The 72,089-nt window shown below is 37.5% G+C and overlaps 3 protein-coding genes across 5 annotated transcripts; 2 read left to right on the top strand and 1 right to left on the bottom strand.

Moving 5' to 3' along the window:
* Positions 1-17,989: 17,989 nt before the first annotated feature.
* On the top strand, positions 17,990-21,596 carry LOC109236357 (60S ribosomal protein L5). Of its 2 annotated transcripts, XM_019402530.1 has the most exons (9): positions 17,990-18,095; positions 18,857-18,926; positions 19,010-19,101; positions 19,322-19,448; positions 19,540-19,619; positions 19,712-19,828; positions 20,156-20,290; positions 20,457-20,626; positions 21,248-21,596. In XM_019402530.1, the coding sequence occupies exons 1-9, from the start codon at positions 18,093-18,095 to the stop codon at positions 21,357-21,359; spliced, it is 906 nt and encodes a 301-aa protein (XP_019258075.1). In that variant the 5' UTR covers positions 17,990-18,092; the 3' UTR covers positions 21,360-21,596. The 2 variants fall into 2 exon arrangements, with proteins under 2 accessions (XP_019258075.1, XP_019258074.1); XM_019402529.1 differs by lacking the exon at positions 17,990-18,095 and having other exon boundaries at positions 18,856-18,926; positions 19,010-19,448.
* A 1,283-nt stretch (positions 21,597-22,879) lies between these two features.
* Positions 22,880-27,540, bottom strand: LOC109236356 (GPN-loop GTPase 3). The gene is made up of 10 exons (XM_019402528.1): positions 27,444-27,540; positions 26,654-26,798; positions 26,404-26,512; positions 26,237-26,318; positions 26,039-26,124; positions 24,799-24,902; positions 24,580-24,710; positions 24,376-24,469; positions 24,037-24,092; positions 22,880-23,536 (listed from the first exon to the last, which is right to left on the bottom strand). The coding sequence occupies exons 2-10, from the start codon at positions 26,696-26,698 to the stop codon at positions 23,440-23,442; spliced, it is 804 nt and encodes a 267-aa protein (XP_019258073.1). The 5' UTR covers positions 26,699-26,798; positions 27,444-27,540; the 3' UTR covers positions 22,880-23,439.
* A 9,799-nt stretch (positions 27,541-37,339) lies between these two features.
* On the top strand, positions 37,340-42,036 carry LOC109236355. Of its 2 annotated transcripts, XM_019402526.1 has the most exons (6): positions 37,340-37,452; positions 38,538-38,885; positions 39,684-39,912; positions 40,003-40,807; positions 41,200-41,371; positions 41,489-42,016. In XM_019402526.1, exons 2-5 carry the CDS (start codon positions 38,543-38,545, stop codon positions 41,275-41,277), a joined length of 1,455 nt encoding a protein of 484 aa, XP_019258071.1. In that variant the 5' UTR covers positions 37,340-37,452; positions 38,538-38,542; the 3' UTR covers positions 41,278-41,371; positions 41,489-42,016. The 2 variants fall into 2 exon arrangements, with proteins under 2 accessions (XP_019258071.1, XP_019258072.1); XM_019402527.1 differs by having other exon boundaries at positions 37,397-37,452; positions 39,684-40,807; positions 41,489-42,036.
* The last annotated feature ends 30,053 nt before the right edge of the window (positions 42,037-72,089 follow it).

Raw genomic sequence — 72,089 nt, 5'->3', positions numbered from 1 at the left:
ATTTAAATTTCGATGGTTTTATTAGCTCCGTTGGGTGATTTTGGACTTAGGAGCGCGTCCAGATTGTGTTTTGGATGTTCATAGTAGAATTAGGCTTGAAATGCCAAAAGTTGAAATTTTGGAAAGTTTGATCGGGAGTGGACTTTTTGATATCGGGGTTGGATTAGATTTTCGGAAATAGGCTTGATCGGATTGGAAAGTTGGAATTGTGTATTATGACTTGCGTGCATGGTCGATTTCAATTTTCGAGTTATTCGGGATTTGATTTGGAAGAATGATTCTCATTTTAGAAGCTTTTAAGTTGGAAGAGTTGACCAAGTTTGAGTTTTGCATATTTATCTTGGATCAGAGTTTTGATGGTTCCTTTAGGTTCGGATGGTGATTTTGGACTTGGGTGTATGCTCAGAATTAAATTCAGAGGTTTCTAGGTTGATTTGGTGTAATGACCCGACCGGTCGTTTCATGAGTTACCGCTTCGTTTTTCCCACTTCTGCTTCTTATTGCCTTGTTCAGTTGTATTATGTGTTATCGGGTTGGTTGGATCGGGTTCGAAGAGGTTTTGGTAAGGTTCGAGACACTTAGTCTCTTTTGAGTAAGCTTAAGTTAGAAAAGTCAACTGGATGTTGACTTATGTGAAATAGGACTCGGATATGATTTTCGATGGTTCAAATAGCTTCGGGAGGTGATTTGGGACTTAGGAGCGTGATCAGAATGTGTTTTGGAGGTCCGGAGTAGATTTAGGCTTGAATTGGCGAAATTGGAAATTTGGTATTTTCCGGTTGATAGATGAGATTTTGATATAGGGGTCAGAATGGAACTCCGGAAGTTGGAGTAGGTCCATTGTGTCATTTGTGACGTGTGTGCAAAATTTCAGGTCATTCAGACGAGGTTTGATAGACTTTTTGATCGAAAGCGGAATTTGGAAGTTTTTGGAATTCTTAGGCTTGAATCCGATGCAAATTTGATGTTTTGATGTTGTTTTGAGCATTCCGAAGGTTGGAACAAGTTTGAATGATGTTATGGGATATGTTGGCATATTTGGTCGAGGTCCCGAGGACATCAGGTGAGTTTCAGGTGGTTAAACGGATCATTTCAAGTTGAAAAGATTGCAGAAAAATCTACTGTTAGTGTTGCAGACAATTGGCCTTCGCGTTCGCGATGAAGGTCCCGCGTTCGCGAAGGGCTGGGTCTGTGTTCAACGCGTTCGCGATGGTGATGTCGCGTTCGCGAAGGTTTGAGTTGCTGAGGCATCGCGCTCGCGTAAGAGGATTTTTGGTCAACGGTATTTTTGTGCTTCGCGAACGTGAGGCTTTGACCGTGTTCGCGAAGAAGGATTTCAAATCGCTGGGCAGAATGTTTAGAAGGCCATTTTCGCAATTTTTGGCCTAAGTTCACCATTTTTGACTCGGTTTTGGAGCTTTTTGAGGAGGATTGAATAGGGAATCAAGGGGAAATACTTTTGAGGTAAGATTTATGGACTTAATACTCAATCCTAATGTTATTTCTACCTAATTAATCATGAAATTTGTGGAAATTTAAGCTTAAAAATTGGAGGTTAGGGCTTGAAAATTGGAGACCTAAATCTAGGGATTTGAGGGGTCATTTGTGGTCGGATTTTGATGTATTTAATATGCATGAACTCGTGAGAGTATAAGGATTCTAGTTTTGTGATTTTTGTGATTTTGTTGTAATTTGATTACTTTCGAGTGGGCTTTGTTCCCTTAGCATATTTCGATGGTTATGTACTGATTTTGGTTAGATTTGGAGCATCCGGAGGCCGATTCGAGATGCAAAGGCATCGCGGGCTAGAGTTTGGACCGGATAGAGGTAAGTAATGATTGTAAATGCTGAGGGTATGAAACCCCGGATTTCACATTGTTGTGATATTATGAGGTGACGTACACGCTAGATGACGAGCGTGGGGTCGTGCACCGTAGGGGATTGTGACTTAGTCCGTCCCGTATGACTATTAAACTGCATATTTGACTGAAAAACTGTTTGCTATCATCATGTTTTGGGTTGAATGCCATATTAGGGCCTCGTGCCAACTGTTTTGGACCCTTAGGGGATTTTTACTACTATTCCTCACTGTTTTGACTTCATGTTTGTACTCAGTCGTGCTGTATTCTACTGTTTTCATAATTCAGCCATATTTACTCTATTTTGACATCTTAAATGATATTTTGGGTTGGGGATCATTTTTACACTATGCCCGAGTGACTTTGAGAGATTTCTGACTGAGTAAGGCCGAGGGCCTGTATTGTGAGGTGATTATGGGATCGGGCTGCGCGCCGTAGCGGTATTGTACTGATTCATGATTATGAGGCCGATGGCCTGAGTTGTTATGCCACAAGGTGACTTGATACGAGGCCAAGAGCCTGTTTGATTATGCCACGAGATGGCTTGTTATTGCGCTTGGGCCATAAGGGGCCCCCTCCCGGAGTCTGTACACCCCTAGTGAGCGCAGATACCCTGTGTGATATGTGATATAGCCCGAGGGGCTGATATTGTTCCATGTTATTGCCCGAGGGGCTGATACGAGTGATTGTGAGATAGCCGGGGGGGGCTGATTCTGTTGATATTTTGCCCGTGAGGTTGTTTTATGTATCTATCTTTTTCCTGTTTTCATTCACTCGTTTGAACTATTAAAAGATGTTTTAAAGAGGTTTTCACTGAACTAAGGTGTTTTTTATGAGTTTTCACTGTTTTATTGCATTGTATTGGTTTTATACTGCCTCGTTGTAGCATTTTGCTGTGTTTTACGTGTTTTCTTATCGCTCAGCTGCCTTTACTTTTATTACTGAGTTGGCGTACTCACATTACTCACTGCACCATGTGTGCAGATTCAGGAGCCTCGGGTCACGCTAGCGAGGGCTGATTGCTTCCAGCAGGCTGTTCGGAGTTCACTAGGTAGCTGCTCGGCGTTCGCAGCCCAGTGCTTCTCCTTCCTATCTTTATTTTGCTTGTACTAGCCTTGTACTAGACTGTGTAGACTTTTCATACTCTTAGGCGAATGTCTTAGATGCTCATGACTGGTGACACCCCGATGTCGGGTTGTGTTTATTTCCGCATTTGTTCTATTTTACTTTATTTGGGAATTATCATAATGACTTAAATTGAATTATTATAAATGTTTAAATGGATTGGGAGTTTGTGTCGGCTGGTCTTTTTTCACGATAGGCGCTATCACGACCGGGTCTGGATTTAGGGTCGTGGCATTTGGCTTGTTGTCGAAAGTTGGCAATTTGAAGATTTAGAATTTTCTTAAGTTTGACCATGGATTGACTTTATGAATATCGGGTTTGGATTTCAGTTTCGGGACTTTGAATAGGTCCCTTTGTTATTTGGAACTTTTATGCTAAGTTTGGCGTCATTTCGAGTTGATTTGATAGGAATAGGATGTGTGGTTATATTTTTAGAAGTTCGTGAGTTTCATTGTAATTTTCATGTGTTTTGGTGTTTGGTTCGTGATTTCCGGATATTACCTTGATGTTTTGATCGCATGAGCGAGTTCGTATCATGTTTATATACTTGTGTGGATATTTGGTGTGGAGCCTTGGGGGCTCGGGTGAGTTTTGGACGCGTTTCAGAGTGTTTGAGTGAGTTTATATTTTGTTGGTTTTTCGACTGATGCTTCAGGTCTCGCAAATGTGAGATCTTGTCTGCATTTATGAACCTTGCATTTGCAAGGTAGGATCGCATTTGTGAGGTGGTCTGGGGAATGCATGTCCGCTTTTGCGAACTTTGGATCACCTTTGCAATTGGGCTCCTGGGCAGGGATAGCCGCATTTGTGATCTTTGATCGCTTTTGCAGAAAGGGAGGACTTCGCAAATGCGAAGTCTAATTGGCATTTGCGACATTCCCTGTGTTCAGCAGACATCACTTTTGCGATGCATTCTTCGTATTGCGGGGTCTGCAACTGAACATAAGGCTGGAAACGGGACTTAACTTCATTTTATCATATTTTAGAACCTAGACTCGGTAGAAGGCTATTTTGAGGAGAGATTTTAATGACCCGATCGGTCGTTTTGAGTTCTAATGCGTGGTTCGAAGGTTTGAGGCCTTGAACACTTCACTTCATGTATCACGACTTGCACGTGTGGTTGGTTTCGATTTCGTGAAGTTCGGAGTTGATTTAGAAGAATAATTATAAATTAGGAAACTTTAAGTTGAAAGAGTTGACCAAGGCTTGACCATTGGGTAAACGACCTCGGAATCGAGATTTAAAGGTTCCAATATGTTTGTACGATGATTCTGGACTTGTGCATATGTTCGAATCGAGTTTCGGGTGGACCTGGAGCGTTTTAGCGCTTATTGTGGGAAGTTGGCATTTTGAAGGTGTTAGAATTTCCTAAGTTTGATTTGAATTGGACTTTGGTGTTATCGATGTCCGTTTGGGATTCTGAGCCTTGGAATGGATTCGTATTGTGATTTATGACTTGTACGTAAAATTTGGTGTTGTTCCAGAATGTCTAAGTGTGATTCGGACAAGTTCGACAAAGTTTGAATGTTTGAAAGTTAAAACAAGGTTTAATCGTCGATTCTTTGTTTTGAAGTTATTCGTATCATTTTGTGCCTTTGGATAAGTAAGTATTAGGACATGCTGGTGTGATTGGGTGTGAGCTAGGGCCATTTCGCCATATTTGGACAATTGTTTCTCATGCTTCATTCTTCGCGATCGCGACTAGAGGGTCATGTCTAGTCGCGATCGCTGAGGTCTGTAGGGTGTCAGGCAGTTTGTACTTCGCACTCGCGAAAAGGTGTCGAGTTCGCAAAGCTTTGGGCGGCACAACATCGCGATCGCGAGATGGGTTCCGTGATCGCTTAGAAGGATAGGTAGGAAGGGGCACCAGGTACAATATCCTACGCGTTCACGAGTGATGGGTCGCGTTCCCGTATGGAATGTTGAGTTGACCACTGCGTTCGCGATTGATGTGTCGCGTTCACGAAGAACGAATAGACAACTGGTTGAGTTTGGTCTTCGCAATCACGAAGAGTTTTCCACGACCGCGAAGAAGGAATCATTGGTGCACACATCATTTTATTTCGGGTTTTGGCTCATTTCTTCCACTTCTCACTTGGATTGGATGATTTTTGGAGCTCTTTGAGTCTTTGAGGGAGGATTTTCATCATCTATGGCAAGGTAAGTAATTCCCACATACTCTGAGTTAAATACGTGAATTATATATGGAGTTTAACATGGAAATTGGTAGAAATTGTGGGATTTTTTAAGACAACCTAGAATTTGTATTTTTGGACTTTGACCATGAAATTGGATATGGAATTTAAAATAAATTACATATTTGAGTTCGTGATGTTGTGGGTAATATTTATCTTCAAATATTTTCGTAATCTAGGCACGTCAGCCCGGGGATTGACTTTGTCGACTTTTTAAGTAGAGTTGGAAATTGTTATAAATTGTTAAATTATGAGTATTGGGGCATATTTTGATTGATTTTCACATTGTTTGATTAGTTTCGGATCGTTTGGCATTGGTTTGAGGTGTTAGAGAGGTGTTGGAGCCGGTTATCGGACTTCAGAGCGAGGTAAGTCTTCTGTCTAACCTTGTGAGGAAAAATGTACCCCGTAGGTATACTTGCTATGTGCTACTTGATGTGGGAGCTACACACGTATGAGGTGCCAAGTATCTGTGCGTATGCTATAATTCCTGATTAGGCCCAGGTAGATTTGGACTCACGCCATACTTTAATTGTATAATTTGAGTTATCACTGCTTATTTACATGCCTTAATTATCATATTTAGCCTGAGACCAGACTTGCATAAAGTATCGGGGTTCTATTTTTTATATTTGGCGAGCTACTTGATTAGCAATAGAGATTGCACTTTCTTTTTACGGATTTCTCTTGTGTTGCACGTACTTGTCTGGAAAGTTTATAGAATTTCACAACTCACATGTATATTCGTGAGTGGGACTAGTGACCCCTCAAGTCTTCACTATTCCTATAGGATCGGGCTGAATGCCTCAATAGTATCATTATGGGATCGGGTCATTCGCCTCGACAGTATAATTGAGATTCATCCATGGATCGGGTCGTACGACCTCGGCAGTGTATGTACACGACTATTATAGGATCGGATCATATGCCCCAGCAGGAATTTGTGCCTTTACTCTTATGGGATCGGGTTGCTCGTCGCGGCAGAATCATGCAAAATAGTTTATAAAGGGACAACATACTTATGAGTTTTGCCCTAATTTGATATGTGACCGTTGATTTGGTGTTGACCATTACGTATTCCATTTGAGGAAGTATCAGTATTTAAGGACTTTGTTTTTACTGTTCAATTGGCGATCGTATTATGTACATATATCTGTTCTTGTTGTTTACATACTATGTTTCATATCTTTCTACCTTATTATATTTGATTTATTGGACAACTACTAAGTGTCAATGTCGGCCCTTCGTCACTACTTCTTCAGGGTTAGTCTAGATACTTACTGGGTATGTGTTGATTTACGTACTCATGCTACACTTCTGCACTGATTGTGCTTGTATTGAGACATGTACATTTGATGGTCATCTTGGCGCATAGGCGTTGCTACTGAGGGGACTTTATGGTGAGCTGCACTCCATGTTACGATCCGCAATACATGAAGTCTCCATCATATTCATTTATTTTATCTTGTCTATTTTATATCCCAAACAGACATTGTAGTAGTGTTGTATTGTTCTAGTGGTGCTCATGAACTTGTGACACCGGGCTTTGGGGATTTATAGGAGATGTTCATAGTTGTATTTCACATTATTATCATCACTTCATTTTATGATTTATTCGTACTCAGAAATTTGGTAAAGAAAAGCAAATGTTCTTATGAGCATTAGGTTTTTATTCTATTTATTTATTGAAATTCCTAATTTTTAAGAATTAAAATGGATAACTAAGTGGGGGTTCGCGCGTTGTCTTGCCTAGGAGCATTGTTGGGCGCCATCACAACCTATTAGGGGGATTGAGTCGTGATAATTTAGTATCAGAGCCCTAGGTCCACTAAGGTCTCATGAGTTATGAGTTAGTCTCATAGAGTCTTGCGGATCGGTATACATACGTCTGTACTTATCTTCGAATGGCTACAGGATTGTTAGGAGAACTTCTCTTTCTTCCTTGCAATTTGATTTCGGTAAAGTTTATGTCTTCAGTTCCTTCCTACTCATTCGAATGCGATGTTGAACGCTTGTTATCGATTGGGCATTGACGAGTTATGAAGATGCTACGGATGTGGTGTAGAATGTTTTTCCCTGCGTATGCGGACGGACTTTTATCATCGCCTTGTGGAAGAGTGTTCAACCTAGTGTTAGTGTTGCCTACGGCTTCGAGGCTATGCATAGTGTATCGTAATGTTCATGTGTTGTTATCGCACAGTGCTGATGTAAATGGTAAGGTGCTTATTTATGTGTCGTGGCAGTGAACTACTCTTGAGGAGGATTATTCGGATCATGGTTTAGAGATTCCGGAGTGGGAGTGTATCATTTGGTTTTTGTGGTAGGATAGCAACATGCTTTGAGAAAGCTTAGAGCAATTTGGGTCATGGTGGACAAATGACTAAGTCTGTGTATTCTATTTGGGACAGTGGTTTTTGTACTTAGGAAGTTTGAATGTGACGGGAAGAGCTTGCTTGGAATGTAGAGGGATGTGAAAGCTTGAGTATCGTTTTGGGATGCAACATGATTTTGAGTTTTAGAACGCATTGTTGGATCTTCAGTTGGTGTTAATGGAAATGAACAGACTCTTACAAATGGTGGGCAAATGTGGGCTCAGGAGGATTACATGATTTCATGGTGGTTGTAACCATTTCAATCGTTGGAAGGTGTCGATATGGAATTACACAGGTATGCTATCTCATGTGAGCAGGTTAGCGGTTGCGTGATTTCTGGTGAAGTTCCTATGAAGATTTCTACTTTCTATCCAGCGAGAGGCATGTACTATGTGGGCTTGGATTGCGCAAAGAAGATATTGCGACTCCTAGGAGGTTGAGTGTGGGCTTGGGGCTGGTAATTCGGGGTGTGTCACGATTAGTGCAACAAGAGCTTGTGAGAATTTAGCTGAGTAACAGTTTGAGATCATGGTAACTAAGAAAGAGGAGTCATTGTAGGTTCTGGATTATGTGATTGTGGCTCAAAGTTAAGTGGGGGAGCCTACCGTCTATGATTGGGTCACGTGGTTATGTGCCTTGCAATTTTTGGTTATCGGTACATTGGTGGATTAGTTATGACTAAGGGAAGAAAACATCAGGGGTAACTAGAGTAAGGGATTTGATGGATGTGTGCTGCGTGTAACCTTATTGATATGTGAAGGCGGTGGAATGACTCATATTTTATGCTTCTAGTTGATGTGACGTACAAGGGAAACAATTCATGTGGTTGCTTCTTTGGAGTATCCTGCACTAACGGAGCACTAGTTGTTGGTTGTATAATCGCGACTAGATTTTAGTGGGTGACTTGGAGTATTTCTATGTTATTATCGGGTCTGTGGTGCAGTGTTAGAGAAATGGGAGATATAACTTCGGATTCGCAAAAGGTCTAATTAGAACGGGTGTGTCACACCTCCTTTTTCACTACACCCCTGGAAGAGGGTATAATAAAGGGAGTTTTTTCCAACTTAAAGTGACAATCGAAACGGAATTTATTTTATTTATTTTTTCAGAGTCGCCACTTGGGATATTTAGGGTGTCACAAGTCACCGGTTCAAATCCCGAATCGAGGAAAAGATTGACTCTGTATTACAGTCCGCGAACCAGAAATTCGGGTAAGGAATTCTGTTAACCCGGGAGAAGGTGTTAGGCATTCCCGAGTTCCGTGTTTCTAGCACGGTCCTTAACTATTATTATTGGCCTATTAAACACTTTTAAACCTATGTGCATTTTTACTTTTAACCGCTTTTATTAATTTTAAAAGAAGATTTAACGTTGTCTAAAATATATCTTTGGATCACGTCACATGAAATGTACCCGTAATCCGAAACACATTTTATTCAACGTTATAAGGATTGGATTTGGGTCACATGAAATTCACACCCGAGTTTAGGAAGGTAATATTATTGAAGTGCGCGCCTAAAGCAACTACGCGTTTTAGCTTTGTGAGGTCCATGGAATTTTGCTAAATGGCACGCCTCGAATTCTAAGGTTGAGTTAAAAATTACTTAAAACGAGGGCCACACAATTGTCATTTTCGTTCGGCATGGCGCACCTCAAATTACTCTACTTAAAAGGTCTCCAAACTAATTAAAATTTCTCTAAATGGCTTACAAGAGAATGTTAATTATTTAAAGCAAATGGGTTTAGTCCAGCCCCAAATAAGCTGATGGTTTAATGTGCAAAAGGCTGCTCAGTTTGGGCCCAAACGTGATCCCAACAACATCATATGGCCGCCCCAGCTAATAATTCTTAAAGCTAATCGCACTAGCCTAACTACTGAGGCCAACAATTTCAACTCAAGTGGACTCATGGTCCATAACCCACAGAGCGGCCCAAATCATACGCTCAGGTGTCCATATGCACTCAAAGAGGACAATGGGCTCACTAGAAGCCCAAATGAACAAATGCCACAATACAACACTGCACCTTTAGAACTATTGGGCCACACGCTACAGCCCAATTTATGAATCAACACACATAAACAATTACAACTACAATGCTTTAAAATATTCCTGAAAATTAAAACTAAAATTAATTATCCTTAAGCATGATCAAAGTGTATTCTAATGTCAAACCATGTTTATAGTGGAGATATAATCCTATAATAATTCATTCACTATCACCTTGTTACTCGAAATTCAATATTATTCCCAACCTTTAAACAAAACAGCATGCATGATTTCAGTAATAGCCGGAACACCCACTAACATAGATTCCAATTGAAAATTTAACACTCTAACCTATACTTGCTATTTCAGTAAGCATAAATCAGCAACAAATACCAAAGCACATACTAACTTCAAATTTGACTGAAACAAATATAAGCGTGCATGAATTAATTAAACCCTTTAACACCACAGTTCCAAAGATCCATGTTCAGAACATGCTACACCAAGTATCAGTACTTAAACCATAAACAAAATGAGAAGTGAAAATACAGGACTTAAACCATACAATGAGCAGTGAGATCTAAGTAATGCTTCAATACAGTCTCTTGTTACTTAAACCATACAATGAGAAATAAGATCTAAGTAATGACACATTTTATCACAGGATTTAGCAAGCTCAAAATCATTTTAACTTGACATAATCAATCTAACTCTTAACTAAGCACATGTCATTTAGAAGAGCAAATTACAGGAAGGTAAAATGAAAGTAACTATAAGCTAATGGTCCAACATCCAAACATTTAGAACTCCAGCTTTCATTTCTCAATCTCCAATCAAGTATCACATTATGTGAGTTTCAAGAATGTGTACCTGGATACAGCCAAAATAATTACAGAAACTCAGCAATGGAAGGGTAGGTTCAATAGTAATTAGCCAGCAAAAACAACCAGTAAGATCAGCTTCAAACAGGCAAAGATGTGCAGCGATCAAGTTCAATTAGCCCAGCAGACTTTAAGATGATTTTGCAAACCAACTTCAAACCATTTTTATGTTCAGATGTGACAAAGTTATTTCGGGAATTTGAAAATAATTCAGAATCACTGAGGATCTAATGAAATAAGATATGTATTTCTGTATATGAATTAGAGTGTTAATGGCCGCCTAGAATGAAGGGTAAGGGATCTTTATATAGGCATACCTAATGCAGCCTTGACCTGACTAACCAATTCCCTTTTTACCCCCTTATTTTCGATTGTTTTACCCTTTTTAACCCTCTAAAATATCTGAAAACCCCTGCTCTTTAACAAACTAGTGCTCATCTTATCCTCTAGAGCCTTCCTCCTAACAGAAATGATTCCCTCACAACCTGAAATCCCTAAATTAACCTTTGCCAAACCAGTTATTACGACCCCTGCCCTCTCCTTTGAGACCCCTTTAAGTTTCTAAACTTACAATTGACCCCTCTATAAATTTATGAAGCGTGACAAACAGGACTACTCAAATGCAAAAGCTTCAATTAGATCAAAAGGTAAAATTCTTAAAAAGAAATTCAGAACATTTTGATAATTGAAAACAAACTGAGCATGAATCAAACACAACAAGCCTTCACAGGATTACCAAGCCAATATATAAACAGAAACACAATCCACAGAACTTATCGCAATTAAACTAAATAAACTTAAACAAATTTAGACCAATAATTCAATCATGAACTTAACAAAGAAGCAAAAAAAAAAAGGAACAAAGCACAAAGGTACATGAGAACAGAATCCAGGGTGAACCTCAAAGGATAGAAACCAAATGCTAAAATCATCTCGAGATAAACGGAACTTGAGGATAATCAGTTGTTCCTTGATAAGAACAACCAATTAGCCTCTAATTCCGGCTAAATCGGAGTTTGGTCATGAAATCGACATGAGCAAAGGCTATAGATACAGGGATTTGGGTTCCAAATGTTTTGGGGAAGGTTAGGTTTAGGTCTGATTTTTTGATTCAAGATTCGAGTCGACCTAGGGGGATTTGAAGGGCATGGGTTAGGGATTTGGGAAGAGGGAGTGATAAGGGTTCCAGGGTGTATTTTTGGGGCAGTTTGGTGGTGGCGCCGCCACCGGAGAAATTGTGGCGGCGCTAGGGTTCATGGCTTCGAATAAAAATTCGAGGAAACGGGGTGAAGATCTGAGATGAGGAGGAGACGGAGGAGTGGTGGTGTTATTTTCACGGCGATTGAACGCCGGCCGCCGCCGTAGGCGATTTCCGGCGGGCGGCGGGCGGTGGCTCAGGGCGGAGTGATGAGAGACGGTCATTGGAGGGGGGGGGGTTCTGAGATAGGGGGTAGGGGCGTTCGGACAGTAATATATCAAATGACCCCAGTTTAGAGCCGTTGGATTAGATTACCTCGACGGCTCGGATTGAATATTGACGGAACGGGGTCGTTTAGGAGGTGAATGGACCGGTATTTCGGGAATGGGTTTTGGGCCATTTGGGGCGCGTATTTTAGGTGGGTTTGGACGGGTTTCAGGGGAAGGGATGGTTTGGGCCTGGAAAAATAACCTGAAATGGCCCAAACAATTGATCTTTATTAATACAACCATTTTGCTTTTCATTTTCTTTTCATTTTCTTTTTTTTTTTTTCAGATTTTGTTAAATACAAAAATAAAAACCTGATTTAACTCTTAAAACAAAATTAATAATTAATTGCATTTTCCAAAATTAACTAAGTCCTAAATTAAAGAAAACTATAAAATTCGAAATTAAAAGGCCAAAAATGCAAAATAAACTATTTTTGTTATTTTCTCTCTTTGTAAAATAAATACTTACTAATTAATTCTCAAAAATGCAAAGTCAAACCCTAAATGCGAATGCAACATATTTTTTGTATTTTTCACCAATTAAAATGCACAGACAATATGCAAACAATCACAGAAAATGCCATAAAAATCCATAAAATTACTAACAAACAAAATATTATTTTGTTTTAAATTTATGGGAGTAATTCCTATAGGGCAAAAATCATGCGCTCACAGGGTGTATCAGTTAGAGGTACTATTGAGTGCATGAGGAGAGTATAAACTGGCTTATAGGTATTGAGGTGAGGCGATCTTGCGGTTTGGGGTCATTCGGGATGAGTGTCGAATGAGGTCCATTGTGTGTTGGTAAAGAGAGATATTGATTCTGAAAGGCAAGACAAGAAGAAATTGCAAGAAGTTGAGTCAGTTTGGTAGTGGTTTGGAGCGGCATGGTAAAGGAAATGATCGGTTCCCTTGAGTATGATAATGCTATACAAGTGTTTCATGGTTATACTTACGGGCTCGACAGCCTCTATAATTTGGTTGTTTGATGGGATTCGATTCTGATGATTTGGTTATGTGCAAAGGGATCCCGAATGGTTATGACGGGCTCGGCCACGACTTGAGTTTTTTGTCTTTTGTGGTTATGGGAAGTTGATTGCGTGTTACGATTATTTTTCTGAAATGAGTTAAGTGAAAGGTTTCTAGCAGATGAAGTGTTTATCCTATTGGTGGTTTAGGAGTTTTGATGAAGTTATTGTACTCTCGCGTAACAGCCTGATAGGTGTAATGCGCGGTATGGGATTGGAATCTGAGGATCAATGTTACGATCCAGTTTTAACAAGAATGTACGAGCTCGGAAGAGCGGGGGAGAAATTTCAGGTATCCAGAGTATGTTGGCGCTATTTTAGTATCGTCTGAGAAGGGTGTCTTGCGGAAGAGGTATTGTGTGTTGATTTGTGGATTCTTGTTTTGCATTATAGAAATAGTATAGTTAGTGGCAATGGATGTGCAGATTTTGCTACTTGGTGCAGAAGGTTTGGGAGTATCTCCCACGGGTGATCGTATAAGTATGGTGTGTCAGTTATTTAAAGGGAAGAGATTAGGACCAGGTATGGAGATTTTGGTCCTGTCACTGTTGGGAGAGTTTATGTCCGAGAGACGCTTTATTTCTTTGGTTGCGGACAATGAAAGTTTGTCCTTGATTTAACGGTTGATCGTATGTGACATGAATATGGTCAATGTGGATCTTTGGAAGGTTATTGACCCATTTTGGGATGATCAGAATCGACATGAGGTCCGTTAGTGGGCCTAATGTAAATGTATATCTTATAGCAGATCGGATATATGTATTCGGCATTACATTACTTATAAATGGGTCTTCGGGAGTGGTGGATGATATTCTTGCCTCCGTCTATTCCAGGTGCTACTTTTTATGCCATGTGGGTTTATGAGACGGCTTGATTATTCACGCGTGTGTTGTGATCATGTGTAGCTTGTGGTGTTATATGAGCGAGATGACTCTCGAAATGCAGGTCGTTTATTGCACCTTAGTTGTGCTTGGCAATTTGTAGCGCATGGGGCTATCTGTCTCCCAGGGTTGTGTTTATGCACCTGTCGTGCTTGTGGTCCATATATGGGCACTTAGTGGGTATGAGCATTTTGGATCGATGTGTATTTCCTTATTGATTGTTATATGTGGATCGGGTGGCACGTCTATGATGTTTGGATCGGGTTGCACACCGTAATGGTATCATGTGTGGATCGGGTTGCACACTACAACAGTGAGACGATGAGTATGGATCTTTATAATTAATTTATGTCTTTTGTGTCATCTCTAAGTTAAGTTCATAACATTTGTTTGGTTGTTTTATTCGTTACGGGGGCCAGATAGTCCTGGATTCGGGTTCATCTTTCTTATTTGTCATATTCGAGTTGTGGCTTGTTGGTGTATTGATGGCATCATATGAGATTTTAGACATTGTTTGAGGTGGCTTAGTGCCCGATCAGTTTTATACTAGGTGAAGCGAGGTTGTTGGACCTGAAATCAGCGCAATATAATGTTTATTAGAAGGAAAACACCACTAATAAGTTTAGAACGAGGCAATGGTTCTTGCCAAGCGGGGTGACTCCATGAGTTATTGTTTTGACAGGTGGATATGAGTTTCTACACATATCTTTAATCGATGCAGTATTACGAGGGTTGGAACGGGTCTAATATGTGTCATGAGGTATATTACGGGCATCCGATTCGTAAATTTGCAGCTATTGTAGTTGGAGGATGTTACTATGGCGAATGAATTATGTGGTGCTTTGCATGATTACAACGTGGGTGTATGATCATGTTTTGATACAACTTATTGAGATTGATACGATGTACGAACACTAGAATCGGAACTTGTAGAGAATTTCGGGTATTGGAATTTGGTTCTAAGGCTTGCGGGCTAAGATAGCAAGAAGGATCTTCAGTCTGGGTTGAGCTAATGTGCTCATATGGATAGTGGGCACGGGGTAGGTGCATGAGGTGTTAAGAAGTGATTTTGGGCAACTCTGGAACGGTTCTTGGCACGTTCGAGGACGAACATATGTTTAAGTGGGAGAGAATGTAATGACCCAATCTGTCGTTTTGAGTTCTAGCGCGTCGTTCGGCGGTTTGAGGCCTTGAGCAGCTTCACTTCATGTATCATGACTTGCATGTGTGGTTGGTTTCGATTTTCGAGAAGTTCGGAGATGATCTGGAGGAATAATTATAAATTCAGAATCTTTAAGTTGAAAGAGTTGATCAAGATTTGACCTTTGAGTAAACCACCTCGGAATCGGGATTTGAAGGTTCCAATAAGTTCGTATGATGATTTTGTACTTGGGCGTATGTTCGAATCGAGTTTCGGATGGACCGGGAGCGTTCCACTACTTATTATGGGAAGTTGGCATTTTGAAGGTCTTAGAATTTTCTAAGTTTGATTTGAAGTAGACTTTGGTGTTATCGATGTCCATTTGGGATTCCGAGCATTGGAATAGGTTTGTATTGTGATTTGTGACTTGTACGTAAAATTTGGTATTGTTCCGGGATGTCTAAATGTGATTCCGACTCGTTCGGCAAAGTTTGAATGTTTGAAAGTTAAAAGAAGGTTTGATCATCGATTCATGGTTTTGATGTTATTCGTGGCTTTTTGAGCCTTTAGATAAGTTTGGATAATGTATTGGGACTTGTTGGTGTGATTGGACGAGATCCTAGGGCCCTCGGGTGAGTTTCGGATGGGCTACGGGCCATTTCGCCATGTTTGGACTGCTATTTCTGGTATCTCGTGCTTCCTTCTTCGCGATCGCGACTAGCGGGTCGCGTTCACAGAAGTCTTTTGGGCGTTAGGCAGTTTATACTTCGTGTTCGTGAAGAAGGTGACGCATTCGCGAACCTTTGGGTGGCGGAGCATCGCGATCGCGAGATGGGTTCCGCGATCGCATAGAAGGATAGGCGGCAAGAGGCACTAGGTACTTTGTCCTACACTTTCGCGAGTGATGTGTCGCGTTCGCTAAGGATTGTTGAGTTGGTCACCGCATTCGCAACCAGTGTGTCACGTACACGAAGAACGACTGGGTAGCTGGTTGAGTTTGGTCCTCGCTTCCGCGACAGCGAAGAAGGGATCGTTGGGTTAGACTTCATCTTATTTCAGATTTTGGCTCATTTCTTCCACTTCTCACTTGGATTGGGCGATTTTTTAAGGTATTTGAGGGGATATTTTTATCATCTAAGGTAAGGTAAATAATTTTCACATATTGTGAGTTAAATATGTGAATTCTATATGGATTTTGACATGGAAATTGGTAGAAAAATGTGGAATTTTTGAAAAAAAAACTAGAATTTGTATTTTTAGACTTTGACCAAGAAATTGGACTAGGAGTGTGCATTCGATTTATCGATTCGATTTTGACCCTTATCGATAATTACTCATCGATTATCGATTTGTACATATGCTTATCGTTATTGTTTCAATAAGGTTTCGATTTTTTCGATTTCGATTTATTGATTTTTGGGGCTTATCGATTCGATTATCGATTACACCAATAAGAAAATTTGCGGGATTCCACGGAAAGTATATCGCTATAAACACGCATAACTAATATAGACGAAAAGAAGCTAAAATAAGACGAGCACCGTTTATAACATAAAAATTGCGTCAACAAGCACATGCAACGACACTAAAGTAAGGGATCGAATGTGTGCCACCAACACTCCAACGTAGAGGAAATAATAGGGTTAGGGCCTTTTTTTTTTAAAACTCAAATTAGAACCATAACATAATCAAGTCATAGTAGAGACTCAAAAACACTTGTTCTTAATTAAGACTAGGCAGTGAAAATGAAAATAGAGTACTGCATCAAAATTCCCATATGAAGATTCATTTCAATATAAATCGAATGATATCCCTCTAATCTCCCTTTCTCCTGAAAGAACATCCCTCGGTAAGTCTAACACGACCACCAGTAGGCTGGCACAAAACTGTCTGGCAGTTTTCGCAAACAACCACCGTATGAGAATGGCTGAACACAGTTGTTATGTTAAAGCAGCCTTGGCACTTAACATCCATGAAGAAAGAGTTAGGAGAATGAACAAGACGTTTGAGCTCATGCTTCCTCGTTTCAACATCTGCTGGCGGGTTCAACAAATCGTTGAAAGAACCATTTTCGCAAGATGAAATGAGAGTGAGGAGAGGCTGTGAGTTGCGCCACAAGCAGCGAAGATGGAGATGTGGTTAGAGACTTAGGGTAAAGGAAAGGGTATTATAGAACGAGGGTATATTTATCTTTTTAGCATATCTTATCGGTTTATCGATAAACCGATAACCGAAGAGGACAAAATCGAAATCGAAATCGATAACTCGATAAGGAAAATTTCGAAATCGAAATCGAAATCGATAAATCAATAAACCGATAACAAATAATCGATTCGATTTATCGATAAACCGATTCGAACGCACACCCCTAAATTGGACATGGAATTTGGCATAAATTATATATTTGAGTTCGTGGTACTATAAGTAATATTTATCTTCAAAAATGTTGGAATCTGGGCACGTGGGCCCGGGGGTTGACTTTGTTGACTTTTTGAGTAGAGTTGGGAATTGTTCTAAATTGTTAAATTACGGGTATTTGGGTATATTTTGATTCGTTTGATTAGTTTTGGATTGTTTGACATCTGTTCAAGGTGTTAGAGAGACGTTGGAGCCGGTTATCGGATTTCAAAGCGAGGTAAGTTTCCCATCTAACCTTGTGAGGTAGAAATTTACCATGTAGGTGCTATACTTGCTATGTGCTATTTGTTGTGGGAGATACGTATGAGGTAACGAATGTCCGGGGTGTATACTTGATTTTATTTCATGTTTCTCACTTAGATATCAATTCAAAATAATTAGCATTAATAAAATATAATGGCTGGCGCTGTGTTAGAAATGAAGGATTTTAATTGAAATGTAAGACAAGTTATTTTTGAAGCTAAATTTTAACGGAGCACATGAATACCTAATTGCAAATTTAGAACCAAATTGATACGGCGAGGACAAAGACAGAAAACCTCTCGGGTCTCTATTGGAAGGGTAATAGACTCAGGGGTAACAAAGTCAAATCGCCTCATTAGGATCGGGCTACTAGGGTTTTTGTTTAGGTATTTTAGCTTTGCCTCACATAACTATTTGTTCTCTTCACAAACAGCTTTTCCTCATTTCCCCACCCCCTTAACCCCCCGCCGCCGGAGGCTAATCCAGGAGGAACAATGGTAAGATTCACTGATTTTCTAGCTTGTTCGGATAATCATATGTAGCATTTCTTTATTTCCTCTTTCCTTTTCGTTGCTTTTGTTACATAGATTTGCTAAGAAAAATAGCTGAAATACTGCGTTACTATTGTCGTAAAATGGCTTAGGATTCTGGGTTGTGAAGTTTATAAAAATTAATAGCCATCTTCACTACTTGATGGTTTATGCGATGTTTACTGTTTATATCTAACTTACATGTTTATTAGTGCTTGTATGATAATTTTTTCCCGTGTTATGAGGAGCTTGAATCTTTGGTTCTGTTGTCAGTTCGTTTACACGTTATACACACACACACACGCTACATATATATGTATATATGTTTGTATGTGTGTAGATTGATCTCTGTGCATATGTTTATATGTGTATGCGTTTGTGTATATTATGTGTTTATCAGGAACTATTGGTCCTTATTGACATATAGTCAGTGCTGACACGCAGATGCTTTTCTTTTGCTTAATTAGTCTTGTTGAGAGCTTGTAATTGATGCACTAGTGTTAATATTAACTTAAAACACCAGTCTTTAAGGAGAAAGTATAATAATGTAGTTGGAAGAAGTTTTACTCTCTGCATTTAGATTGAAGTGCATTTCTAAAATTGAAGCTTTATTCTCTTGCTTAATTGCCCAACGGAGTTTGCTATGAATTTTTCTCAACTTATCTCTCTACTTCTGCTAATATAAGTATGCATACTTTCTTATTGATTCTTACCAAAATTATGTGCAGGCATTCATCAAAGTCCAGAAGACTAGGGCTTACTTTAAGCGTTTCCAGGTTAAATTCAAGAGAAGGAGAGGTACAATTTACTTTTATTCATCCTTTATTTTTTTCGATATCAAACCGTTTCCTCTGCAGCTCATAACTTTTGCTACTGTGCAGAGGGCAAGACTGACTACAGAGCAAGGAATCGCCTGATTAATCAGGACAAAAACAAGTACAACACTCCAAAATATCGTTTCGTTGTCCGATTTGTATCCTAAACATTTACTCTACCTTAGAAGCATCAACTTCTTGCTTTAGATGACTTCCTCTTGGGATTTGATTTATTTATTTTTGACAATATCTTCAATTCAAGATCAGGTTGCTATTACTGCTAGTTCTTTCCTGTTAATCTCTGATGCCGAATGGGTGAAGTTGCTAAAATTGGCATCAGCTGTTCTACGTTGCTTTATTTTCCTTAACGTCTTTCAGACTAACAGGGACATAATCGCCCAAATTGTGTCTGCTAGCATAGCTGGTGACATGATTCTTGCTTCTGCATATGCTCGTGAGCTGCCTAAGTATGGCCTCAAAGTTGGACTTACAAATTATGCTGCTGGTATTTTCATAACCTCTTCTTGTTGGGTCATGTCACCTGAAATTGTGTGTTTCTTCTCTGACTGGTGCTAATTCATTCAATGTTTAATTAGCTTACTGTACTGGACTTCTCTTGGCAAGACGAGTTCTCAAGAAACTCGAAATGGATGAGGAGTACCAAGGGAACCCTGAGGTAAGTGACAGCTGCTATATCAAGGATACATGTTATTTTGCTGTCTGTAGTTTCAGTATTTATTTTGTAATGGGTGTTATCAATCTTTACAGGCCAGTGGAGAGGATTACTCAGTTGAACCCGCTGAAAGCAGGAGGCCGTTCCGTGCTCTTTTGGATGTGGGCCTTATTAGAACTACTACTGGAAATCGTGTTTTTGGTGCTCTAAAGGTATAATGCTACTTTTGCTCTTCGTTCTATTTTACCCTGTTGTAGTCTAAATGGCATTGTAGTTGTGATTTGAAAAAAGTTTTTGATGAAACAGCCGCTTCCACTTGGCATAACCCCCAAAACTGCATTGCAACAATGGTTGCCAATGTCTGAGGAACTCGAAGACTTGTTTGTCTAATTTAATATTTCTGGTTTAGTTGGTCCTTTTGATGTGTCTGGCAGATGGTCCTTAAATATAAGTCTCTTTCTTCTTGTAGTAGGCCTCTCTCAGTAGGATTTATCCTGCAATATGACTGATCGCATTTACTATTCTTTGCTTCTGTCCAGGGTGCATTGGATGGCGGACTTGATATTCCTCATAGCGAAAAGAGGTTTGCTGGGTTCAGCAAGGACTCCAAGCAACTTGATGCTGATGTTCACCGCAAGTACATCTATGGTGGCCATGTTGCAACATATATGAAGGTGATGCAGAAAGAACTATATTTTAATTGTTATGTCGTTGTATCCGTTATAGAATCCATGGACAATGTTTGTGCTAAGTGGGTAATGAGGTGGTTCTTGTTTGATGGATCAGGCATCTTCCTATTGTCCATCTCTAAAATGCTGACGAACCTGTGTGTTTTTTCAGACTTTGACTGAAGATGAACCTGAGAAATATCAGTCTCACTTTAGTGAGTACATTAAGCAAGGTCTTGAGGCTGATGATCTCGAGGAGATGTACAAGAAGGTTCATGCTGCCATACGTGCTGATCCAAGCCCAAAGAAATCTGAGAAGCAGCCACCCAAGCAGCACAAGAGGTCTGGTTTTATTTTTAGTTTGTTTTAATCCCGTATGAGCCATTATGAGTTTGTGATTTCTATTAAAAAGTTTTAGTTGCACTTGCAAAAAATGTGTGGAGTGCAAACGTCACGGTGATTTAAAGTCCTCCAGCACATTGGTTTTATTTTCTGTGTGCATGGAGGCTCTGTACTTCCTGTTTATGTTATTCGAACATAGGTCTTCTTTGATTGTCTTCCGGTGGATCTAAATTCTGCAGTGTCATGCGTTGAAATATATATGGCATGTTTGCTGACCAGACCAATTAAAATGCCCTGTGATTGTATAAGTATGCCAAGTATATGGCATTAAATTGATGTAAAAGGGCAGCCCGGTGCACAAAGCATCCCGCGTCCACGCAGAGTCCGGGGAAGGGTCGCACCTCAAGCGGGTGTGATGTAGGCAGCCTACTATGACGCAAGCATCAATGGCTGAAGGTCACTCAAAGACAACTTGACCGTTGCTCCAAGGCTCCCCTTTTGACCAATTAGTTGATGTGATTATCAGTATTCCAAGTACATGGCATGTTTGCTGACCAGACCAATTAAAATGCTGTGATTATCCTTGCTCTAAATAATTTGTTCATTGGGCTTCTATTGCAGGTACAACCTGAAGAAGCTGACTTACGAGGAAAGGAAGGCCAAGTTGATTGAGAGACTGAATGCTTTGAATTCAGCTGCTGGAAACGACGATGACGAGGAAGATGATGATTGAGCGACACTAGAATTATGAGATTTTGTTGCTTATGGTTTTGTTATACTGTCTGTTCTTCCTAGATAGAAATCTCAGTTTTGCATGCTTTAGTAGAACGGTAATCTGTCTGTTTGACAATGTATGAGGTTAGATTTGACAAGTGCATGAATTCTGTTAAGTACTATTGAATAGCAATCAGTTGTTTTGGGACCTTGACCTCATGCTTTGGATCAATGCAATGGGATTTTTTTTGGATTATTTACGTGTCTTTGTGAAGCTTTTGGTTTCTTTATGATAAACGAATGAAGTGTTCATGAAGTGTGCGTCACTTATCTTGCAAAGTTAACCTTGTTAGTCATGGCTTTTAGCAATTGGTTTTTGGGCTCAATAAGTTGTTAGTCATGCCTACAATAATTTCCAGCTGTGGATTTGTGGCATCTCAGTTAATAATGCCTAATAAGTTGCTTAGGCATCTGGCCCTTTTCTGTTGTTGTTAGGTTCTCTTGTGATGATTGTCATTCATTTGCCTGCAATTGAAAGTTTATGCTTTCTTTGGGTGTCAATCTAATCTAATATTTATTCTCTTGTTTTGTTCATTAGAATTTGATTTGTTTAATCTCGTCATGTAGTATGTACTTGTAGTATGGCTGAGTTCGTTGGCTCTTCTACCAGTTGAATTAGATCCCTAATTGCTTGATGTCAATATAGTCTTGTATTGTTCCATCGTGTTGTCCCTAATTGCTTTTGGTGTTGAGAAAAGGAGAATTGTGGAGGGTGCGGTGGCTGGAATGGGTTGAATTAGTCAATGAAAATAGGTTGTGAGCAGGGCAAGCAGTCAGGAAGTTTAAAAACAAAAACAAAAGAGAAGTAAAACTTTTCCCAAAAGGGTTGTCTTACTTATAAGGAAATGGGTAAAGAGTTTGCTTGTTATGCATTTGATAATAAAGAGAATTCATGGAATAGTCTATTGCTTTTGCTTTCTTCAAGCATTTTACAATGCTGATCCGAATGGGAATGGCAAAGATAGATGGGCGACTGCTTGGTTCTAATTTTGGTGCATTAGAGAAATAGGCTCCTACTCCTATCCTCTACAACCAAAGAGCCACGTTGCACTGGATTCCTCTTTTGGACAACGATCTCTTATTCTTATTCGTTTTAATTTGATTGATTTTGAAATAGGCTCCTATTCGAATTCCTAATGATGTAAACGGAAAGTGAAAAACTTAGCAAGATTTGTATTGGGTGGAAACACAATTCTCTTGGAATATGAAATGTAACTAATTACTAAGTTTTTTTTTTTATTTTTTATTTCGAGAACCCACAAGTATGGAGCTGCCTGCTAGTCACGTCTCCCGATGTTAGCATAGAAATAAATTGAGCCAAGTCCTTAGACCTTAACCAGAAGGCCAGATTCCAACAAAGGTAAAGAGAGAAGATTACTTACATTCGCTTTAGAAGAAATTAATATTGCATAAATAGAGAAATGATTAAATTCGCAAACACTTATTCACCCTTTACCAAGGGAGCTGTACTTTCACTCATTAAGAAAAATGAAATATTACTAGACGAAAAATGACAATCTATGTTAAATCCTAGACCAACGTTTGGAACATACCAATGTTTGGAACGCGATGGTTCTAGCCTCATTTCCTGTTTACTCATCACTCTTTTTCTTATTTTCATAACTGTTGGATCTAAACAGAAATTCAAGGAGCTAAGAGCAAATAAACCCTATTACATTAGACTCCCTAGAAAGAAAAATAATCAGCACACTGATTCTACCACAAAAGAAATGGCAGAAGCATAATAGCTTCAACGTCAACCAAATTTTAAACAAAAAAGTAAAGAGGAATCTGAAATCTTCGCGAAAGCTCGCATAAAACGTCATATCCGGAAAGTCCACTGAGGTCCATTTCTAACATGCTTCGACATCGGCAGTGATTTTTACCTCAAATATCTTTCGGGGGATAATTACAACTTAATGAGAAGATGAGGCAATTTCAAGAGGTAAACCTCAAAAAGATTAAGTCCCGCAAAAAAGACACTTGTTGATTTGAGTAAGACCTTGCTCCTTTTAGAACGAGTCAAGAAGAATTAATTTTTAATCGTCCTCCTCAGGGTCGAAATCTTTAACCTTTACATCAGCATCCTCTCCATACTGAATGCAGTTGTCAATCTGAGATAAGATGTACTGTATGCTGCAAAACGGCAGAGAACATTGATCTTTGTCATTGAGGCTGAAACAATAATTTAATAGTAAGACTGAAAGCACAAAAGGTGCTCTTGTGTGGGTTACGCACACAACAAACACATACACAAGCACAGATAAACAAGCTACAATCCATCTGGTGGTTCAGACGTCTAATGTACTATCCCTTAGGTCAAAAGTTCTTAGTATAAGTTTACCAACCAAGCAATCTATAAGACATGGCTAAATATCTGGCAAACTAAAAAGCACAAATTATCACTGTCGTCATCATCACATTTTTATTTCAGATAAGTTACTATGAAAACCTGAAGTGTGAACAGGAAGCAGGGAGTGAAAACATGAGAAGCAGGTGCATATTGACGGAATTGAGACACTGAAAGATCATTGCATTATGTTTGCTATCAATAAATCAAGCTGATCAATTCAATCTCGAACAAACATTGCTTCCATAAAGATAATTTAAATTTACCACAAGGAAGAGTATGTTACCTGCTCACTTTTCTCAAGTCAAGAGGGAGAAAGCTCACCATGCTGTACTGGTCCACCTGTACACAAGAAAAATATCAGCCATTACAGATAACTTTCTTCTCATATCTTTGCATCCGAAAGTAAAGACTTAAAGTAGGGCAGAATCCGTGGCAGATAATTCATATCCTACAAGCCTGTACAATCTTGTATCTAACTTGGGAGAAAGAACAACCTCTTCAAGTAAAGTTGCCATTAGGTTCCAATGACAAACAGAATAATCGAAGAACACAAAACATATGTGATTGTCAATTCAATAACTAATACACAATTCTTGGAAACATCATAACTATCACAGCTTACCACTTCAATCAAAGATTTGTTAAGCTTCTGAAATTGTGGAGCCATTCGCTGATTCAACTCTGCTAGTAACAGCTGAGGCTCTGGATCCAAGTAACTAAAGGGAAAATAAATTTTAATACACTAAAATAACAAAGACAATTAGTGGGAGCATGTGTTGAAAGTGCCAAAGACATGAAACGAAGAGTTAGAGGTAGTAGGACTAACTTCTCAACATCCTTTTTGTTTGTCACAAGATCCATTTTTGAGAGAATGTTAACATGGGGTAGTTCAAGTTGAACCATAGCAGAGAGTGAAGACATGCAACCACTTATGAATTTGGTCACATCTGTGATAAACTGAGATACAAAAAGAACATAAACGCCATGGTTAATAGCAGGGGAAGGAAAAAGAGAAGAAGAAAATCAACTAGTAAAGATCACGCACCTGAGAATCAAGTAAATACACAACACAAACATTAAAATTTTTACGCTTTAGGTGTTCCACAAAGTTCTTCAGCACAGGAACATGTGAAAAAAGTTCAATCTGGCCTGTATAATGATGAAATGTTAGAGTACTCTATATGTGTGTGTGTGCGCGCGTGCATCTGGGAGTGCATGTGTGCATTTCTTTCTATAAATAAATAAAGATATTTGTTACGAGCTATGTTGCTCGGACTCTCCGAAAATGTTGCCGGGTGCGTGTTGGATCCTCCAAAAGTAGTGTATTTTTGGAGGATCCAACACGGGTGCGGCAACATTTTGGAGAGTCCGGCAACATAGGTTACGAGATAAGAATACAGATCAGTGTAGAAAGTTAGATTATGGGTAGTCATAATAGGAGACAGATGGCCGATCAACAACATAACAATGTAGAAATCATGTTAGGAAACTTAGAACAATTTTCCAAAGTTAAGGATAAGACGAGTGCAATGGACTAATGTGGAATTGCTGCATCATTTTTATCCTTCAATGACTTGAAGCAAGAAGAAGAAGGAACACCATATCTACAGCCTTAGGATGGAGAGATGGAGCCCAATGAGTGGAAAAGGAAGGAGTTCTTAGTTTGACGCGAGCCTTTAAGTAATGCATTTAGAAAAAAGAGAGGATGTTATGTTCTCATTCTGTATCTAAGACTGCTCCATCATTGTCCAACGGAGTAGAAGGGTCTTAATCACATAAGTTGCATCAAAGAGTAAATATATCTGAACATGCAATGTTCATTCTCTGAAAATGTACACAAGGTGGATGTCATGGACACAAATAATGACATCAATAATTAGTAACTGAAAATTAATTCAGATGTTTTGATACAAATGTTTCCAGTATAAGAATTAGACATGTATCTCAAAATTAATTCAGGTGACTTGATACAAATGTGTCCAGTAGAACAACATTCTGAAGTCATTTAACAAGAAAGAAACAGCTAGCCCTTGATTTCAATCCATGAACAATCTAAGCGGCAAGCGTCTGTAAAGACAATTCCAAGGAAAATCACAACTGATAGTCAAGCCCTCGGAGACTCTCCACCACCCATATGTCCCTATAGTATGTACTCACATGAAGTTATGTTGGCAGTATTCTAGGTTAATATCTTCGCCTGCTAACAAAACTCAGTAGTCTACAGCAGAGAATTAGTACTGCACTGCTAATATAAGAACAAATAGGAGAGGAAAATGTACAAGTACCTGGGCAGTCAAACACTAGGTAGTCATCATCCAAGTAGTTGTCCAATTCTTCTGTTAGCCACTCATCCAAATTTTCTTCAAGATGTCTGATATCACCATCAAGGGCTTACAATTTTGACAGGACAAAAACAGGATTTTAAAATTTTCATACAAAAGAAACAGAATTCTGAAAATGAAAAGCCTCTAAAGGAAGGATACTCCATGCAATACATAAGGCCACCATTTGGTCCGAGACCTAGTTCTTCCATAACATCATCTAGTGAGATGAGTTCTCTAATGTCTGTAACCAATATCATTAAGTTAATTTTAGAATTAAGACATATGAACAGAAAGCTAATTACTTAATATACTCCATCTCTTCTCACCCATAGCCACTGGATAGTCGAAGTTCTCGGCAGCAGGATCCAAGTTGACAATATGGATAGTGCGCCACGTGGTCTCACAATGTTGATGCAAACTAGAGCAGTAAGTGGACTGTAAAAGAAATATCAGTCTAGGTGAAACTAGCCATATCAAGGACATCTTTTTAGCAGGATTGGACATCCAAATATAAATCAAGGACAAATCCAATATAAAACATTATAGTAACATGAAGCAATATGATCCAGCTATCACCTTTCCCCTGCCTGCAGGGCCAATAACCAACTGTGCGTAGCCCATGATCACTGCCTTTTCTGTTCTTTTTACACGTTGCTCAAATCGAGAGGTCAACTGAGGATAGAGGTTCTGAGAAAATTGAAAATCTGAAAGAAGCCAAGAACTGCAACCAACATGTATGTTGCACACCACACACCAGCCGCAAACAACAAGCTCAATATATCAGCTTGGCCCATAAGCATTATCACGAGAAAAGAAACATCACAATATCACCTGAACTACCCATAAATAAAGCCAAAAAAAAAAATGATTGTTGAAAGCAGCCAAAAACAAAAAAATCCATGAAGTAGGCTCATAAAAGCCCCTACAAACGTAAAAATAGACAAAGTTATAATAAGCTAAAGCAACATCCTTATGATGGGAGTATCACGAATTATATCTTCAGATTTCTACTATATGCAACAACCATATCAACAAATAGAAGAACAGGCATTAGTCAACAGCACGACTCCAAACCCTCCCCCCTTTTCCCCACACCCACTCATCCCACCACCCAAAACGATGAAAAGGCAAAATAAAATTTGTTCCTTTGAATTGGAAAATAAAGAGTCTATGGTTCTTGTTTTTCAATTGTTATATAGTTTTTGTTTGAATATAACAGCAAAGAAAGGACGAAACTATTGTCGCCCACATATATTGCAACAACGTACGGAGTAAGTTTTTTACAACACAAAATAGTACTAACAGAGACAGAGAAGCATATATTATGGAAAAATGGAAAAGAAAAGCATAAAAGTCATGAACTTGCCCGAAGTTATAGATGGTTTCTCCTCCTATTTCTTCTCTCTTCCACCTAAAAGGTAGTAGCCTCTTTTCTTTACCTTTTCTCTTCCGCGTCAAAAAGCTGCCTATATATATATATGTAAATATTAGAGGTGCCAAAACAAGCCCAAAACCCCCAACCCGCCCAACTTTTACCGGGTTGGGCTCGTAAGATTTTGCTGATCCACTAATTTGGGCTGAACCTACCTATTTTAACCAATTAGGTGAACGGCTATGTGTATTAAATCTTCATAAAAGAATTCAACTGTAACCCGTGAAGTAGCCCAAACCTAAACCGTCTAACACTCCTGTGAACCCACTAAGGTGAAGAAGGTCCTCTCCAACTCCGGCAAATCTGCTTCTCCAAAGTTAGGTTTCCTATCTTGTTTTTTTCGTGTCTTTCTTTTCCCATAATATCCTTTTTATTAGCTCAAAGTAACAATATAAAACAAGAAGATAAGTAGAATAAGAGATAACTTTCTTATTTCATCATGTCTTCAAGTGTTCATCTCACATTTCATACCTCTATTTATAATATTACATATGAAGGTTACAAAATTATTGTCTTAAACATGACATTAACAATTGAGATCATGGGGAGAGGTTATGGAGGTGTGGGAGTTACAATCATAATAGTGATGAGTAGTGGGAGGTTATTTACATCATGGGTGAAAATAGTGGGAGTAGTGGACATCCATATTAACTATAGGTTTTACAACACTTTTATTGTTTTTACCTTTATTTCCCTTTTTTCTTTTAAATTTTATTATCAAACAGGTTGCTAAGTTTGTTTTTCTCTTTGCTTCTTTAATTTTAATAATATATGTATAGTTGCATTGTTTCTGTAAGATATACAATATATACATAATTGATTTTGTGCTTAATTTATGCTTCATTATTCATTTTGAAAATCACTTTAAAATTCCAAATTGCTATAAAAATAAATAAATATGTTACGTTTGTAACAAACCAAGAGTTATGTCTATTTTCTATTTATTTTATATAAAAAAGCCATAATGGTCGACCGAGGATAAAATTTATCTTTTCATATCAGACATAGTCCTTTTACTTTCTTCCCTTGATTTGCAGCCAAAAAACTTATAGAGCTCAGTCAACGCAGCAACCACGGCTTCCGTTTCTTGCGTTGCTCATCATTTAGGCATTTTGTACCTTCTTCAACTATAACAATCTTTATTTGTCTATTCACATTTCGACTCTGTTAGCTCTTTTTTTATCTTTCTCAATTATTTTCTTCGTAAATTTTCTTTCTTTCTATGAGCATGTGATTTTTGCCCTACGCATAAATTTACTCCTAAAAAATATATTCCAAATAGTCTTTTATTCATTTTGTAGAGTTTTAGGGATCTTGTTTATTTATTTGATTATGTTTTGTTGCATTTCTAGATTATTTGCATTAGTGCACTATTAGGAATATTTTAAACTCATAAAATCATCAAAAATATTTATATCTTTCCTTCATTGCATTTTATGATTTTAATTGCATTGTTAGCACTTAACTACATGTCAATTGCATTTTTAAAACACAAACAATCATAAAATATGTTTGCCACCATGCACTTTGCATTTTCAAACCTTATTAGTTGCATGATTAAATAATTTAATAAGTTTAATAGTTAAATATTAGATAACTAGGTAATTAGGCTATTGGTGCAAAAGAAGAATTTAATTAGATTTTAAATTAGAAGGCTAATGTTGAAAATTAAACAAGAAACGGATAAGGGGCCTCCTTTTCTTTGTTAAATTGGACATGATCATTCTGATGGCCCAAGTTTTGAAACCCAGCAACCATACCCGTCCAAATACCCGGTCCAGACCCTATGGTTTCAGAGACTCCAAAGCGGCGTAGTTCAAAACCAAAACTACATAGTTTCATCAATTTGACAATTTTAATAAAACAAAAATTCTAAAAAATACAATCTTTACATACCACCCCCAATCCCCTATTCTATCTCATCCCTCTAAGGCAGTCGGAAATCGCCTCCACCGCCAGTGGCAGATCCAGGATTTTAGGTTCGTGGGTGCTTAACAATTTTTGACGTAAAGCTACTATCAATCTCATCATATAAGTATGCAAGTATTTAACTACAATGGAAAAAATTTAATTAGAAAACTATGATATTAATATTATAGATGCCGTGAAGCTGTGATGGATAACACAATTAGTGAGAAAAAGATCAGTGAATTTTGCGGTCTGGAAGGATTCTTTGTTTTTCTTTAAAAAAAATTCTTTTCCTTTCTTTGCTATAATTAATTAGATAAAGTAAGAAAAGAAAAGAAAAAAAAAAGTCAGAAGCGAAAGAATAAAAGTAGTATTGGCTCAATAAAATCGCTAGTGAAAACTGAAACAAAAAAAAAAAAAAAGGACCTCATAATTGAGGCAAAAGAAAATGTCTGATATAAGAAAAATTGAGGGAAAAATGCTTGCAAGGAGTCGGGTTTGATCCCTCACCCATTGGCTTTTATAACACTCCAGCATCCATCATAAACCAAAGCACCCACTAGGCTCTTTGTTGCCTGGATGCTTGCTGTTTAATTATATCCCTTTTTCTTAAATTCTCTATATAACTATACATATTTCGATTCGAGGTTAATGGGTGCTCGAGCACCCAATTTTTGTACGTAAATCCTCCCCTGTCCACCGCCACCATTGCTCCTCCACCGTTAGACCATCCCTTGACCAGCGTTGACCACCATCGAAAATCGCCTCACGACGGCGGACCACCACCAAACGACCCCAAATTATCACCAAATGATCCTCACCCCTTCCCCATAAATCATCAACATTAAAGATAGATGAACCGATGATATTTAAAAAAAAGGCACGGCATCACCCTTCGTGATTAAAATTGGCTTAAAGATCCTCTAATATTGGCTTGCCTAGCAAGTAAAATGTTAGGCGCCGTCACGATCCCTAAGGTGGGGATTTCGGGTCGTGACAAAGTATATGCTAAGTAAAAACATATAGTAAGTGAAAATATGTAGTAAGTGAAAGCAAGTAGTGAGTAAATACATGTAGCAGGTTAAGACATTTAACAAGTAAATCACGTGATAATAAGAGGCATGAAACAGGTATGGGCTAATAATAAGTACCAGGCATGAATTCGAAGAGGACATGTAGCAGAAGTAAATCAAGTAAAAGAACATCTGTAACATTAACAGACAAGGTAAAGACATAGCTATAACAGTAACGGGCCAAAGAAAAAACGCAGAGGTAACTACCACAAAAATTCAAACGGAAGGTATCATACAAAACAACAAACATTAATAGAACAAAGTAAAGGGCATGTAAGTGCTTGACGAATGAGTAATCATAACAGAAATTCAACTTCCTTCCTTTTCGCACGGTAATAACCAACAAACCAATCTCATTTTAAATCGCACGAAAAAACTCATCGTGCCAACACCATGGAAATACCCATCATGCCAAACATAGCCTGAAGGCCCTAATCACCATCTCTTATTACAAGCAAAGAAGATCAAGTAACATGACAATAACGGGTATAGATATAGGTTCGTGATACCACGATCAAATTAGGTATGCAATGGATCTCAAAACAACATATTAAATCCTTTTTGAGATGTCATGTATATTCTAGCATGATTTCTAACACAGTTAATTGAGTTTGTTAGTCATCAAATTAAATGAAGCGTAGATTAAGGGATCATCAAGTTCAATAAAGGCACAAATAAGAATATAATTCCCCTCTTGAGCATGGAAACCTTGGCACATGCATATACGTTCGTCACCTCGTATATGCATCACCCACGCATGTAGCAAATAATATCAATTAGTAGGAAAAATTTCCCCAATAAAGCTAGGAAAAATACTTACCTCTTCCGAAACAAGTCAACAATCAACCAGGGCTTTCCCTTTAGTACAAGCTCCAAACCAATCAAATCTAGCCATATACCATTCAAACAATTCAAAACAAGCTTTAGAAACTACCCACAAATGAAAAAGGTTCAATCTTTAACTAAATTTAAAAAGTCAACACTGGACTCGCTTGATCAAAACCCGAGATCTGGACTGAAATATGATTACCCATAACTCCCGAGCCCAGTTATGTGACTTGTTTTGAAATCCGACCTCAATTTGAGGTCTAAATCTCAATATTACCAAATCCTTAAATTCTATCCAAAACCCTTAATTTCTACTATGAAATTCTTAGATTTGATGATAAAAACTCATGAAAAATAATTGAAATTGATTGATAACCAGTTAAAGATGCTTACCAATGAATTTGGGAAGAAAAAGTACTTCAAAAATTACCTCTAGAGTGTTTAGGGTTGAAAAATGGTGTAAAATGAGCGAAGTCCCGATTTTTCCCTCTTTTACCCAGCTGCAGGTATTACAATTGCGAACTCTTGTTCACAATTGTGAAGCCCTCATTTGCGAAATACGGGTCAGAAAAGCAACCAGTGCAACAAGCCCTAAGAAGTTGCATTTGCAACAAAAGATTCGCATTTACGACTGCCCCCACGTGCGCATTTGCGATCAAAGCTTCGCAAATGCGAAGCTGTCCAGCCTTCCCCAAGTGTCACAAGTGCGACAGGTAATTTGCATTTGTGGAGCTCCCATAGTCCGCATTTGCGATCAAAACGTTGCATTTGCGAAGTGTCCATTCCCCAGCGCCCCTCGCAGATGCGAGTAGGTTCTCGCATTTACGAGATCTTCAAGTTGACACCAGCAACAACTATGCATCAGTTGTTCCAAACTTATCCGCAATGCATCCGAAATGATGCCCCAAACCTGGGGAGGCATGGCTGGCACCCGGTGCCGCACTGGCCCGAGCGAACCACTCTGCAACTCTTGATCATTCGACCAAAACTAGAACATACATAGGTTAAGTTGGCTAAACTCATTCCTTTTTGTAATTATCATGGGCCAACATGGCCACAACTCATAATGCACAATTGTAAGTGGGCAAATGTTATATCAATGAACCATCATTCATAAAACATGAATACATATGGACCGTCAAGGCCTCGAGCATACTGTACAAAATGAACCTCTGTCTACAAAGCCTCTAAGAGTATTAGACATCAAATATGACAGGGCACCGGCCTAACCATACGGCTGTAGCAAAACTTTGACACTTATAGACTCGGCTGCACTCCAAATGAGGTGGAGTCTTACCGATCCTTCGCTGAATGTTAACCTCGTCTACTATGAGGGCTCGTCAAACTGATTGTCTATACCTGCAGGCATGAATGCAACGTCCCCAACAAAGGGACGCCAATACGAATAATGTACCGAGTATGTAAGGCGGAACTGAAACATAACAGTAAGTCAACATTAATTAAGGACATGGAAGAAACATGGAATAAAGGATTCAACCTCTAAGTTTGGATAGCTCTGTAAATCATTAAATATTTATAGTATCATGCATATGTGTATAAATGTCATCTAATGCATAGGTCTGTACGTACATAACATCATAAAGCCTCTGAGGGCATCCCATCATATCATTTCAGCCACTATGGGCAAAATCATCATCGTATACCAGCTGATCAGGTGATGATGCGTATATAACGCCGTAGCCTTTTCCCATATTCCATACATACATACATACATACATATATATATATATATATATATATATATATATATATATATATATATATATATATATATATATATATATATATATATATATATATAACGCCGTATGAGTCATGGGTAAATGCACATGTATAAATGAATGCAATGCATAATGAAGTAAGTCAATATGATCTCTTGGAATGTCATAAGGCCATTATGCCTTTGAGTAATATCATGAAGTAAACTTTATCAACTTACGTATTTTCTGAGACCCATGAACAGACGATAGAATAATAGGACATGTGGGGAATCAAGAACATAAACATCTCTAGCATTTTTGTGAATAGAGTCATTTATGGAAGTTTTGCATTTTCTCACTTCGTTTGTATCGTATGGATCATGCCAAAAAGAAAGAAGGGATAGCCTTAACATACCTGACCACAAACTGATTGGCTTTCTAATTGAAGAACCTGCATCAATGCATATATAGCTATTAAGAGAGTAACATAAATGCGCATTGCAAGTTTGCAACAGGTCAAGCATTCTTTTATACAATAGGTTTCTACCGTTTGTCTCTTTCAGGTAACCTTTTTCACACAATTTTTGCAAGTGAACCTTCGGCAATTATAGCTTTTACCTTCATCATAAGAAAACTTCTAATAGGTTAATGAAAGAAAGTTGATGCTAGCAGCAAGGTGGTGGTGCCTGCCAATTTGAAAGTCCATGAAAATCATATTCACTACACATCTGCCAAATAAAAGAGCTAGCAAGCATGGACACCATATCTATTTCTTGTTTGGGATATTTTTAAGTATTAAAGTAGTCCTACTATCTTCTCCAAGACTCATTTATTCTTGCCACCTATTTAACTAGATTTATTGGTCATCTAGTTAATCCTATATGGCTGCCACGTCGGGGGGGGGGGGGGGGGGGGACTCAAGACTTATCCAAAATTTGATAATTAACTAACTAATCTTCCACAAAAATCATTAATTAACCAATTATTCACATAATTAAGAATTATCTTAAATTACTTAAAATACTACTCACTTTTAACAAACTTTATATATACCCTACTATCATGGTCACGTGGTACCTTGTATAAGACTAGTCCATAAATACCAGATATTATAGCTCAGACGGTATTTTATCCCAAATTGACAAACTTCGACGAAACTCATTTTCTTCGATTCGCTTACCCTCTCACCTTCATGAATTTACTTATCACTTGTTTGAAATAGCATAAATACTTATAACCTCAAAATAATCTTGTTCTCATCCTAAAGTACTACTATTAAAATATTAAAATATTGATAAATCATGGTACCGTATAAAATCAATATATACACTATTATTTCATTAAAACATCCATGTAAAAATACATATATTTTCTCAACTTCTAATTTTCCTAATCTCATATAAAGATTACAAATTTCCGTATGCTTAATTCTTAAAATGGTAAAAAGATAACCTTCTTTTCTTGTAAAAAAATAATTTATATCTTTACAATAAAGAAAATCTCATAAACTTTTTCATATCATATGTATAATTTAAAGAATATTTGAAAGTAGCAATATTAATAAGAAAGAATTACAAGAAAATACACATGACTTCACACCATAACAAAAAATGACCCATGTTTTTAAGTTTTACCTGACCTAGCCCATATTGTACATATTTTGAAAGCACTAGCAAATTTAAAATCTATGTTCTTACAACCTTTGCTTCTAAAAGCTATGGAGTTAAATCTGTATTCTCACAACCATTGCTTTCACTCTCTCCCCTTCTCACATCTTCTACATATGCTTCAAGGGGCCGTCCGCCATTCCTGCTTCTCTCCCTGTGTCAACTGATTGGAATGTAAGAAAATTGAAAAGTTGAAGTCCACCACTGAAGGCCATTCAAAGCTTTGCTTTCGAAAATAGGATTTTTTGACTTTGTTAGTTGTTTGGATTTGGTGTTGTTCTAATTGATTGAAAATATCAAAAGGAGTTCAAAATTTAAATTTGAAGTGATTTGGAGTAGATTTGAGCAAGATTTGAGTTACATTTCAAAAAAGACGCAAGGAAGAAGACGAAATCAATTTTTTGTATAATTATGTATAATCTTGTATAATAGTGTTTATGAGTGTATAAACACATCTTATACACTATTATACACTTTTATACACCTTTATTCAAACGTTTGTGGACGAACTTCTTCCACGATTTTCAGTTGCAATTTTTTTCAAAAACAGTACAAATCTCCATTAAATGACTTCAAATTTCATATACAAGCCTAAATATACAACCTCCTTATACTATTTCTAACAAGCCTAAATAACACCCACTCCAAATTTTTCACAAAACCAAAATCGGAATTTAAATTCACATATTTAAGCTTGTTAGAAATCTAATTTTCACTATCCAAATGGATTTGGTTTGTTGAACTAATAATTGAGTCACAGTTAATGATTCAAAAATTAACTTAAAATCTTGAGCAATCTTTTTTAAAAATTAAATAGTAATTTGGAGAACCTATTGGGGTTGAATGTTGAGTATTAGCCTATTATTTTTGAGCTAGTTAGTTGTAAATTGAAACATGAGCTATAAAATTAAAAAGTAGGGATCCCGGTTGTTCTAATATGAAATTTTCCCTATTAATAACTACATAAAATCATATTTTTCAAACTTTTTCACAAAAATGTTCCACTCAAAATATCATGTCAAATGTATATAACGGTATCAATGTTGTTAAACTTACGGGTTCTTAGAATAACATAGTCACAAATCCTCTATAATCTCATGAATGGTCTCAATCCCTTCAAGCTCATATGGATTACTATGACTCATCCTAATATTAAAGTAAGGGATGTAACACGAAACTCACCCGAGCCCCTTGGGCTCCAAATCGAACATGCACACAAGTGTAATAACATCCAACAAACTTGCCCGCTACCTCAAATCATCAAAATAACACCAAATAATTAGAATCAATCATCAAACTCAAGAACTTCAACTTTAAAACTCATTCACATTTTTTCACATAACGCGCTGAAATGCGCTCGTATCACCCCGGAACCCACCAAACGTGCTTACAAGTCCAAAAATATCATACTAACCAACAAAATAATCAAAATACCGATCTGAGGTCGTTTACCAAGAATATTGACCGTGGTCAACTCTAGACTCTTCTAAGTCAAAAATTTAATTTTCTTCAAAATTTGACGTAAAAACTTTCCGAAAAACGACACAGACCACGCACGCAAATCAATAAACATCAAATGAAGCCATGAGAGGTCTCGGAACATTGAAATTAAAGCTAGTACTCAAAATGACCGATTGGGTCATTACAAATATGCCATTGGCCGACCATCTTTTCTTTTTTATCTAATAAATATAATTGAATAGAAAGTATTAACGAATCTCAGGATAAGTTTTATACTATAATGGTGGAATTAGCTATTTTATATGAAAGGTGTGATAGTTAATCTCATAGGATATCTCATTCCATGGAATATTCTTGTTTGTCCCATCATGGTCTCAAATGACCCCTAATAATAATAGATAACTATGTAACCCCCGTTTCAATTTATGTGAACCTACATGACTAGACACGAAGTTTAAGAAAAAAAAGACTTTTGAATTATTAAAATATAACACATATATTTTTTTATGGTTATAAATCATTATATAAAGTTAAATAATTTTCAAATATGAAAAATAATCATACTTTCTTACACGAATTAAGAAAGAAGTAAAATTCAGATTGCAATTATACCGTCTGCCACATGCCAGTCTAGAGTTATTAACTTGTAAACGTGCAAATTTCAGACCGCTAGTGTATTTTTGCTAAAATATTATAGTTGCTTAATACTAATAGCCTGTTTGGCTATGTTTTTTTTTTGGCCAAAAGTATTTTTTTTTGGCCAAAAGTACTTTTGGTCAAAATTTGAGGTGTTTGGCCAAGCTTTTGGAAGGAAAAATAGTGCCTTTGAGGAGAAGCAGAAGCAGTTTTGGAGAAGCAGAAAAAAGTAGCTTCTCTCCAAAAGCACTTTTTTGAGAAGCACTTTTGAGAAAAATACACTTAGAAGCAGTTTTTTAAAGCTTGGCCAAACATTAATTGCTGCTCAGAAGTGCTTTTCAAACTAATTAGCCAAACACAAACCGCTTCTCACCAAAAGTACTTTTGAAAAAAGCACTTTTAAAAAAAGACACTTTTCAAAATAAACTGATTTTTGCAGTTTGGCCAAATGCGCGATAAGTCTAAGTGGCACATTTAAATAATTTTTAAAATTTGTCTACGTTCAAGACCGTGTCCCGAAATCTGCTATTTGTGCACTTCCCCCCTGACATATTCGGGTCGGTTAATAACCCTTTTTAAAAAACCATATTTTGCCCCAAGTATTCCAGACCCTTTCCTCCGCGCACGGCGTCTCCGATTACCGGTTCAGGTAATGCATTCGATTTTTGTTTTTTTGCCGTTGAGCAGTAGATTCCTATTCAATTTCCCCCTCAATTGATTGCTTTTAGTTTTTACGTTGGGCATCAATCAAAGTACGAGGCTCGCACACCCTCTAACTGTTTTTTCTCTTTGGGGAATGCGCTAATATACATAGTACATAGTATGTAATTTGTGTGTGATGAGCATGTAAAATTTATGGAGAGGAGAAGTGGATGCAGTTGTTTACATTGTGTGCTTGTGAGTTTACAACAGCCTGTTGGTTTGATATAGCCATAATTAGAGGTTAAAAGTTGGATGTATGTGGTATTTTCACCCTTTCAAGCTCCTCATTTTGTAGCTGAAATGTGATAATAGTAGCTGATAACTTGTTATACTAAGCGAGATTATTTTATCTCCTGAAGTTGATAGGTTTATTCTGGACATTTTCTTAAATGAGTTGTTCGATTATTAGCATTTTCTTGAGATTTTATACGGTCTTTATTGTGTACGAATAAAGTAACTTAATCTTACGTGATTCTTTTTTTACTTCCAGATTTCTGTAAGGTCAACTGATTGGGCTGTCATATCTATATATGTTACCATCATAAATTTGGGCAGCACTAAGCAGGAACTTGAATTGAGCACTCAGTTTTTGCTATTTAATTCTGAAAGTAAAGAATAAAATGGTTAGATAGAGGTGATAAGAAACAAGGGAAATCATTGAAAACCACTCATTTATCTAGTTATTTTAACTCTCCCCGTAGTACTATGTTTATGGAACTAATTTCACTTCAACGCGAATGATGCATCTTCACCTTTGTCTTCTTTTGAAAATAACAAACTACATCTTCACCCTTGTCTTATTTTCTAATTTTCTGTATACCTGTCCAATACTATTGAATAGTGCTCTACAGCCCAGTGAGATGTGTGTTTACATTCAAGTATTGGAAATCCCTGCTCTCCATAATTTCTGATGTTTGAGTTTGTTCTTAGTGCATTCCTCAAAATTAAGATCATTGATTTTTCTACTGTTCCCATATTCGTCGAATCATAATTTGGACTAACTTGCTCCTATGCCAACTTGTGATATTTCAGATAAAATGCTGCAGTTATTTCTATCTAAACCATCATCGAAGGAAAATGCAGATGATGAATCAGCTGAACAGAGAAAAGCTCTTCTGAATGAGCTAGAATCAGTCATCTGGTCACTGATATCCGTGGAAGGTCGATCTGAATCTCGTCTTTGGCTCTGCAATGCTATCGCAGGGGTACGGTCTATAACACCCCGTAATCAACACGAGTTATTCATTACCTTATTGAGGTCTAAGCCACTAAAGCGGCCCTTAGTCGGACAACTCCTACGATTGCTTTTCCAGAAGGAACCTCAGAAAGCAGGGCATATCATTGCAAAGAAATGCTTTTTATTAGAAAATTTCTTCAAAGGTAAGGTTTTACTATTTCACTTGAGTTAGTGGGTGAGGTTCATCTTGATCTGGCGTTTTTCTTTAAGTTGGTTATTTAGTTCCTTTTTGCTTGATCCATGAGCCATATGCTTCTAGATTTTTCAGATGAAGCTTCCTTGATTTTAGCTTGTTCATCATGTCGAATTTATCAGAATCTTAATGACTGATTGACTCTTTCCATGATATATTGATTCAGTTATCACGTATAAAAGACATGTTTTTTCTTACCAATCACGTATAACTTCAAAACGTATAATTTGGCTGGAGTGTGGCATGTGTAGAAAACAATATTGGAAGATAACTTTTAGCAGTTACCATAAAAGTGGGTTTATTTGAGGAAAAGAAATTATCTGGTGACTTCACAGTTTGTTGAAGTTTGCTTTTGCCATTAAATTAAGTTAAAAAACATTAATGAGAATTGCCAATGGTACTTTTACCTGTATAAAAAAAGGAGAGTTACCAGGGGTACATTCTTTCTTGGGTTATCTTTTTGAGAGTTGCTGAACAAACAATAAAGTATAATTTTGTCTCAAGTCTATGTAGTTTTTCTTCTGAAATTTTGAGGGAAATAAAAAGTTCATGGTGATAGAAACTGTTCCAATCTTTGTTCTAATATTCTTTATGTCAAAACGACTCTAGTATAGTTTGTTTCCTGGATTGCTGTAGAGGTTAGTATGTGGTACATCACCTCAGTTCACACTTACTAAGATATTTTCCTGTACTGATTATCTGATCTCAGTAATTTTCATTTTTTGTCTGCAAATTATTGATCTTGCAGGAAACCAAAACCGTATTTTGCAGTGGTTTTCTAATTTTGCTGGTACTGGTTATGCAACCCATACAAAGGGGGCTAAGGCACTGTCCCAGTTTGCTTTTGTAAATAGAGACATCTGTTGGGAGGAGCTCGAGTGGAGGGGGAAACATGGGCAATCTCCTGCAATGGTTGCCACAAAGCCCCACTATTTTCTTGATCTGGATGTCGAACGAACAGTGGAGAATTTTCTTGAGTATGTTCCTGAATTTTGGTCATCTAAGGAATTTGCCGAGTCACTGAAAGATGGTGATATTCTGACCATTGATAATAATTTTTTTGTCAGTATGTTTGTTGACTTGATGTACAAGGAGGATTTGAAAGAAGTTTGGGAAATTGTAGATGAGTTTCTCATTGAGCAATCTTTCTCTTTCTTATGTCAACACCTTCTCATCGTTCTTGGGGAACAAGATCTAAAGGTTTTCTTGGATTTACTCCAAAGATATGTTAAACCAAGGTTGCAAAAGATGGATTGTCATGATTCTTCTTTTTGGCTGGAGATCATACTCTCCACTTGTGATGGCAGTAATTCTCTTGATCAGTTGCTTCTCTTGAATGCAGTTACTACTCAAACTCGGCAGCTTATGCGATTTATACGTGACGAAGGAAGTCAGGAGCAAAAGGAAAAGGTTAAGCATATTGTTTTCCAAATTTGTACACCAACAATCTGTAAAGATAGCTTTATACCAATTCTAAGAGAATGTTTCAGCAGAAAATCTTTAGGAACTATAAAATGGTTGGGATTGCAGTCTTGGGCATTCCACTATTATTTATCTGAGGAATTCCAACATTCCAGTTCCTGGGAATGTTTATTTGTCGGCAATGACATAAGCTTTCGCAAGTCCAAGACTTATCCAATATTAGATCACGATCAACTTCTGGAAGAAAGTGAGTCTGAGCAGGACACCAGGTCAGCCAGAAATAAGCGCAAGAAAAGGCAAAAACACAAAAAGAAAAAGAGAAGGGATCTTGAATTTGAAGAATTAGATGGGGATGAATTTGCCGATGTTATTGAGGATAGAGCGGAGTTGCATTTGACATCTGGTGACTGGTTGCTTTCTACTGATGGGTATGCGACTACTTGGAGCAGCGTAAGTTCAAAATATTGTTTTCCTTCAAGTTCTAGTCTCTATTTGCCTGGCCATATTTTTCCACCTTCCCACTGCTATATTGACAATTGACACATGATTCCTGAACATCTAGGACCTCTGCTGCAAATCTCTTCCACAGAACTGGCTCTTAGACCATTTGACATTTGTCATATATAATTTGATTTGTTATTGGGGCAACTAATAGATTTGGGGACTGTGTCCGTCATTAGCAATTTGAATAACGGAAGCATGCTGACAGCTGATTAATGTTGTATCTATCTTAGGGGAAAGAATATGATTTTGAGCAAACATTACATGCATTAATGTTACTTCTTTTGATGTGTGAAAATTAGTTATGTTTCTTGGTTTTTTAACTATCATGATTTATATAGGTAGACCTACCTGAGCACATATCAAAACATTGCTTCTTCACGTGGATGAAGTGGGTTATTGAGGGCATGGACAGATGATCTTTCATTCGTGGGTGGAGTTCTTATCTAACAACAAAAAGATTATGGTCATCTTATGCTTTCCATATCCATCCCCTTATGGAAGAACTTGCAGGTTTAGTGGTCTTTTCACTTTTCTTTTCTTTAGTTACAGACTGAGTGGTTCCACTCATCACAATATGCTTGTGGTTATCACCTTACCTTATTTTGCTTTTGTCATTTGAGATTGCAGGTGGATTCGACAAGTGAGATAAAAAGGGGCCGGTTCTTGATTTTTCACTCTGGTTCAACGTCAGGAAGCATCTATTAAATGGTGCTTCGTCATTGCCTTCTGTCCTGATTGCAACTTTCTATTTCTTTTACCTTGAATCCCGCCTTGTAAGTCAAGTATCTGCCGAAGCAATTCTTCACTGGTTGTGAAGGTAACGATCAATATGAGGACATTGCAGGTTTGAGTTCCGCTCTTTCCTTGGGCCTTATGTGCTTAAAGCAGACCTTTCTCTGCCTAATGTTTTCTTTGTTCTACACCATGTTTCCAATGGGCAATGGCCCTTTATTGCCATTTGCCAGTGCCCAGGAAAGCCAGAAGTTTCTTTTGCATCTACTTATACAGATCCTAACAGTTAATTTTTCATGTAATTGAAGTTTGGAAATGTAGCCCCATCGATTTCATCTAACTTTTTCATCATATGATGTATTGACGGTGCTACTCTATTTTCCTCGATGAATTATAGTTGTGGAGGATTTGGATTATGAGCAATATTTCAGTTTACTACTGAAGTACACTATTAGTAACAATTACAGCCACAACTGCAGGATCTTATTAACTAAAAAAAGAAGCATATAAAATAGGCTAGCTTTTACTCCTTTAGCTTGTATTCTGGGTTAAGCCAAAGCTGCAACTCAATTCGACTCTAGATGCTTAGCTTTATATTGATCTTGATTAGTTTTACTTTATTTATTTGATTTTTGGTAGAATGCTTAAGAACACCCCTAAACTTGGCTCGGATTATTACTTCCCTCCTCAAACTATACTTTCTCCTCATCATCCCTTTACACGGAGATATTTGAAAGCATTTACCCCTGAACGATCTCATCCTAGGGAAGCAGCATACCCTTGCTTGTCATGTGGATTTTTTTCCGCGTGGCATCTTTTAAAAATAATACTCCTTTCGTTTAAAAAAAAATGGACTTGTTACTGAATAGGGAGTGATGTGAAATAAGATTTTTCTTGATCATGTTTTCTTACAAATATTCTAAATTTTTTACTATTGTGACTTACTTTTTATGTTGTTTCTAAATATGTAGAGTTTATTTTAAAATTTTTAAAGAATTTATGTTTGAATTCACACTGAAAATTAGTCAATTTGATCATTGTACTTCGAAAAATTTCAGATCGAGGGAGCATATACTTTTGCACTTTTTAAATTCGCTAAGTTTTTAGATTATCTTTCTGTTTATAAAAATATTGCTGAAACTCCATTATTTAGGCTAAATTTTATTATTTGGCTATAATTAATAAGATCCAAGTAACTTTTTTTTTTTTGGTTGTAAATTTGGTTTGACAAAGAAGTACACAATTGAGATAAATAGTCGTTGCATCTAAAAAATAAATATAAGTAAATATACAATCGGAACTTGAAGCAGAGGGCGTGGCTTACTGGTCAATAAAGTGGCGTGAACCATAAGGTCTCGGGTTCAATCTTAATGGAGGCAAAAGCACTAGGTGATTTCTTTCTATTTGTCCAAGCATTGGTGGACAACGTTACTTGGTACCTATTGCTAGTTAGAAGTGACAAGTATCCTATTGAATTAGTCAAGATACACGTAAGCTGGTTGTGACATCACGACTATCAAAAAGAAAAAAGATACGAAGTAAAAAGAAAAGAGATACAAAGCTAAAATAAATAGTTATTGCATCTAAACAAGAGATAAAAATAAGCGCACAGTTGCAAATTTATTATTTTGGTGTTACACCCCATAGTTTCGTATGTGAGAGTACGTCGTAAGTCAATTGTGTAAGCTCTGAAATGAGATCATCTTTCAAAGTACATAAAGTAAGTTAATCATGTTAACTTGGAGGTTACAAATATTTAAGATCGTGGACTGCAAGTACCAAGAGGGTTGGAAGACTTGGAAGCTAAACCAATTGAAGAAAATAAAATGTACTTTTGGGGTGAGACTAGGGTGCTCAAAATGATAAGGAGGTTATGTTATGATTTATTTTTGTCTTATGATAGTCGTGTGTTATGTTTTGAAGTCAAGTGAATTGTGGAACAAAAGTTGGCAAAGATCATCACAAGTTACATTCATAAATATGATAAAATTTAGGTCAAATGTAGTTGAGCTTTTCTCCCAATATACTTGGAATTAGGGGATGATCTACCTACTAAATGGAAGATCTACGAGTATATTTTCTAACTCATTAAACCGTTCATCAATACGACATAGGAGTAGAGAGATATTTGCAGTTTCGCGAGACTGCGCAGACTGCATCGGTGACAAGTAGGTGTGTCACTAAAGCTTTTTGAGCAATACATTTCGTGTATTATATGAGGTCTTTTTGGGACATATTATATACCAATTTGAAGGTCTTGGAATGTAGTTTCTAACGCCCTTAACCGTTCTTTCATACGACATCCGGATAAAAAGATATACGCGTCTGAAGAAGAGCCAATAATAGGGTGCCAAGCTAGCACCACTTTGACTCTTCAAAAATGGATATATATAGGCCTTATGTCGTCTATTTCTTCACTTTTTCACATACCACGACCAGAATAAGATTTCTAAACTTATCCTCAAGCTCTCCACAAGAGTTTCCAAGAATATTAACATCCCGGGTACGAAATCAAGAAGCGATAACACTAGAACGATCCCTACGATATAAGTGTCACTATATCGCCTCTGTTTTTCTTTGTAGTTTGAGTTTTGGAAAGTACTTCATAGTTAAGAAAATGTCTAATTTCTGTATTTAAGCTTTAAATATCAAGGACGGTTGATAAATTCGTTTCCTAATAACTCACGAGACGGTGATTGGAAGCCGTGAGTTCGAGTTATTCGACTTGTAGTGGACTGTTCTGTGGGCTGTTTCGTGTTGCTTTTGGGCTGTCTATTTTGCTGATGTTTTATGGAGTTTTGGAGGATAAAAGGTGTGGAGAAACACCACATAATGACAGAATGGTGGGCTAGTCATTCATCGTTACATTTTTAGGTTGTTTGACACTACTTTTGTTTGTTTTATGTATGAAGTGATTAGGGTGTGTGGGCTGTTTTGTGATATATTGTGATGGAGATAAGGTTGGAAAATGATACATACATATTGTTATTGTTGTGTTCTTGTTGAAGGGCCTTGTTACAGGAGAGATGCTGCCCAATTTACGTAAACGAACTACTAGTTTAAGTTGCGGACTTAGCATTTACTCAGCACTGATTTTGAATCTCCTTATGCTGTGGTAGATTGAGTTGAGTTGTTTGAAGAATTGCTTGGAAGGTATTAAGGACTCTACAGAGTTAAGGTATGTTAAGGCTAAATCTTTCTTTCATTTTGGCATGATCTAGTAACTACATGTGTTTGATAACGAGACATAATGTGAAGTTCATATTCCTGAATTTATGTACATTTTTCCTAGTCTCATAAGTTACAGTATTCTCCCTTATCGGGACTTCATATTCAGTTTAGTTTTGTCTTTTGTCAGCCAAGAGAGCAGATATATATATATATATATATAGTATTACAGTATTTTCACCACCATCGAGCTATAATCGATGGGCAGGCCCCTATTGGGCAACCTTTGATTAGATGGTGAGTTATATACTGAGCCTACTATGGCCGAGCGCCTATGAGTGAGCCCAGAATGGCCGAAATACAGAGCCTAGTATGGCCAAGCGCCTATGAGCGAGCCTACTACGGCAGTGAAGTTACACATACCGAGACTTATAAGGCCGGACAACTATTTTACTTACTATATTGAGAGAGTTGAGTCGGTATCAGCAGGTAAGCATATCTTCAGATTATCTTTGACTCCCACTTACTTTCAGTAATTATATTATCAGTTCAGTTTCAACTTTCAGTTATTCTGTTGCCTTACATACTCGGTACATTATTTCGTACTGATGTCTCTTTTGCTTGGGGCGCTACATTTCATGCCCGCAGGTCCTCATTGACAGTTGGACAGACCCTCCCAGCAGACAGTCAAACATCAGCTTGGTTGGTAAGCTCCATTTCCTCGGAGTTACCAGGTCTAGACCTTGGAGTCCATTTTATATATACATGTTTGATGGGTAGGTCAAGGCCCTGTCCCAACCATGGTACAGTTCAGTTATATCTAGAGGGTTATAGACGAGTCCTGTATATTTTTATATCAGTAAATGTTCATGGCGGCTTCATCAGCCTGTACAATTATATATATCAGCTTTTGTGTATGTTTACCCCACAGATGTGAGAGGCATTATTTTCATACGATTCGAAATATGGCCTCTCGGCCTTAGTTAAGGGTTACCTCTCGAGAGTTCACACTTACAGAGTGGTACGCTCGGGCCGAGTACGGCACCGGGTGCCGGCCACGCCTCTTCAAGTTTGGGGCGTGACAAACTTGGCATCAGAGTAGTTCTGTCCTAGGGAGTCTACAAGCCGTGTCTAGTAGAGCCCTGTTTATAGATGTGTTGTGCACCACATTATATGAACAGGAAGCTACAAGGCATTTAAGAGTATATTACCCTTCTTTCAAATCCACATCGTGCTATAGAGCCGAGTCATAAGAGTTCGAGCCAAGACTTATGTTTGCTAATAATAGAGATTCTTGCAATTTGAAAATTTATAGCTAGCTAGAGGGATACTACAGCAGCAGGTTAGGGCACTAGCAGAGAGCGAATTCTTGACAATGTGGCCCAGTTTGAGGCCCTATCAGATCATGCATACGGGATGTGCGAATTTCCTACTTAAGACCCTAAGACGGAAATATCTAATATACCCCGCGAATAGCAGGCCATGGGAGTATTAGAAGGTAAAAGTATAAGTTCTAACAGATAATAAAATCAAGGTGGATAAGGGTACGAGGTACCCAGCTAGGGAAGATTATTAGTTTTTAAATTCAGTAGAGAAATATAAGTATTTGAGTTACCGTCAACAATAACAAAAATATGTACAATTGGCCATACCATCTTAATTATGCCCTGTGGGAGCTCTCATTTATTATTTAAGAGAAAGATGGGACATCAGGATCCAGCTGGGTTAGATTAGCCCAAAATGGTGGATGGATTGTGATCATTAGCTAAATTTTTTGAAAGATAGTGCAAACGTGGTAATAGATCTCCTTGGGAGACACCCAGACGGTGCACTCTAGAATAGAACAGTTAGATATGAATACCAGAATGTCCAAAAAAATTTTAGAAGATAGGCAGTGGAATCCTAGAAGTGATAAATATTTACCTTTGTATCGCTCCCGTCTGTCGCGCCCCCTTTTTCTCGCGAAATCGGGTTTATGACATTTGGGAGACAACTCGTTCCCTTTTGGGGAATTGGGTTTGAATTGAAGAGTCGCCACCTAATGATTAAAGTGCATTAGGACACTAAGAAGGGTTTGATTTGAGTAACCAGAGATTGGTAAGGGCTTGAAATTATCCCGAGGGGAAGGTGTTAGGCACCCCTAAGGATCCACTAGTGTGGTTCCCGGCCAAACTATTATTGTGACTTAAGTACAAATGACACATAGGCAAATAAAACTTCAAGTAAGGGGGCATTTTCACATAACGGTTACAAATAAGCAAAGTTAGAAAGAGCGAAAGGGATACTGATTTTTCCTTAGAGAAATAGTTTGAAAAAAAAAAAGCAAAGAATCAAAGAAACAAAGGGAGGGGGGGGGGGAGGGGNCCCTTTCCCACCCCGTTAAGGTATTAAAGCGCGGAATGGTCTCGTTTACTTATTGCATGCTATTACCCGCCCCAATCCTATCAGTCCCAGAGGCAGTTAGGACTACTAATCCTAAAGGGAAGGGATATTAGGCTTGTTTATAGTTTCAAAGGCAAAAACTCTAAGGTGACATACAAAAACACGTATAGCAAGTTGGGGGAAAGCACATAAACAAGTGAAGGGCTCGAATAGACCTCCTTTAAACCAAAGAAAACACATAATTTAGCATGACTTACACATACTGCTTAAGGTCTAATTAAAACTTAAAGGTTGAGGCAGACTGATTTGTTACATAGCTCAGATAAGAAGCCCGAATCAGGCCTGCCTGCTGGTTGTAGCTAATAAAATCTGATTCAGTTTATAATTTTAGCGCTAAGGCTTGCCTAGGTGTTGGACGAGGACCCTATAGGCATGATATCTACTGATTTCAGAAACGATGAAATAAACTGCATACATACTGATTTAAGAAAGTCGTCAGTTATTAAAGAAAGCAAGTTTTAGCAAGAGATCATAAGTTCTGCAACTGATGGTCATCAGTATTACTGGTTTTAGACTTATAAGTGAGTGAAGCGATTCAGACTTGATTAATAACTCCTATAGACATGCTTTCTATGCGTGTTGATTTTAAACTCCTTTTAACAAACATGGTAAAATGCAGAAAACCTATAAGCATGATATCTAGGTGCTGAATTTCATTTAAAGCCTATGAACATGATATCTACTTGCAATTAATTGATTAAGACCTATGAACATGATTGCCTGATGAAGAGTGTGTATGCAAGATTCAGAAAGACCTATATTTTCTATGTGCATGCAGAAATACAGAAATACACCTATAGGCAAGTTATCTATATGAGGGTGCAGAAATTCAGAAATAACATATAGGCAAGTTATCTATATGAGAGTGCAGAAATTCAGAAACTCCTATAGGCAAGTTATCTATATGAGGGTGCAGAAATTCAGAAATAACCTATAGGCAAGTCATCTCTATGAGAATGCAGAAATTCAGAAACTCCTATAGGCAGGATATCTATATGAGGGTGCAGAAATTCAGAAACTCCTATAGGCAAGTTATCTACCCCTTTGCATACATGGTTACCCCTCCCTTTTTCACTAGCCATCCCCGAGAGTTTTATTACACAGTTATTACAGCCCAGAAAAAGAAGTAAAGTAAAGAAAATACATCAGAAATAAAAAAGTACAACCAAGGAGAGCCTGATTCAGACTTCCTGTCTGAAGTATGAAGTAAACCAGCTCCAAGAGATCATATTTCAAAGCCTTTCTCCCATTTGGGGTGTGTCAAAGTTCCCTAAGAGTCTCATATGAACTCCGGGCAGTGCTTACACCNTTTCATATGTGACGACAGGTCGAACTAAAACAAAAAACTTTTTCTTGCTAGGTGTAATCCGTTGGACATAGATCCAATTTTTCACTTTTTTGGATTCCTTGGAATTTCTTTTTCCTGTTCCTGGTGGTATCAAAACGCCGGTATGTCGGGATATCTTATCTGTCTCTCCAGGAAAATGGATATCTCCAGAAAAGATTTTAAGTTCAATTCGTTTTTTTTTTCTCTCCACCCGGACCAACCCACCGACTCGGCTTCTTAGATTTAAGGTGATTTGTGTATCTACCCCAACGATACTATTGTTCCGTACCATTATGGAAGAAGATCCGGGCAAGATATGCACCTCTTCAGGAATGAAAAAAAATCGATCTACTTTCATTTGGTATTTTGGCCTAAATTCCTTGACTCCTCGATATTCAAGCAAATCCTCTTTTTTGATGACTACAAAGCCTTTCTCCCATTTGGGGTGTGTCAAAGTTCCCTAAGAGTCTCATATGAACTCCGGGCAGTGCTTACACCCAAATGTATCACCAGATTAAGATATAGTGCAGTGTGGAAGGGCCAGCCCTCAGGTGTCCAAGTGCAGAGGGAAGTCAAGGTCCCAAGGCAAGGCTCACAAGAGGGGGGCAGAACTTAAGGACTAAGAGAGAGTGCAAGTGCAGAAGCAGAATTCTGAAAGGGGAAAGGGAAAAGGGAAACAACTTAAATCAGTACACATAAGGGTGTAGGGGAATGGGGGAGTTGTAAGAGGCAAAAAGGCAGGCTGATGGGCATAACCAGCAATGGGAGATGCTAGCACACCCTTAGGCCTGTTAGAACATATTGTTAAGAGGTTAAGACCCCCATGGATCAAACTTAATTCATGGACAACAACTTACATTGCCATGCTTTAAGTCATAACTCAAAACAATAGGGGAATGAGGGTTCATAACAAACAAACAGAAGGAAATCAGCATGCCAATTTAAGTGCTGAGATATACAGAAGCAGCAAGCAAACATGGACACACAAGCAGTAAATACACATTGTTGTAGTGCTAAAAATTAAATCTGGACATACCAGTTTCAGAGAAACAAACAAAGAAAAAGCAGTAGGTCTTGTGAACGGGCCACAGTGCAGACAAGAAGAGAATATTACTGTGTGTGAGTATGAGTTCAGAAGGATTCTGAATTGTGTCTGAGTTTGTGAAAGAGTCGTGCATTTATAGTGTTGAAAACCAGGCAGAAATAAGGTAAGAAAATAGTTAAGGAACCGAGTATCAATTAAGCATCAATTACACAAGACTTCCCTTAATTAAGGGATCCAAATTCAAACGGGTAAAAACAATTTAAGGAAAGAATTTTAATAAGCACTTTGTGCACAAGATGCAATTAGGGGCGAATACATAAAAGGTTATTTAAGGACAGGGTTTTGAAGTACATGGTTGTACAAATAAGGTAAGAAAATAATTAGACAGCTAGTAAATCAAAGAATCAGAGATCTTGTAATTACTGACCCATGAATGAACTAAGTCGCAAAAGCTGCGAAGGGTTTTAACTTAGGTCGAGTAAAAGAGAAAATCAGCAAACAATGGAAAGAAATCAATCAGACCATATTCAGAGGGAAGTATGAACTAATCACAAATTTGAAAGCCACTTTAGAGGGAAGTTCATCATTTATAAGGAGCATACAAACATGTTAAGCATGAAAGAAGATTGCCGTGTCATTGTAAAAATTAGTAGAAAAATCCAGTGTAGAAGAGTTTCGCAAAAAGTCAGAATCATATGAAAACAAGGATGTCCAAACTCAGTTCAAAGACTCGAAGTTGGTCTGAAAGAGTTAGGGGTTTTGAAATAAAACCCTAGTTCAAGGAAATCACATGACCAAACTTGGAAGAACCCCCAAATTCTAGGGTTTCCACCATTAATCGAGTACAGAGATGAGAAGGCAAGTAATCAAAACAGGCTCAGAGGTCTCAGAGAAGAACTGAAACCTCTTGCATGTTTCTTTCAGCAGTAGAAACTCATGAGAAAACAATGATAGCAAGTAACACGCAGAATAGTAGAAGAATTCAAAGAAAATAGAGTAGAAGAAACTGATACGAAACATAATGGAAAAACTGATAAGAACAGTAGAAGAAGCATGCTAAGCAGTTTTTAGAAGACACTTAAACAGAGCTCAGCAGATGGAACTTGATAAGAAACATTTTAAGAACATAATAATGTAAAATACAGTAGAAGAAACACACGAGAATATAGTATAGGAAAATACAGTAGAAGAAATATACAAAAAGGCATATGAGAACATAATACAGTAGAAGAAGTATACATGAACACAGTAGAAGAAAATACAAGAGCACAGTAGAAGAAAATACAAGAACACAGTAAAGGCAAATACACACAAAAGGAAAAAGAAAGTCAGAGAACATTTACATATTTTCAGAAAACCCTAGATCGGAAAAGAAATGGTTTTGAAAGTAATTTTTGAAAGAAAAGTCAAGAAAATTGTTTAAAAGCTTAGGGAACGCATAGATACACAACGGATCTAAAGGAATCAGAAAAACCTCGAAGGGTTAGGGTTTCAAAAGAACCGTAGTAGTGAGAAAGGCTTTGAAAAGTCATTGATCTAAGTCGGAGAAGTCCAAATCAGGCTCGAGCAACCATGGTACGCCGGAGTAAAACCAGAGATGGCCGTGGAACTCGAATCAAATGAAGCATGGACCAAACCTCATCGTGGCCAGGCCTTGAATCTTCAAAAATCAGGCGCATGGGAGTCATAGGAGGTCGGTGTAGGGCTTCCATAACCTTGGAAGCCATGGATTCCGGTGGCTTTCAGGGCGAAAGTGGTGGCTAGGGTTTGAGAAGATTCGAGAGAGTTTGAGAGAATGGAGGGTTCAAAGGCGGCTGGTAGGTGGAAAATGAGAAGGGTTTGGGGTCATCTGGAATTAATTAAGGAAAGGGGAACGTGAGCCGTTGATCTGTTAGATCAACGGCTGGGATTTAAAGGGGGCCGGGTGGGTTGTTTAAACGGGATATGGGTCGGATAATTTTAGGAATTGGGCTGGGGTTCAATTAGGTTCAGTTGGGGTAGAATTTAGGCTACAATCGAAATGAAATCTGGCTAGATTTTAAATAGCCATTTTCCCCCATTTATTTTATAAAAATAGCAAATTAAATTCTGGAAATAAATTGAAAGCACTAATAATGATTTATAACATATAAATATTAAATTAAAATACTGGAATCAATTTTGTAAGTATAAAATGCAATTAAATCTTAAAATAGGCTAATGTTGCAATTATATGCAATTTAGCTTTAAAAATACTAAATAGATTTGTAAAAATATACAAAAATTATGTTAGCTACATTTTAGTATAAATATAAAAATTCCAATAACTAAATTACCAAAAAAAAACAATAATTTTGAAAATAATCATTGGGCTTTTATGGATGAAAAAGGGAAATAAATCAGTTTAAAACCTTAAAAATTATGGAAAAAACAATAAAATGCTTGGACATACTTATACATGCATATATGCTTTTTTTGGAGATATTTTGCATATAAAAAATAGACAGGGAAAAATTGGGTATCAACACCGTCCCTAGTAAACAGAGAATGCTAGACGACCCGAAGAGCCAGTGAATAGAGCAAGGGGAGCTAAAAGCGAAAGAATGTTTTGTTGAAGTTTTTAGAATAAGGTAATAAATGGAGATATTAGCAGGAGAATAAGAAGAGAGTAAATGAAGCATTACGAGTAAGATGTGATAAAGGGTGGTAACGGTAAATCATAATATGATATGATGACAGAGTCTATAGTCAAGTGAAGGAAAAGACAAGAGGTGACAAGCCTTGAGACAATAAAAGAGTATAGGCCAAAAGTCATATCCTCATTTCAAGAAATGAGTTGGTGACTCCAATGTGATTACCAGAACAAAAATTTTGACCCCCGGAGTAAGAGAAATCAGCTTGGGCTAGTGAACAAGATAAACTGAAAATCAATTAGGGATTAGATAATGTGATAATAGTTGACATCAAGAGAATTTCAAAGATCGCATTCCAGCAATAATAAAATGGACAACATAAGAATAATCCTTAAAGGTCATTCAGGAAGACACTCTGCCAAAGCAAAAACTTTGAGCAATGTTAAGCTTAAGGGACTAAGTCTGCCAGTTACACTAGGTGTCACCCTCGTGTGTAAGGAATTCAGTTATCCTTGGTAGAGAAGGGTTACCGCAAGGCGAGTAAGAGTCAGTGAAGACATGAAAAGACGCCAAAGATGAAGAGGTAAACCATATATAGGTAAATCTTCATAGCATTAAATGCTAGTACTCCCCTAAAGGGGGGAAGACGGCTTGATATGGTAGTAAGTCGGAGTTATGTAGTTCAAGTAACTATGGAATAGTAAAGGAAGAATGCGGTAAAAAAGCGAAAGGGGTGAAATTGGATTTTTTCAGATCCTACATATATGTTATGACTCTAGAACATTATACAAGCACGATGTTAGGAGAGGCAGTAAGGGTTCACACACCAGATGTTATTGATAAATAAGTGCGAATTAACATTTGATACATTAGGAGCCAGTGCAAAAGGTAAGTTAAGACAAAAGACATAACCCAAGAGAGGTTTCACATAATATAAATATGAGCATGGACTAACGAGTAATTAGTAGTTGATTCAGAAAGAGCTTGGTTATGGCTACACAAGAGGTCTCAGATAAATCAGTAGATCATGCAAGATAAACGTAGTGAAACCCAGCATAGGAAATTCAGTCTCTCAGATACGACATCGTAATCCTCGAGAAATATTTAGATAGGAGTTGGGGTAGTAGAAGGTACAATATAAGTGTTATGGAAAAAAATGAGAGTGCCACTAGGGAGATAACTGAAATTTCAATTTAGAAGCAACCCTATGAGCACAAGGGCGCGGAGGTAAGTAACTAAGGATAATGATAGGCGAGTAAGAACATCAGAAATTCCGTAGGGTATACAATGTAATAAGCTCGCAGCTTTACAAGAGTCAGAGGGTCTTCCCTAAGCATAGTGACCTAAAGAAGAAATGGTCTTGTAACAACAGTCTCACTATAATATTGTATGCACTCCATAAGAAAGTGGCACCTATCGTGACTAAGGAATGAGAAGTAAAATCCAAAGTAAAATCATATGAGTTGCACGAAATTCCAATATGCGTGGGCACTAAGATAAGTCAAGTATTCATGCAAACAAGTGGCCAAACGACAAGGAAAAGTAATTGCTTACTTTTAAGGAAGGTTGAGAAAGCGCGAAAGGAATTATTCGATCAATGACCCAGAGCTAGTTACGTTATGAACACACTTAATATTTCGGAGTGTTATACATGCAGCATATATGTTGACAATGATACAACTATAGGAGACTCCAATATAAGTTAAAAGAAAGAATTGAGTCCACATCACAGACAAAAGCTTAAAATGCTAGAAGGTTATATCATAGATGTTCCTTAGCGTCCACGAGGGGCTAAAGTAATAACTAATACCTTGAGCCGCAGATCAGAAGATAAAGTAAGCCTACTTAAAGGCTGAGATAGAAGAGGAAACTAAAGAGTTACATCAGCTAAATGAATTAGGAGTCCGATTATTAGACCCCGATGAGTATAGAAATCGTGATTCAGAATATTGTACAATCACTCTAAATATTAGAGGTACAAAAAGATAGTACAATGTCCATATTCTATAACGGCTCTATGATAAATATAGTTAGAATAGTACCAACCTCATAAGAAGTCAGTATGAAGCTATCGCTGGATTGTGTATGCACATGATGTGCAAGTATTATAGTAGAGCTTTAAGGTGTGGATGTGAATTCCACCTATGTGGAAGGGAGGTTATGAAAGAGATAGAAGATACGATGCAAGATTTAAAGGTAAGTAAGGTACATGTGAAGAAGGTATGAGATGCCCAAGTACAGAAGGTTACGAATAATCCAAATATCAGATAGAGGGCTTGAAGCGTCGTAATTCTGTATCAAGAAATGATAGTGGTGTCGTCAGTGGCATATTTTCCAGATACAAAGAGGTCTAGTTACGAGAGTAAAGAAGAGTTAGAGACTATATGATGTCTCGCTTGAGGTTCCAGAATAACATAAGGAAATCTATGGTGCTAGCAAGTTAAAGAAAGGTTGCGAGTAGTATAAATAAATATATGTAGGTCGCAAGCTAAAGTATGGCAGAGCGACAAGGTTTTAGCTAGACAGGAGTAAGGATAAGAAAATGTGAGTTAGAAGGTGACGAGAATAGGTAAGTCCTCGGGATTAAACCCACCACAATAAGAGAGCTGGTGGTTTTCATAAAGTTATAAAAAGCCCAGTATAGCATGAGTGAACTCAGAGAAGTTTAAGACTAGGAGAATTTAGAAGAGATGGAATGCTGCCCTAGTGGAAGAATAAGGGTGTAATTGTGATAGATAAGAGGATGATATTTATGCCTTTGATTGGGTAATGATCAAAGAAAAGGGATTTCATGAATTGTACAAGATTAAAATACCCTATAAGGTGAATCACGTTGGGTGCTATGAAATACGGTTAATGAAGTATTGTATCGTCCCAAGGTGGATCAGGAAAATAACTTTAGATGTTCCCCGATGCGACGTGAGCCCTAACGACAATGTATTACGTAAGAGGTTTCAAGTTATCAGTGGTAAATTATAGATCAACATAAGGTGAATCAACAATAGACGGATAAAAATTCCAAAGTATTAGATAAGATTAGGCCGTCATTCTTAAGATGAACAGTAATGAAGAAGAACTAAAGGACTTAGATTTATACATATAGGATAAGCAGCGAGAGAGTAACCTGGAGTTGGGTAGCAAACCTCGGTAATAATAAACCGAAGTAAGTGTTATGGTATAGTATAACCTACCTAGATGTAGTAAAGCCATAAGGATATATATACAAGGCTACGAAACAAGATATAGCAATAGTCGTAAGTTCAACAAAGTACCGAGCGAAGAACTTCAATACACCTATATATACCGGGAGGAACAACTTGTCATAGTTCTGTATATGTTCCTAAAGTGAGGCCTAGAGATTGGCTAAAAGCTTGAGGAAAAAGGACAGAAGAGTCGAATCGGCGCACATACAAGGACAAAGTCGTACAGGCTGCATGACAGAAGTTCGCAACAGTTACAAAATTGGAAGAATTCTGATAACAAGTCGTGGTGTGAGAAAGAGGCCTAAAGGGTGGGAATGCCCTGGCCTTCGGATTTATTCACAGAACAGTTGCCTAGATGTCAAGGACAATACTAAATTATTCGTAAGAGCTATAGGTTATGAAACTGATAAGCGCATTAGTCAACATTCGAGGACGAATGTTTCAAAGGGGGGAATGATGTTACACCCTATAGTTTCGTATGTGAGAGTTCGTCGTAAGTCAATTGATGTAAGCTCTGAAATGAGATCATCTTTGAAAGTAAATAAAGTAAGTTAATCATGTTAAATTGGAGGTTACAAATATTTAAGATCATGGACTGCAAGGGCCAAGAGGGTTGGAAGACTTGGAAGCTAAACTAATTGAAGAAAATAAGTTTCGTCGAAAATCGACAAGTTGGGAATGTTATAACATGTACTTTTGGGGTGATACTAGGGTGCTCAAAATGATAAAGAGGTTATGTTATGAGTTATTTTTGTCTTATTATAGTCGTGTGTTATGTTTTGAAGTCAAGTGAGTTGTGGAACAAAAGTTGGCAAAGATCATCACAAGTTACATTCCTAAATATGCTGAAATTTAGGTCAAATGTAGCTGACCTTTTCCCCCAATATACTTGGAATTAGGGGATGATCTACCTACCAAATTAAATATATACGAGTCTATTTTCTAACTCATTAAATCATTTATCGATATGACATAGGAGTAGATAGATATTTGCAGTTTCGCGAGACTGCGCAGACTGCATAGGTGACAAGCAGGTGTGTCACTAAAACATTTTGAGCAATATATTTCGTGTATTATATGAGGTCCTTTTGGAAAATATTATATACCAAATTGAAGATCTTGGAATTTAGTTTTTAACGACCTTAACTATTCGTTCATACAACATCCGGATAAAAAGATATAAGCGTCTAAAGAAGAACCAATAATAGAGTGCCAAGCTAGCACCTTTTTGACTTTTCAAAAATGGATATATATATGCATTATGTTGTCTTCACTTTTCCATATACCACGACCAGAATAAGACCCCTAAACTTAACCTCAAGCTCTCCACAAGGGTTTCCAAGAATATTAACATCCCGGGTACAAAATCAAGAAGCGATAACGTTAGAACGATCCCTATGATGTAAGTGTCGCTATATCGCCTCTCTTTTTCTTTGTAGTTTGAGTTTTGGAAGGTACTTCATAGTTAAGAAAATATCTACTTTCTGTATTTAAGATTTAAATATCAAGGAAGGTTGATAAATACGTTTCCTAATAGCTAGAACTCACGGGACGATGATCGGAAGCCGTGAGTTCGAGTAATTCGACTTGTAGTGGATTGTTTTGTTGTATGTTTCATGTTGCTTTTGACTGTCTATTTTGCTGATGTTTTATTGAGTTTTGGAGGATAAAAGGTGTGGAGAAACACCACATAATGACGGAATGATGGACTGGTCATTCGTCGTTACATTTTTAGGTTGTTTGACATTACTTTTGTTGTCGTTTTATGTATGAGGTGATTAGGGTGTGTGGGCTATTTTGTGATATATTGTGATGGAGATATGGTTGGAAAATGATGCATAAATATTTTTATTGTTGTGTTATTGTTGTTGTTGGTTGTATATGGTATTGGAGGAGGGCCTTGTTACAAGGGAGATGCTGCCCAAATTTACTTTAACGAACTACTAGTTTAAGTTGCGGACTTAGCATTTACTCAGCAATTATTTTGAATCTCCTTATGCTGTGGTAGATTGAGTCAAACATTAGCTTGGTTGGTAAGCTCCACTTCCTCGGAGTTACCATGTCTAGACCTTGGAGTCCATTTTATATATACAGGTCTGATGGGTAGGTCGAGGCCTTGTTCCGACCATGGTACAGTTCAGTTATCTCTAGAGGCTTGTAGACGAGTTCTGTATATTTTTATATCACGGCTTCATCGGCCTGCACAGTTATATATATATCAGCTTTTGGGTATGTTTACCCCACAGATGAGAGAGACGTTATTTTCATGATATGGCTTCATCGGCCTTAGCTGAGGGTTACCCCTCGAGATTTCATAGTTAAAGAATGGTACGCTCGTGCCGAGTACGGCACCGGGTGCCGCCACGCCTCTTCAAGTTTGGGGCGTGACATTTGGCTATACCTTTTTTATTTGGTTAAACATATTGAGATTTTTATCTTATAGGTACAAAAATAGGATAATATTTACCCGTTTTAGCTTGATTTTTAGGTTTTCCATGTAGCTAGAATTCGTCTATAAATATATACAGTCCAGCAAACTGATATTTTCTTCTTCCTCCTTCAGCCTTTGGCTGAACATCCTGCTAAACCCACTCAAAATCTTCACTAAATTTTCCAAATGTTTAGATATAAGCTTCTTAAAGTATTTTTAATTGTTTCTGAGAACTCAACTTTTGAACTCCAAGCTTTAAATTTTTGTTAATTGGAAATAGTTCTTCTTCTAAGTTTTTTTCACTCCAAATCAATGGGTAAACACGAAAGAGATTTGGGAACAACAACAAACCAACATGAATCAGCATATTTTCAGATTTTCTTTTTAATAGAACTGCAACTGTAGTTTGAAATTTTTATATCTAAAAATTTACAACCATCTATCCCTTTCTTAAAATTTCAATTCGGAATTTTGTTATAGAAGTTATACGAGCAACACAAATTCAACACTATCGAACTTCAAGCTTCTCATTTCAAACTCACCAGTCAATAGATAAAACATACTACAACTTACATATAATTTGTATACAAAATCATGCAACTTGCATACTATTATATTGATGCATATATTTCGTATCTCGTGTATATGTCACTATATGGCTAGTGATACATTAAAGGCAAACAACATAAAATGTCCTCTGAACTTGTAGGTAAATCTCACTTACACACGTCTTGACCACAGGAATAATTTTATACACTCAAACATTTTAAAAGTGTGTCTATGACACACAAGTTTTGTGTTTGACCACTCTACAAATAAGTGTAATATCAAGCGACAATAAGATCATGACACGTAGATTAGCATAGGGAAAAAAGAAAATAATTAAATAAAATAAACAATTAAAAAAAAGTTCTATACCACCATGGAAGCAACCACTACACACAGGCTTCCAAGTTTTTAAATAGCTGTCAAAAGGAGTTTAAGCTCTTAACTAATCACAACATAAGAACTTACTCCGTCCTTCACTCTGTTAGCATAAGAACTACGCCTTTGGTCCTTAACAAATCCAGTTTTCTTTCTTCATGCATTTAACTCCCTGCCAATTTCAGAATCCCCAATTCTAATAGTGTATTCAGTTCTAATGGTAGAATTAGTGTATTCAGTTTTGGTTAAAGAGGTTTGAATTTGGGGGAGGAAGACAAAATGAGAAAGATTGGAGCTTAACACATTACTTTATATGCAATTGGTGATTATATATAGGATTAGTAATTGATCACGCCCAACTATGCCTTCTAAAAAAGAACTCTGCGGACGTTGCAAATATAACCCGAGTATTACGTCCAGGGTCGAATCCACAGAGAGTTAACCTATCAACCGCTATCTTCAAACCCACCAAGTATTCAGCACCAGCTTCTCAAACATTCAAATTCTCAGTTGAGTGTTCTTTAACAACTAGCTTGCAAGTAACTAAATGGCTGTAACTAAATTAATAAGGTTGTAAACAATTATGGGACAAAGCTAAGGCAATGATTTCCCCTATTGATGGAATCCCTCCTGTTTATGCTCATACAAATTTACCCACTCATCTCTATCAATCTTGAACGCTAATCTTACCGCAAATCTCTCCCGAGTAATCACAGTAATCTACTATTGCACTCTCCCGAGATACACTAGCTTGCTTTATTTAGCACAATTCAATCTAGATTGCACCCAAGACTTCGTTATTCCTAATCCCGCCTTTAAACCCGCAATTATAGATTCCTCTAATAATCTAGGAGTGGTGTTGTTCAACAATACCCTAAATATGCACTCTTTTCCAAGTTATGCACACTAAATAGGTACAACTAATTGAGGATCCTGTCAATTAACTACAACGAACACGAAGTTGAACAAATAAAGATTAAACTAGCAATTTGTATTCACATAAACAAGAAGTTCATCACCCAATAGGTTCCATCAAAGCCTTAGACAAGGAATTTAGCTACTCATAGATATGGGATAATAAACTACGCTTGAATTCATCATAAAAATCAAAAGAAAGGAAGAAAGATGTTTAGAGTACTTGCTCCCAATTGTTTTCCTTGCTAAGAAACCTAAAAAATCAATACATGCCTCTCTTGGGCGAAGTCTAGTGTTTTAAATAGGGTTTAGGTCTAAAAATCCCGTGTTTTACACTTAAGTCCCTGAAGTTTACTGTGCCCACCGCGGTTCTACCGCGGTCGCGGTAGAACCGCGGCCAAACGCCCTCGCGGAATCTTCAACTTTCAGAAACTGCCTTCCACCGCGGTTTCACCGCGGTCGCGGTAGAACCGCAGTGGAACTTGTACCCAGAAATTTTGGCCTGTTTTGAATGGGATACTTGGAAAATTCAACAATTGGCCTTTTTTCATCAATAGTTGACTCCAAAACCGCTCCTTAGCCTTCCTTACACCTATATCACCTGCAAATCATGAAAAGCACTAATAAGAGCATTTTGTTGTCATTTTTCCACATTAAAAGTTCACAAGAAGGTGATTATTTGGTGCGTGATTATAGTCAAATTCACCTATTATCAGTTATAAATAAGGAACCTCTACAAAAGTGATGGATATGTTTATAATTCAGCATATTTATGTAAAAATTGCAAATGTAATAGAGCTCTAGCCAAGTTTTTTTATTAATCTGGCCTGCAAAAAATATACGGTTAAAGTAAATAGTCAATACATCTTAAAGAAGAATTAATAAGAAATACATAATTGGTACTTGATTATTTTGATTAAAACTTCTTTTATTTGGCTAGAATGGGGTTCCAGCCAATTTTTTTTAAAATTAAATTTGGTCTGAAATAGAAAAAATACACAGTAGATACAAATAGCCATTACATCTACGGAAGAAATTAAATACGACAAAGTTGAGATAAAATGTGCATTCTATATTAAGGTGAAGCAGGAAGAAATATACAATTTGAATAAATGAATCATTATAGTATATGACTATGTGACAATTAACTCAAATACCTCACTTCAAAACTGATTTTTCAATTTTTCTACCCTCCTACGCGCCTAGAAAAGTGTATACTCACGCTTTTTGCCACATAAATATTTAGGGAGGTAACAACCATCAAAATAGACAATTCTAGAGGCTAACTAAGACTTGTTGAAATTCGAATACATATACAGAGCCAACGCAACGGAAATTAAACAAGGAACGTACCTTCACCCATTGTTGTTCAAGCGTTGTAGAAAATCGCCTTGTAAAACTTTGACAGAAAACCTAGGAGCCTTCTAGTCTGTGCCTATCTTAGGATGCCAGACTGATGGAGTCACAGGCGTATTTATAGGTAGGCTAGGGACTTTTAGGCAAATACTTTAGCCTAGGGACTTCTCCTTAAATTATAATTACCCTAGAGATTCCTAATATATGGTAATTTCTTTTCATCAAAAAAATTACCATATATACATAACTACAGAATATTACCTGATATATTATTTCCTTACACTAGAAGTCTCTAGAAGAGACGGTAATTTCTAACAAGACTATGCATAGTTTAAAGAGCGAACTGAACCAAGTTTAAAGACTAGGTATTATGCCTTTTCGTTTTGGTTTAGAGTTACCTTCCTGGACAAAGGCTGCATATGCTTTAAGGTAATTTCTTATTGATAGTTGAAAGCTAGAGATCACAAAGTCCGGAGACAACTTGTGTTGTTTTAATGGATCTTTTCAAATACGTCTGTGCACTTCGAATCCTGCATATTTTGCATGATATGAGTCTTTCCACAAATTTCGGTTGATGACTTCCATATGAGCTGGCTGGCTGCTTGAAAGTAGTTCTTCCTTTTGGAGCCCATGGGCAAATTAAAACATTTCAAAGCAAGCTAACTTTTGAAATGGTGTCAAGAGGAAACGACTAATATAACTAGGAGACTGTCACAACCTAAATCTCATCTAGTCATGCTAACACTTAACTTAATCCCGCTAGGTAAGCCAAATAATAATATCGTCATCCAACTACTAATCATTAATAATTAGAGAATAAAAGTACGAAAATTAATAAAACTATTTCCTAAGAACTGGGGGTAGAAATCGTGAGCAACTAAGATTTAAATTATAATGTTGGCGAGAAGAAATACATTATCAGTTTCAAAGTTACATAAATACAAATACAAGTCTATACCATGCACTAGATTATAGTAGACGACTGGAACGCTGAAGCCTTCAATATTCGTCCTCAAACTCTGCAGCCTCTTAGCTCCAAAATCTACACGTAAGGTGCAGAAGCGTAGTATGAGTACAGCTGACCCCATCTACTCATTAAGTATCTTGACTAACTCCAGAGAAGTAGTGGCGAGGTTTTTAAGTCAAAAGATACTCACTAATATAACATGTGCACTTAATAAGCAATAGAGATAACAAGAGAAATAACAAGATAACAAAAATAAATACGAGAAATAGTAAAACAATTAACTAAAAGAAATAACGATCATGTTTCTGTAACGACCCGACCGGTCGTTTTGAGATTTAGCATGTCGTTCGGCGGTTCGAGACCTTGAGTAGCTCCACTTTATATGTTATGACTTGCGCGTGTAGTTGGTTTCGATTTACAGGCAGTTCAGAGTTCATTTGGAAGAATAATTCTTAATTCGGAAGCTTTAAGTTGGAAGAGTTGATCAAGGTTTGACCTTTGAGTAAACGACCTTGGAATTGAGATTTGAATATTCCTATAGATTCATAAGGTGATTTAAGACTTGGGCGTATGTCCGGGTTGAGTATCGGATGGTCCGGGGGCGATTCGGCATCTATTGTTGAAAGTTTGAATTTTTGAAGGTTTAAAATTTGTTAAGTTTGACTTAGAGTGGAATTTGGTGTTATCAGACTTCGAGCGGTATTCCGAGACCTTGGATAGGTTCATTTTATTGATTAGAGCTTGTGTGTGAAGTTTGAACGTGTTCCGCTATGTCTAGGTATGAGTCAGACACTATGAATCTTGAAAGTTTGAAAGTTAAAAGAAGAATTTTGATCGACGATTCGTGATTTTGATGTTATTCGTGGCGTTTTTAGCCTCTGGGAAAGTTTGGATAAGGTATTGGGACTGGTTAGTATGATTGGACAGGGTTACGAGGGCCTAGGGTGCGTTTCAGGATGGTTTCTGACCATTTCTCTATGTTCTGCAGTTGCTGGTTTCTGGTATACATCACGATAGCGAAAGAGGAGACACGATCACGAAAAGTAACCTGGAGTTGGGCAGGATTTTTTCATTGCTATCGGAGTACAATGTTTGTGGTCGTGAAGGTAATTTGCTGGGGGATGGAAGGTTGGCCTTCGCGTTCGTGGATCGCTCGCGTTCGCGTAAGCTTGGCAGGCTGCGGGACACGATTGCGGAAGGAAATCGCGATCGCGAAGAAGGAGGGAGGCTTATGGGTCTAGCAGGCATTAAGCTTTTGTGCGGCTCAGGGACCGCGAACACAAAGGGCAGAGATCAAGAGGCATCACGAACGCAACATGTGGGGCGCGAATGCGAAGAATATTTTTGCGCAACTTTGATTTTGGCCTTCGCGGTCGCCAAGAGGAAAGGCCCGGGAAGACTTCATTTTATTTCGGGACTTGACTCATTTCATCATCTATTGCAAGGTAAGTGATTCCCACTTATTGTGAGTTAAATACATGGATTATATATGGATTTAAACATGAAATATTGTAGAAATTGTGGGATTTTTGAAGAAAACCTAGAAATGGTATTTTTGGATTTTGATAAAGGAATTGGACATGGAATTGGGAATAAGTTATATATTTGGGTTCGTGGTGCTATGGGTATTAACTATCTTCGAAATTGTTTGGAATCCAGGCGCGTGGGCTCAGGGGTTAACTTTGTTGACTTTTCGAATGGAGTTGAGAATTGTTATAAATTATTAAATTACGAGTCTTTGAGCATATTTTGATTGATTTTCACGTTGTTTGACTAGTTTCGGATTATTTGGCATTGGTTTGAGGAGTTAGAGAGACGTTGGAGACGATTTGCGGATTTTGAAGCGAGGTAATCTCTTGTCTAACCTTGTGATGGAATTTAGCCCGTACGTGTTAAATTGTTATGTGCTACATGTTGTGGAAGATACGCACATATGAGGTGACGAGTATCCGTGTGTATGCTAGAATTCCTGATAATGTTTGGGTAGACTTAGACTCACGCCATGCTTGAATTGTACTATTTGAGTTATTCTTGCTTGTTTAAATACTTTAATTTACATTATAGCCTGAGACTAGACTCGCGTAGTGTAATGGACTTGCTATTTTAGATACTTGACAAGCTACTTGATTAGCCGTGAAAATTGTACTTCCCTTACAAATTTCTCCTGCGTTTTGTGTTTCATCGGAATATTTTCTTAAATTTCGTAACTCACACGTATATTCATGAGTGGGTCAAGGACCCGCTAAATTTCATATTCTAATGGGATCGGGGTTAACGCCTCTACAGTACTCTAATGGGATTGGGTTGTTCGCCTCGGTAGAGTAATATATTCTTGTGGGATCGGGTCGTTCGCCTCGGCGGGATTATGTATCAAACTCTTATGGGATCAGACCGTTCGCCTCGGTAGGATTATGTATCACACAAAAATATGGGAATCGAATCGTTCGCCTCGGCAAGATATTGTATCACTCTTATGGGATCAGGCTGTTCGTCTCTGCAGAATCGTGCAAAATATTTGATAAGGAATCAACATACCTATGAGTCTTTCTGACTTAAGATGTGACAGTTTATTTGGTGATGACCATTTTGTATTCCATTTGAGGAAGTACCAGTATTTGATGAATTCGTATTTACTCTTTAGTTGAGGATCGTATTATGTACTTATATCTGTTTTCACTGTTGTACTTCCTATGCTTTATACCTGTCTACTTTTATTGTACTTGATTTATTGGACCACTAGTAAGTGTCAACGTCGACCCATCATTACTACTTCTTTGGGGTTATGTTAGATACTTACTGTGTACGCGTTGATTTACGAACTCATGCTACACTTCTTCACTAATTGTGCATGTACTAAGACATGTGATTGGTGGTGATCTTTGCGCATTAGGCACAACTATTGAGGAGACTTTTGAGTGAGCTGCATTTCATGTTACGGCTTGCAGCACACGGAGTCCCCATCTTGTTCATTTATTTATCCTGTTTATTTTATATTCCATACAGATGTTGTAGTAGTATTGCACTTTATAGTAGATGCTCATGCACTTGTGACACTAGGTCTTGGTGATTTAAATTTTGCTCGTAGTTGTGTTCTGTTATGATTTCGGGTTTATTTATGGCCACCTTCGAATATTTAAAATAATAATATCTAAACCTTTTATGAACACGAACGAACTTTCGCTCTTTATTTCTTTAACTTTTTTAAATGCATTTTGGATTTACTATTAACGTATTGATTTAATGGTCGGCTTGCCTAATGATAGTGTTGGGCGCCCTCACGGCCTAGTGGGATTTGGGTCGTGACAGTTTCTCAAATACCACAACCAAACCTTTTCTTAACAACTCAAACTAGAGGATGAAACAATATCCACAAAAACAACATAGTCAAATTCACAAATCCGAATAAAAAGAGAAATATGTACAAGATATCAAACCAAATGGCACGGCAACACCCTTCGTGCGTTTATTTCATCCTTACCAAGGATGGGAACACCCTTCCTGCAATATCACTCTTCTTCACTAATCACATGTATAGCAACATCAAACAAGCTAGAAGGCATATAGCTAATAGTAACAATAAGGTAGAAGGCATAGATGTAACTTAATAAATAAGGTAGAAGGCATGTAAATAATAGTAACAAACAATATAGAAGACATGTAGATAGTAGTAACAAACAAGATAAAAGGCACATAGATAGTAGTACCAAACAAGATAGAAGACATGTCGATAGTAATAACAAACAAGATAAAAGACATGTAGATAGTAGTAACAAATAAGATAGAAGATATAGATGTAAAAAATGCAGACAAGGTAGGAGGCATATAAGCTATATTTACAGATAAAATATAAGACAAATAAGTAACAGTCACAGACAAGACATGATGTCCCTAGGTAATAACAACAGACCGAGCAGGTGGATATATGAGTGAAAGACAAACACGATACAATGCATGTATCTTATACTCACCTGCACGGAGATACCCTCCATTCCATGAACTCTCATCCTCCCTAGCATGAAAATACCCTCCATGCCATGAACTCTCATATCCACTTGCACGGAAATATCCTTCGTGCTATGAACTCTCATTATCACTTGCACGAAAACACCCTTCATGCCAATATATTATCAAATTGGACAGAAACACCCTTCGTGCATAAATCACTCATTCACTACACGAAAATACCCTCGTGAAATTTCGCTCATCCTTACCAAGCATATGTATAGAGGTACCAAGAAAGGTAGGATGCATAAATATAATTGAGAGGGATGAGTATGCATGATATGATTCATGAGAAATAAACATAGCTATCATAGAAATAAGTATTCCAACATTTCAAGAGACGACTTGTTCAAATACCTCAAAAAAGTCTACACATAATCTTTAATATGATTAAGAAGGCCTAAGTAGCACAATTATGACATGTATAGATAAGTGTTCGTAATAGATGACTACGATCAAATCCAGTATATCATAACTTCGAGAATAGCCCATCATATTCACTTAATATGTCATATGTTAAACATAATTTTTAGCATGGATTATTATACTCAGTTAGTTATAGAAGCAAATGAAGTATAAGTCAAGCAGATCACAAAGTTCAACAAGACACAAAGAAGCATATAATCTACCCGAGCATAGATAATTCTGGCACATGTATATACGCTCGTCACCTCACATATGCAATCACCCCTCATGTTGCAAATAATATCATTTATTAGAAAAAATTCTATCAAACCAAAGCTAGGCAAGATGCTTATCTTATAACGGAACAAGTTCAACAACCCAATACCGCTTTCCTTAGAAATACTCCTCAAAACAATCAAAACCTAGTCAAATATCATCTAAGGAAGTCCAATAATGCAAATATCCCTAATCAATAAAGGTTCAATCTTTGATGAAATTCCAAAATTCAAGAAAATTTCAACCTTGGCCCACATTGTCGAAATCCAAAATCAAGACCAAATCGATGACCCATAACCCCAAGAGTCTAGATATATAATTAGTTTCAATATCCGACCTTAAATTGAGGTCTAAATTTCCATTAGCTCTCTTAAGTTCAAACCCCAAAATCCAATTTCTACACTATAAAATCCTACATTTAGGGGTAAACATCTATGAGGAATCATGAAATATAATTAAAACTAAGTTAAAAATACTAACCTTAGAAGTTGTGACGAAAATCTCTCTCAAAATCACCTCATCCCGAGCTCTAGATCTTAAAAATGTTGTAAAATAGTCTAATCTTGATTTCACGTTTAAAGATACCCCTGGACAAAATTCCTCTTCTCGTTTGCGAAGGACCTATCGATTCGCGAATGCCAATGATGAGTGACCATCATATTCGTGATGCCAACCTCGCGTTCACGTAAGTTACACCCTTAAGCTTCGCATTCAACCTTTAGCATTCGTGAAGGCCAGTCCCCCGCAAGCCTTCATATTTGCGATCACCACTTTGCATTTGCGAAGAGCAAAAATACACTGACCGAAAATAATCTCTGCGGATGCGAGACTAGCTTCGCGCTCGTGAAGTACTAAAATCACAACAGAAACTAGTAACTTAAACATGAATAGAAATGGTCTGAGGTCACCCCAAAACTCACCTGAGCCCCTCAGGACCCCGTCCAATCATCCCATCAAGTCTATATAGCTAACACAAACTTTCTCGAAGGCTCAAAACACTAAAAATAACATAAAAAATAAGTAATCAAGCATCAAACCGAGAATTTTAAAAGTTCTAAAGATCAAATTTCTAACTTTTGACTCGACGCGCCGAAATGACCTCGGGTCACTCGAGACCCAATATAAATTTATCTATAAGTGCAAAATCATCATACAACACTAATGGAACCATCGAATCATCAATCCAGGGTCATTTACTCACAAGTGAAACATTGGTCAACTCCAACAACTTAAAACTTCCAAAATTAGAACTCTTCTTCCAAAACACTCCCAAACCTCTAGGAAACTAAAACCAATCATATGTGTAAGTCATAAAACATCAAATGAACCTACTCAAAGTCTCATAACACAAAGTATAGGGCTAGAACTCAAAACGACCGATTGTGTCGTTACACTCTCCCCCACTTAAATATACGACCATCCTCAAACGTGCCAAAAGTCATTTTAAAACTGTCAAATAGCTGAATAAACTCATTATACACATTCCCACGAGTTATCCCATGTTATCCATGCATATCAATCCGTTATCACATCTTGACTGAAGATTTTCCTTCTCGACTTCCACTTGTAAGCCTTCAAACTCAACTTCAATATCCAGAATATCCTTCCAAAACCTAATTTTTCACAAGTACCTCTACTGCATCAACCTCCATAGCCTCTATCAAACCATATGTGAACTACCAAGATGCAACCACATAATACATTTCGTATCATTCGTATCTCTAGTCATACCTTTGGGTCACAACACTGATCGTAGCCAAACCCAATACCGGTCAAAATCCCCAAGTCAATAGATTCTCATTCCAATCTTTCACAATACTTCTAATGATAAAAGAAACCTTTAGAAACTTGTAACCACTCATCATATCAACAAGTCATGGAGTCCTTTCGTTCTACGAGAGCAAATGCCAAGTTTTGAGCTGCCCAATGATATTCTTCTTTCAAACATGCCTTATCAAAATCCGATCGCACTAATTCCAGGCCCAATAATCTTATCTCACCCAGTACAAGCTACTCAACTGACAAGTTACTCTAAATGCCACATGGAATCTCATACAATGCAGTCCGTGCACCAAGCAAGCAATAACTCAATTATGACAAATAATAGTAAGAGGATTAAATAAGATCTCAAGCAAGTATAATAGGTAGGGAAATTAAAACATACCTTATGAACCATTTCCATAATGGATAAATGTCATACATGAATTAAGCACAAGGAATCATATCCTTACATAATACTGTTATGACATACAAGCCAATACCATATACTATTGTTGCGGTGCGTAACCCGGTCCAATCATATTCAATTCTCATGGGAGTACCATGGAGCAAACACATACTCATAAAACATATGTGCATCAAGATAAAGCACGATGGAGTGCATAAATATAACTATGGGGTGGTGAATAAGCATACTACATTGTAGAAAAGTTAATATTTCAAGAGCTATCTCATTCATATACTGACACAAGGCCTAAACATGACCACAACATGCATGTGAATAATTAAGTAGTCTCACAATCCATCACAGTATAAAAGAATAACACATGAAATAGATCAGGGCATGAATAAGACTAATTCCACCCGATGGCACATCCATAGCAAGTGTTGCACTGAGAAAGCAAATCCAATCTTGTGTAGAATACACATTCTCATTAGGTGTACCAATAGCCCCCCAAACCGATTCAAGCTATTCCAAAAACAGGTAGATAGTCTTCGAAAAGTCCATAGCGACCCTCTTCTAACTTCCACGCGCAAAAACCTCAATTAGATCCTAATATTCCCATCTCGACTGCTAGCCTCTAACAAACACCAACTCAAATACTAAAAAGCAACATCGTGAATCCTTTCCTTTTCGTGTCCTTCCAACTATACAAATGACCCAAATTACTCGAGATCTGCTACAATCTTGTGATACCCAATACATCGAACACAAATCCTCTTAAGTGATCTATCCATGATACATATGGTCAGCTGACCAACCATTAACATACTTCCACCGTCCATAACCAAAGGAATAGTCTTCATCTAAGAAAATCCAATCTCAAGACCCCGATAATACAAGAATCTCCACACCTGATCTCTAGCTCTTCCATTTACAACTGACACGTCACACATACACAATCACTTCATGATAAATACTCCCATCAATCTTTTGCGTCAAGTAGAATTTTTTTGAATACCAATGGTTACCAACCACGTGATTTCTGTAATACTTAGTCTAAGCATCCGCAAATTAATATATAATGCGTTTTCAATAACACTCACCCTTCTCAAGCGATACAAGATAGTACCAACTTTCTCTTAAACATCTGAAATCTCTCATGTTGTCTCAAACCCATGACCTTCTTCTCAAAACTAAACCCTAACCTTGTCCATTCTATCCCAATCCCATACGGTGCACCGCATATATCTTAAATATCATATGAAAATACGAGAATACCACCATCAACTATGAATCACAAGTAGAATGGTTCTCCTCATAAGCACTCTATCGACTAGAAGCATACCACTTAACTGATTACAATGTGTAACAAACTCTCCCTGCCCATGAATGACATCAACCTCAAAATCATGGCTAAAACCATCATAAACTCTTCGAGACCATCTGAACATAACCAAGCCATCAGAGTTGAATCTCTCCAAATCAACCAAGTCTCACAGGCTGCCAAACTCAAAAGTCCAACCGCAAAAGTGCCTAAAATACCCAATTATACCAAAGAAACCGACCAATGCTATTACCATGCTGACCCAAGATATCAATGTCTGACCCATTTTCATCTATTACTCTAGATTACATAAATGATAATATATTAGTGCTTCAAGTCCTCGTCATAATTCCATGCCGATCACAATTTCCTAAGTAAGCCTTTCGGTCAATCCTCAACATCTTGAAGCTCACAGATCTATATTCCAAAATTCAACCACTGTACTGTAGTGCCCCAATACATAACCGAATCATAACGAATAATCCGTGTCCTATTACATATCATCTTATTCAGAAGAAGTAACCTCACCCATAGACAACTGGGTGAATAAGTCCTATTCCACGCTATAACCACAATGAATGTCCGACCTAAGTCATTTAGCCATTCCTATACATCATTCAAGCATAACACATCACATATCCTATAAATCCCTATCCGTTTCAACCTATATGTCACTCTTCTCAAGTCACAACAAGCCTATAAATGTGCCTCAGAACAGAAGCATAACAACACACGCCCATATGACCCAACCTTCAATGATAAGCTCCCTCACTTGGCCTGAAGCCATATGCACCTCATCTGGAAATACCTAATAACCTCATAAGGAAAATCATACAACCTCGGATCTTATCATGAAAGATAATCCACTTGTTAAACCTTAACGCGACATCTAACTACGACTTTACCATGATTACAACTTCTATATAATCAATTTCTCCCCTCGAGTCCAATCTTGTCAGCCAGATGTAAGAATTTGTTTTGTTCCACTAGTGAACTACTAAAGATCCATCTATACATACATACTTTAAGACTACACCATACTCCGAGACGGTAATCAAGCATCCACATCTTGTGGTATCACACGCAAACCCTTCTCGTTATAGTAAAGCTCTCCAAAAGCAGTCCTTAGACATATAACACCTATCACATAGCTATCTCAAATCTCTTCCACGAACTTCATCACAAGCTGCGGGTGCCCAACAAATAACATGCTCTCAACAACGCATATGAACAAATAAAGAGAATTCGAAGATTAGACTTCAAGCTGAATCAAGGCTACAAGATAGAGAAAAAAGAAGGCCACTGGATAGGGAAAAAAGTATGTGAAGTTTTTTTAGATGTCATGTAGCCTCTTGACGATAAGTATGGATGTCATCATACTGATCCGCAAGACTTTTTTAGACACTTCCTCATGACTCGTAGAACCTATGAACCTAGAGCTCTGATACCAACTTGTCATGACCCAAATACCACCTAGTCGTGATGGTACCTAACAGAAACTCGCTAGAAAAGCAAACTAACAATATCATTATCCAACTAATAATTAGTACAAGTACAGAAATTAATACTACTATTCCTCAAGAACTGATGGTACAAGTCGTAAGCAACTAAGATTTGAATTACAGTACTGGCGAGAAGAAAATACATTATTTGTTTGAAAGTTACATAGACAGAAATACAAGTCTATACCATGAATTAGATGATAGTAGAAGTCTGGAACGATGAAGCCTTCAATATTTGTCCTCGAACTCTGCAGCCGCTTAGCTCCTAAATCTGCATGCAAGGTGCAAAAGCGTAGTATGACTACAAGCGATCCATGTACTCAACAAATATTTTAACTAACCTCAGTGAAGTAGTGGCGAGGTTTTTAATTTAAAAGATACTCACTAGTATAACCTGTTGTACACAGTGAAATCGGAAGACCGATTTCTCATC

The sequence above is a fragment of the Nicotiana attenuata genome, unplaced genomic scaffold (genome assembly GCF_001879085.1).
Source record: "Nicotiana attenuata strain UT unplaced genomic scaffold, NIATTr2, whole genome shotgun sequence".
Taxonomy (NCBI): domain Eukaryota; kingdom Viridiplantae; phylum Streptophyta; class Magnoliopsida; order Solanales; family Solanaceae; genus Nicotiana; species Nicotiana attenuata.
This window is presented reverse-complemented; position numbering and strand designations above follow the sequence as displayed.

Coding starts and splice junctions, on each gene's coding strand:
- LOC109236357 (XM_019402529.1), top strand. CDS start 19,151: ATGACTTCCTCTTGGGATTTGATTTATTTATTTTTGACAATATCTTCA. Junction 19,829..20,155: donor GTGTTTTTGGTGCTCTAAAG/GTATAATGCTAC, acceptor GCTTCTGTCCAG/GGTGCATTGGATGGCGGACT. Junction 20,627..21,247: donor CCACCCAAGCAGCACAAGAG/GTCTGGTTTTAT, acceptor CTTCTATTGCAG/GTACAACCTGAAGAAGCTGA.
- LOC109236356 (XM_019402528.1), bottom strand. CDS start 26,698: ATGGGCTACGCACAGTTGGTTATTGGCCCTGCAGGCAGGGGAAAG. Junction 26,513..26,653: donor GCCCTGCAGGCAGGGGAAAG/GTGATAGCTGGA, acceptor TTTCTTTTACAG/TCCACTTACTGCTCTAGTTT. Junction 24,903..26,038: donor CCTAGTGTTTGACTGCCCAG/GTACTTGTACAT, acceptor ATCATTATACAG/GCCAGATTGAACTTTTTTCA.
- LOC109236355 (XM_019402527.1), top strand. CDS start 38,543: ATGCTGCAGTTATTTCTATCTAAACCATCATCGAAGGAAAATGCAGAT. Junction 38,886..39,683: donor ATTAGAAAATTTCTTCAAAG/GTAAGGTTTTAC, acceptor TTGATCTTGCAG/GAAACCAAAACCGTATTTTG. Junction 40,808..41,199: donor ATGCGACTACTTGGAGCAGC/GTAAGTTCAAAA, acceptor TGATTTATATAG/GTAGACCTACCTGAGCACAT.